Source organism: Periplaneta americana, chromosome 4 (assembly GCF_040183065.1).
Source record: "Periplaneta americana isolate PAMFEO1 chromosome 4, P.americana_PAMFEO1_priV1, whole genome shotgun sequence".
Classification (NCBI taxonomy): domain Eukaryota; kingdom Metazoa; phylum Arthropoda; class Insecta; order Blattodea; family Blattidae; genus Periplaneta; species Periplaneta americana.
Genome location: NC_091120.1, coordinates 161,391,432 through 161,463,520, shown reverse-complemented (window position 1 = coordinate 161,463,520; position 72,089 = coordinate 161,391,432). Strand labels below are relative to the sequence as shown.

Below are 72,089 nucleotides of genomic sequence, written 5' to 3'. Positions count from 1 at the left end.
AGAATGGTCGATCTCATTACAAAGCATTTCGAAATCGTAGAAAATAAAAGAACAGATCCTGTGACAGAACAGACGAAGTTTAAGGAATGGAGTATAATTGCACAAGAATTTAACTCCATGTGCATCTATCATCGCACAGCCGAGTGAAGCACTCTGTCCTGTTCATCTTGAAATTATTTCTGAAGATGTCACTACCATAAATAATTCTGCAGAAGGTAATGATCCATCCACCACCAAGGATGGAGAGGGAAGATCAAAGAATACAGCTTCGACAACGACACCAGCGTATAGAATATTATACAGTACGGACACTGCGCGTCGGTATCTTTGATATAGCAGGACTGACTTCAGACCTTCAAACCAGTTTGAGCGTGAGATTCTGCTTTCTCCCTGGAGTTGGCACTGACAACATACTAACTAGCAGTCGACACAGCGGAAATATAACACATACAATTAATACATCTAGGTACATTATGTACTCAAATAAAATAAATTGGACCGATGAAATAATAAATCCGTCATTAACTGTAGAGTTCCTTTATAATGAGAGTTGAGATGTTGATCCCCATGAACAATTAAAATATGCAATGATTTGATAGAGCTGAAAATGGAAAACAAAACTCCTATAATAATAATAATAATAATAATAATAATAATAATAATAATACTAATAATAATAATAATAATAATCATAATAATAATAATAATAATAATAATAATAATAATAATAATGTTTCATTTTCGCTGGCAGAGTTAAGGCCATAAGGCCTTCTCTTCCACTCAACCAGCTTTAATCAATACAATACATATTTAAATTACAAATATTTACTACACTTAAAAGGTTTTCCAGCAATATTCTTCAGTTAAGTTTTAACGACTAGTAGCCTACATATTTATTTAAATTTAGATAAACCTATAAGGTTAAGTAGTAACTTAATTTATGAGCTAATTTAATTCAATCAATTATTATTAACTTAAGATTTGAGATAGGCAGTAAAATGATGAAAATTAATTTAATATAAGCTTACTAGGACTATATTACAGGGAGAAAAAGGAAGATATATGTATAAATCTAAAATATATTTCTGTAATGAGAATATTAATGTAATTGCCATTAGAGGTTTTGTAAATCTATTTAGAGAAATTAATGATAATAATAAGAATGGACAGATGTTCCTATGAGAAGTAAAACCATATACCTATATTATATTGTATAGAAATATTAAACGAATTTGATACATAATTTTATAATGTATTATATTATTTCATAATATAATTTATTATATATAAAACGTAAAAAATATTATTACAACTAGTTTGTCACTGAGAAATAGGAAAAGCTGTTAACTTGAATTTATTTGAAGCAAAGCGTTACTGGATTATGCAATAAGGTAGGCGATGTTTGAATTCCGTGTCTCAACTCTTATATTCAATTATTATCTTAGCGAGTGCTTGTCATATATAGAGGCATAACCAGATATTATTACCTATCTATCGAATTAATATTGTATTTAGAATTAATATTATATATTATTAATCTGTATTATGTTCATGGAACAAGCTGAGTCTAGTTGTATCAATATCACGAGGAAATGAAGTCGCCCGCATGAGTAGTCTGTAGTGCACGTGTATAAACAATCTTAAATCACGCGCAGAGGACCACAATAACATTAACTCTCTCATCACAAGTAAGATGGTCAGAGTAAGCAGCACTCATGTGATAAACTTAAAAGATGTTATCCATACATGCCTACTATTGGCTATTCATGACCTCATGGTTAAAAATACATCTACCCCTAATTGGATGCTAATGACCTCATGGGGAGGTAATGACCATATGGTTCTGAATCTAATTGGCTGCCGATGACCTCATAGGGTGGAGTTTTTCATTTCCTCGGATAATATAAGCATGGAATTCATTACCAGAGGGGCCTTTTGCTACTGGGAGCTATACAGTTGAGCTCAGTATTTGTATTTTGTATATATTATAATACATATACTCTACAATTTCTTCGAGTCATCATTTCGGGACTTAGGTTCCTAACGAACCCTAACATTTACAGTTTATGTGACTACATCACATAAACCATCTTGGTGGCAGCGACGGTGTGATGATGATCGACATATTAACAACTAATTCATCGTAGAGGATATTCTTTTCAACACTTTGCTGTTTTCATCGATCCTGGTTGTTCCACGACGAAGAAGTTACAACAGCCCTAGCTGCGAGCCGGTTGTTCCTGCTTCAGCTCTTCCTCTTCGGGGTGCCCGTCACTCATCAAGGTTTCCGGCACTTCCAGCCGTTGGCGACCCGCGTAGCAGCCTCACTGGACGACTGCCCTGACAACCGAAGTCCGAGGATCCACGTTCGATGGGAGCGCGCCTTCGTTCAACAGTCACTAGTTACTGGGTGAGTTTTGTCTACTAGTTCCGAGGAACGTCGTCAATCCTTTATATATCTTCCTAAGATTATAGTATATTTCACAGAATACAAAGGGCCCGTTAGATCTACAATAATGGCAGAACCAAATAATTTGATACCTGAAAATGAAGAACGCATAGCACTTCTTGAAGAACAAATAGCAACTTTGTTAAGACAACGTCAAGTAACAAATGAATTCTCTATTACTGCGGCAGCTAAATTATTTGAGAAAGGTTTCTCAGGCGAACCTTCTACCTTAACTGAATTTATTGACAATGTAGAGGCAGCAGAATCACTTGTTCATGTTGATCAAAAACCTATTTTAGTAAAATACATTTTGGCCAAAATCACTGGTAATGCTAAACGTACTTTGAACATTCGTCCATCCACTATAACGTGTTGGGCTGAAATAAAAGAGAAACTTGAAACTCATTTTTCTGTTCAAAGAACTTTTGCTTACTATACTACTCAATTGTGTCAAGTGAAACAAAAACCCAATGAAAGCATAACTCAATGGGGGGCTAGAGTGGAACAGTTGATTCAAGCCACAATTGATAGTACTGCCCGTTTTACAACAGAGTGGAGTAATGCAGAGAAACAAGGAGGACAGAATATTATTATTAAACTAGGTAGAAATGTATTCATAAATGGAATTTTGCATGATGCAGTAAGAGAAGCAGTTAAAATGGTATCGGAGAAAATGTCATTGAAAGAGGTAATAGATAGAGCAGTCATTGAGGATTGTGACCGTAGGTCTAACGTAAAAATACAGGATAAGGGCATGAATGCCGTATAGAAACGTTTCCCACAGAACGTTCAAGGAAATAGGATTAAAAGAGAAAATGTTCACATGGTGGACACAAAGGGGTGTTATAAATGCAATAAGATAGGACATTTCGCGAGGGAATGTTCTACACCAGTATGTGACTATTGCAAACGCATAGGGCACAATACAAGGGATTGTAGATCAAATAGGGGTGGTCTACGAGGAAACCGAGGTTCTTCCAGGGGAAGTAACTCAAGTCAGGGAAACTAGATGTCGACACACCTGAGCAGTCGAGACTGTGTTGTTGTACTACGCAAGACTGTCAACAACAGCACGAATTTCTAATAAAGTTAGAAAATAAGGACATAAAGGGGATGTGCACTGCATTAATTGATACAGGCTCTGGTCTTTCATTCATACTAGCTGACAAAGTACATTCACATATTTCAATTAATGTTGAACCCATGGAAGTGAAGGGGATTACGGGTAAAACTATGAAAATAAAAGGATGGGTTGATATGGAAATAGCGGGAGTTAAGACAAAATTATATGTTATACCAAAATTACCAAATTCAAACATTCATATGATATTAGGTAGAGATTGGATAAGGCAATCCAATAATGAAAGAATTCCACAAACATACTTAATACCTAAAATGAGTGAAACTATTATCGCATTTCCTACCCAAGAAATAGGAGACAGATATTGTCCTAAACAACAACTTAATGACAAAGTGTATGTCGCGGAAGGTATAGTATCTTGCACGGATAATACATTTATGGTCTCTGTAATTAACTTGTCAGAAAGTGAAGAAACCATAACGGAAGTCCCAGTATTAAGAGAAATTATTGTGCAATACTCATCTTAAAACGCTATATGGAAGCGACCGACTAAAACATTTACAGCAAACTATCAGACTAGCACACGTGAAAGAAGGGAAAGAGGAACTATTATCTTTATGTCAAGAATATAATGATATATTCAGATTGCCAGGAGATAGACTAACCGAAGTAAAAGGTTTGGCACATACTATTCCAACTCCTCATATTAATCCGCATAAACCTCTGACATTAAAGAATTATAGGTTACCAAAAGCCCATCAGGATGAAGTACAAAAACAAGTAGAAATTATGTTAGAACAGGACATAATCAAACCAAGTCAAAGTCCATGGAATTTTCCACTGTTAGTAGTGCCGAAGAAAATAGATGCGTCGGGGAAAAGAAAATGGCGTATCTGTGTTGACTTTAGACAATTAAATAACGAGACGATAGGGGATAGTTTCCCACTGCCAAATATTCAAGATATTTTAGATAAATTAGGAAGGGCACGATACTTTTCTGCCTTAGACTGTGCCAGTGGATATTGGCAAATTCCTTTAGCAAAGGAAGATCAGTGCAAAACAGCATTTAGTACAACTAGCGGACACTTTGAATTTAAGAGAATGCCGTTTGGATTAAAATCGGCTCCAGCCACATTCCAACGCTTCATGAATACTATTCTCTCACACATGATAGGGACACGTTGTTTTGTTTATGTAGATGATTTAATAATAGCGGGAGAAACATTAGAGGAACATCATACACGATTGCGATCTGTGTTTGACCTATTCCGACAGTATCAAGTTCAGATAGAGCCAGACAAATGCGAATTTCTGAAAGAAGAATTAAAATATTTGGGACATATTATAACCAAGGAAGGGATTAGCCCTGATAATGATAAAGTAAAAGTAATTCAAGAATTCCCTACACCCAAGAATGCTAAAGATGTAAAGTCGTTTTTAGGACTAGCTGGGTATTATTGAAAATTTATAGTGAATTTTAGTAAAATTTCAAAATCTTTAAATGATCTGTTAAAGAAAGGTAAATCATGGAAATGGTCTGAAGAAGAAGAGAAGAGTTTTCAAAAACTGAAACGAGCACTATCGGAAGCTCCCGTTCTTCAATTTCCTGATTTTACAAAACCATTTGTATTAACTACGGATGCTAGTAACGTGGCAATAGGAGCTATCTTAAGTCAAGGAATAATTGGAAAAGATAAACCGATAGCTTATGCATCTAGGACCTTGAATGGAGCATAATTAAATTATAGCACAACAGGTAAAGAGTTATTAGCCATAATATGGGCTTGTAAACATTTTCGACCATATTTGTTAGGGACTAAATTTACATTAGTAACTGATCATCAGCCCTTAAAATGGATGATGAACGTAAAAGATCCAGGTTCAAGAATATTACGATGGAGGCTTTTGTTAGAGGAATATGACTTTGAAGTCATTCACAAAGCAGGAAAGAGAAATGTGAATGCCGATTGTTTGAGTAGACTAACTTTCAATGTAGATGTAGAAAGGAAAACTTTGGAAATGGATGAGGACAGAAAATACAGAATAATGAAAGAACTTCACGAATGTCCTATTGGTGGTCATCAAGGAGTGCAAAGGACTTATGAACGAATTAAGTTATATTGTAGTTGGCCTGATATGTTAAAAGACATTACTAACTATATTAGAAACTGTAAAACATGTCAAGTAAATAAAACACAACAGGTTATTCCTAAGGCACCAATGCAAATAACAGACACTCCAGAAAACGTTTGGGATAAAATAGCACTAGATATTGTGGGTCCTTTAACACAATCACTGGACGGTAATAAATATATATTAACATGTCAGGACATGTTAAGTAAATATGTTATAGCAGTACCTATGATAGACATGACAGTAGAATCTGTAACTCAAGCTTTTGTAAATAATATAATTTTACAATTTGGAATATGTCATGTAATTTTAACAGATCAAGGAAGCCAGTTCATGAGTAAGGTATTTCATGAAATATGTAAACTTCTTAAAATTGATAAAATTCATACCAGTGCATGGAAGTCTCGAAAGAGCTCACAAGGTGTTGGGCGAATATTTAAGGTGTTATTGTACTAAGAAACAGGATGAATGGGACAAGTGGTTGCCATTCGCAGTATTTACTTACAATACTACGCCCCACAGTAGTACGAAATATACCCCCTATGAAGTAATGTACGGAAGGATAGCAAATATCCCAGGGAAGTTACAGAAAAAGGCAGGGATTCTGTATAACTATGATGATTTTGTTGCAACGTTTAAACAGAGAATGAGAATAACATGGCAAGAAGCCAGAGAGTTATTAATCCAGAGTAAGGAACATAGAGTTCAAGAATTCAATGGGAAACAAAAGGAAATAAAGATAACAGTAGGCATGAAGGTCTACGTTAGGAAAGAAAACAGGAAAAAATTGGATCCTTTGTGGGAGGGACCATACGAAGTAATGGGTTTACAAGGAGTAAACGTAGAACTGTGTAAAATAGGTGGAACAGGTCGTAAGAGATCTATAGTGCATATTAACAGAGTAAAAATATGCAAAGAATAAGATAATGGGACCATATGAAGTAAGTGGTTTACAAGAAGTAAAAGTGGAACTGTGTAAAATAGGTGGAACAGGTCGTAAGAGGTCTATAGTGAATATTAACAGAGTAAAAATATGCAAAGAATAAGATAATGGGACCATATGAAGTAATGGGTTTACAAGGAGTAAACGTGGAACTGTGTAAAATAGGTGGAACAGGTCGTAAGAGGTCTATAGTACATATTAACAGAGTAACAATAGTAAAGAATAAGACAATGTTGTTTTGTTTGTTGCAGAGCATCATGCTGATGACTCTCTATATAGCAATGATTCTAGGATACATAGGAGTAAGTGAAGGTATTAGAATACAGAATGACGAAATTTCAGGACAAACAGGTTTATATTTTAATCATGTAAATGATGTGTGGTTTACGCCATACTCTTGGGACGTAATCACGTACGTAGATTTAAAACCTGTGCAACATTTGTATGACACATTGCAAAAGGGCATTACAAGATTAGAACAAGAATGTAAAGCCATAAAGGATTTTACATGGTTTCATAAAACCGATTGTGAGCAAGGGTTGACTGACATAAGATCAAGAAAGTTTGGTGTCCAACAATTAAAAGTCACTCTAGATGAAATTATTGGTCCTAACCAGCAGAGACGCAAAAGATCAATGTTAGGTTTTGTAGGAGAAATATTTCGTATTTTGTTTGGAACCGCAACAGAAGCTGAAATTGAAACCTATAAAAGTAAAATGGATCAAATGCAGGCGGAACAATTAAAGTTTTTGCAATTAAGCTCAGATCAATTAACAATACTGAAGTCTAGTTTGATCAGTATCAACGAAACAGTCACGGAAGTAACGTTAAATGAGAAAGAAATAATAAAGAATTTTGAGACAGTTACTAATACATGGGGAGAGAAATGGAAAGAAACGTTACATGAAAATGACGTGATAACCAAAATTAATTTGATAATTAAACATATAGAATTAGGATATCATGATTGCTTTGAGTATTACACATTGCTAATAACAATGGTAGTAAATGGAAGACAAGGAATCATTCAGCCGCAGGTAATAACTTACGTAAAAATTAAGAATCTTTTGGCTAATGCAGTTCCCCCAGAATTGCAATTACCACCTTTTTCAAACGATCAGGTTGACCAAATTCTAACTGCAACAATTTTCAAATCTTCTACGTCGATAGTTTATAGGGTAAAGGTACCACTTGTGCAAAGAGAAAAATTCAGTCTATATGATATGATTCCATTTCCAATAAAATTACCGAATAATAAAACTTCAAAAATTTATTCAACCTCACACGGAATACATAGCTACAAACGCTATGAAGACAAAATATGCTTATCTAAATCAACGACAAATTGATCAATGTAAGAAGGCAGGACTAAAATATTTAGTATGCATTGAAAATATACCCATAAATTTATTCAATACACGAGACTGTATGACAGGGCTCATACATCCCTCAACTCAAGTTTATCCTGAAGAATGTATAAATCTAGAACAATACATGATGTTAAGCGAAACCATTTGGATTCCTTTGGCACCAAGTAATGAATGGTTGTATGTAACCTCACAAGTAGATGATATAACTTTTGTGTGTGACGATGAAGTGAAGGAAAAAGTGAAATTGTATAAGAGAGGTAAATTGGTACTTCCCATACAGTGTAAAGGAATAACGTCAGTTGGAATGATATTTCCAATAAAACATGAAGTAATGAACCACTCAACAACAGACATTATTCCTCTTGTACCAATGGATATAGATTGTTGTCTCACTAAAATGGAAGAAGAGGTTATTCCAAAAATAAAAATGTCACTTCCTTATCCAAATATCCTTTCATCAACCTCAGACTTTAAGTACATGGGAATAAGAATAGATGACATTCAACAACAAATTAAAAAGGAGGAAGATAAAATAGAATATCAATCATTCTGGTATTCATACTCTACTTGGTTTTACTGTAGTACTGTGTTTGGAATTAGTATTGCATTATGCTTGTGTTGTTGTTGTTGTTCTAGTTGTCGTAAATGTGGGTTATGGTTATTCAGATATTGTAATTGGCAAGATGCAATTAGGGACTGTAAGAAAGGTTGTTCATCATGCTGCAGGCCTATTATAATTAAAAATCAACAGTATGGACAAAAGACTACTGTTTGTCAAAATGATTCAGATACTAGTTCAGAAGATGAACATGAAAATATAAAATTAGAACTAATACCAAAATCAAAAAGACAAGACCCTCTAATAATGCAACCAATTCGAAACGAAGAAGTATCAGGAATATTAGACCAGATTAAAGCTGAATCATTAGTATCACTATCATCAAAAACTCAATCACGTTGGATGACAAAATCACTTCAAGATCCAATTCACTGGACAAAAAGAAAAGTTTAACTTCACAAAGATTGTAAAACTTTTAATAAGGAGGGGCGTGTCATATATAGAGGCATAACCAGATATTATTACCTATCTATCGAATTAATATTGTATTTAGAATTAATATTATATATTATTAATCTGTATTATGTTCATGGAACAAGCTGAGTCTAGTTGTATCAATATCACGAGGAAATGAAGTCGCCCGCATGAGTAGTCTGTAGTGCACGTGTATAAACAATCTTAAATCACGCGCAGAGGACCACAATAACATTAACTCTCTCATCACAAGTAAGATGGTCAGAGTAAGCAGCACTCATGTGATAAACTTAAAAGATGTTATCCATACATGCCTACTATTGGCTATTCATGACCTCATGGTTAAAAATACATCTACCCCTAATTGGATGCTAATGACCTCATGGGGAGGTAATGACCATATGGTTCTGAATCTAATTGGCTGCCGATGACCTCATAGGGTGGAGTTTTTCATTTCCTCGGATAATATAAGCATGGAATTCATTACCAGAGGGGCCTTTTGCTACTGGGAGCTATACAGTTGAGCTCAGTATTTGTATTTTGTATATATTATAATACATATACTCTACAATTTCTTCGAGTCATCATTTCGGGACTTAGGTTCCGAACGAACCCTAACATTTACAGTTTATGTGACTACATCACATGCTCGATTACACTAACCTCTAGCGCTTGAAAGTGGAACTGAACGCCGGCGCACAGAGAAACAAAACAGGAAAATTCGTTCAGTGTCCATTCTTTGTAATCCCTATTACTTGGCGACACCGCCAACTACATATCCATCTAGGACTAGAAGGAGGAGACCTAATCTACAGAGAGATAACAATGACCTGGCTCTTCTGGAGAGAATAAAAATTGAATTACTTGAACTGCAGAAGAGATACGCCATTGAACAGCAAAATATGCTTAAAGAATGGATCTTCGTTTATATAATCTTCATCAGACGAAATTTCATAGGCAATATTCATTTGAGCAGCCATGACAATCGTCATAAATCTAGATTAATGCTGCAAATGAGCGAGATTTGATCAGTTAATATTTCACCTCGATTTTGTCTTATTAATCTGGATTATGTCAATAAAACACAATGGTGAAAAGCAATAACAGAAAATCTCAGATTAAAAAATCATTAATCGAGTTTAAGAAAATAACCTCTGTTGGTGAAACCGGCCGTAAGTCATTTAATTCTACTCTTCTAAGGATATGTGGTTTTGGTTCTTTCTCTGAATAAACTGTTGATCTCTTGATGTTCAACAATTTTTAGCAGTTATGTAATAGATTTGCTTTGTTAAATCTTCACAGGCGTAACAGACACAATATGGAGAATTTATATATACGAGTATATTCATGTTTTTGTTTCACTGTTTAAGTAAAAACATCACAAGAACATGGAAATATTATACTTTTCATAAAACTGTAAAGTCCTACTGATCACAAACACACTCGACAGAAAACAATGTTTAGATTTTAACTTCTTAAATCCTCACATAACTTTCTTAAACACATCTGCAATCTTCCCATAAAATAAACATATCTACCCTCATTCACTCTCAGATTATTTACGTGTAAAGCTAAAATGTAAGCTGGTAACTTAAAATCGTGACGTGATGGAAAATTTCTGTTTTGAGTGTCGTAATCTGTACACTCAATATGACTAATTAAATACGACCATTTCCTTTTCAATTCCCAGAACCTTATTAATATGTATAATTTAATACAGACAAGAAAAATTCAATCACAGAGTCTCAGAAATTATTAGTTATATCATGAATGTAATAGTAACTACAATGCAATTAGTGATCGAAATCGCCATACAAATCAATATGGCGGAAACGTACTAGCAATAGGCCTGTATCTGTCATATTCTTCAAATATGTTGCGATCCTGGGACAGCCCTGTTTGGAGATCTCTTCTGCCATTCAAAAAATCGTGTACAATAATCAGACGTGATATTATGGTTTATGCTGTCTTCATTGATATTATTATGAATATGCTTTTTTAATACCTTAAGAACAGAGCCAAAAAGGGGAATAGGAGTAAATTGCATTGAAGCTCACATTTATAGTAGGCCTATTGAAATTTCACTGATTTTCTGTTTGGAAAATCCCATTTAATGTAGTAAATTGCACTGTTCCTCATTTCATTAACGTTTGCAGCAAAAATTGGTTCAAATTGTAGCCTACCCAGGATTACACTATTTATTCAGACTAGTTTACTTAGAGTTGAAGTAACAGATTTGTTTCCGTTTGATCTGATGCCCATACAGTCTGCAAATGGGGACATATTGAAATGTTCTTGTTACTTAGTTGACGATTATACTTATGAAAATGGACCATTTCCTCGAAGTATTATGTGGGCAGCACAGTCTACATATACTTGCCGGACAACGAATGATTGTGAATCTTTCCATTCTGTTTTTAACTCTTGTTTCGATTCTCCTCATCCACCCATCGATACATGTTTTTATGGGCCAGTTAATCTTCCACCAGATCGAGGTTTACATTAAAATTAATAACATAAAATATTAAATATGAGGGAAAATTCTCACACAAAAAAAGAAAAAATACTTAATTCTAAGATAAATTTCTTATTATCAAGAAGAACAAATTGATCACTTCAAAATTATAAAAAATAAGTCTTTTATTTTCCCCAAACAGTGATAGTGTTTGAATCAGTATTTAATAAACGCAGAGTAAGCTATTTCAAATAAGTGATGTAGTGAAGTATATGAACGATGATCTTTGTGATAGTATTTTCAATTTTCTATAATTTTTTCTGAGTGTTGATTGTGGTTAAGAAATGAGTGATCAAACTAAAGTGAACTAGATACTCATGTCAAGATTCAGTAAGATTATTATAATGACGTGTATTAGTTAGAAAAAAATATTCCAATGAGTATAACCGTGTGAAATGTTACGAGTTAAATGTAATGTAGAAAGACGGAATTATATATAAATTTATTTATTTATTTATTTATTTAATCTGGTAGAGATAAGGCCATCAGGCCTTCTCTTCCCCTCTACCAGGAGATTGCAACTACAATATTAACAATACAATTACAATTATAATTACAATTAATATTAAATTTACAAATACAATAAAAATCAAAGTACTAAAAGATTAACTGATTAATAAAAGCTAGACAGTTTATTGTAAAAGTTAAGAAGAGAGAAGTATTTCTTTTATTGATTAAGTAAAAATTAAACCTACTCTACGCAGTAAGAAAATACTTAATAAGCTTGCTTTTGAACGCTACTAAATTCCGACAGTCTCTGATGTCACTGGGTAGGGTATTCCACAAGTGCGAGAGCGAGATTGTGTATGATGATGAATACGATGATGTCTTATGTGTTGGTATGGCTAGTATGCGGCTATTTTGCGTGCGTGTGAAGAGATTATGATATGATGACAGGTAACAGAAACGGGAGGCAAGGTAGGTGGGTGTAGAGGTGTGTAGGACTTGGAAAAGGAGAACAAGAGAATGAAAATTTCTACGTTCGTTAAGCCGCAGCCAGTTTAGAGTTTGGAAGGATGGGGTAATGTGGTTAGCGCGACGGACATCGCAGACGAAACGAACACAAGAATTATGAACATGTTGTAATTTTTGCGACTGGTTGGTATTGAGGTCAGTCAGTAGAAAATCACAATAATCGAAGTGGGGCATTACTAGTGTTTCCACTAGTATTTTCTTGAGTGATAACGGAAGGAACTTTCGAATGCTGTTTAAGGAATGTAGTATGGAAAACACTTTTTTGGTAGTATGGGTTACTTTGTTATTCCAGTTTAAATGTTTATCAAAGTAAACTCCAAGGTTTTTAACACAGGAAGCAAAAGGGATTATTGTGTCGTTTAACTTGACTGGAAGAGCGGAAGTAATATTGCATAATAGACGTTGATGTCCCACTAGGATTGCTTGTGATTTTCTTGCATTGAGAGTCAAACAAAACTTTCTGGCCCATGCAGATATAGATTCAAGGTCCTCGTTAAGATTTTGTATTGCGTCATTGAGTGAGTCAGGGGTTGTATGGATATAGATTTGTAAATCGTCTGCGTCTAGGTAACAAGATTAGAATTCTGAAAGGAACGTAAGTGAGGAACGAACAGATGGTGGGCAGTTAAGATCCATAAGAAGAATTGCAGTTAAGTTAATAGCGAGAGTAGAAGAGTTATTAGTTTAACAGGCTGTCGGGATTGCATGCTAATTGTAGGTAAATGTAAGAGAAAGTTATGGTGAAACCCGTATACATAAGTTGTGGTACACCATAGCTAATATAAATGTTGATGACATCTATCTATCTATCTATCTATCTATCTATCTATCTATCTATCTATCTATCTATCTATCTATCTATCTATCTATCTATCTATCTATCTATCTATCTATCTATCTATCCATCTATCCATCTATCCATCCATCCATCCATCCATCATCCATCCATCTACTACCTATCTTCCTACCTACCTACCTACCTACCTGCCTACCTGCCTACCTACCTACCTACCTACCTACCTACCTACCTATCTATCTATCTATCTATCTATCTATCTATCTATCTATCTATCTATCTATCTATCTATCTATCTATCTATCTATCTATCTAAGCTATTTCAAGTATTTTTTAAGTTCCAGTACAGTCTGCGCAAATTTTTAAGATTACAGCCTCGGTGCAGTTTACATATTCGACTCCTCGCCTTCCATTGTAGTTTACCTGGTAACTCATTAAGCTTCTGTTTACTTGCAGTGCAGTTTCCTGTTTTCTAGTGCAGTTTACAATCGTCCAAAAAGAAATACGTGGTTCCTGCTCTCAAATAAAACTGGTAAATTAATAATGAATCAACAATAATAAACTATTTTAAACGAAGTACAATTAATTTTACGGAACAAGTTTTAAAATGGAAAACTGTAACAGAGTACTGTCATTCCGTAGACAAACAGGTTAGTATGCAACATTGAAGATGTGGAATGGAGTGAGATGTATTACTGTTGATTCGTGGTCCAAGAATTGAAGGTACGGATGGCCAAATTGCTGAAATAATCAACAATTTTGTTAGCTAAAAATGGTGTTATCATTAAAACTGAGAAATCTCTGCTTTTATGAGACCATTTCTACATTATTTCGGACATAGCAAGTAATTTCAAATCCCTCTCAAAACTATTACACTTCTTGAGATTTCCAGTGTTGAACTGTGTGTTGTTCTAAGGGCTATGTAGAAAGTTTGGATTATGTCATTATTATCTACAATAATTATTACTTTCAAAACCAAGTAATCAATAAAAACCATACTCTTATGACCAAATTGCTAAATAGCATGGTCACACATCTCACATTCTACACTACTCTAGAAAAGATATCTCGTATTTTTTTAAATTTTCATAAAACCCGCAATTTTTTTTCGAATATCGAACACAACGAACGGAAAGTAATGTTCATGTAGTTCTTTTTCGTCATATTTCTACGAATAATATCTGCGCAAGAATGTAATACGTTTCCTTCTACTCTACACATAAATATTAATTAGAAATGATATATTATTTAGCACTAAATTAATTTTATACAAGAATAAAAACTTATACATGAAGTTAGACATGTCATTTTCTTGGATTATATATAAAGAATAACTATTGTTTCCATAGTAGAAAACAATGTTTAACTTATTTGGATAAAGTATAACATACAGTATAGAATTTCGCTTATATGTATCTGTTGAATAATAGTTGAAGGGAACTCTATAAATAGGAATATTATTTTAAACAAAATGATTGAGTAAATGTCCTCCGTATTGGGCTTATTTTTTTATTTTGCTTTTTTTTTTTTGCGCCAAGCTTAGAGATGGGAACGATAGGCCTATATCGGTTTTTACGAAATACCGATATTTTCGTTTCGATATAGCGATATATAGATATCGAAATTTTAATTCAATATATCGTATAGTATATCGGTTTTCTCATAAATTTATCGATTTTTTGTGGAATTATTATCATTATCAACAACAACAAAATCCACACTAGACAACTCCGATAATTCGCGAGAAATGGCGCTACTGAAGGTGGACAGTTACATAATTGTACAACCTCACTCAATACTTTGCTCTAATTGGCTGGACTGGAATTCGAATTCAAACTGTTTAATATGCAGCACCAAATTAAAAAATGCAGTGTGTGTGAACGTGAGACAGACGGGAGGTTTGTTCTCCAAGGCAGGAGCAACTCCCACCCTGAAAGGGAACCGTGTGATCTCAAAACGGGTATCAAAACTTTTATTTGTATGTTCTGAAATGGATAGAGAAAGAAGGATTTAACACCGATGTGACATTAATTTGTTTACGTTTATGATTTCTATGCACAACCCAGTGCTGACATTCTGTTTTCTTATTATATCTTTTTAGTGCATAAAAATTCTATCCATATAATCATCACCATTGTTGTTTGGAATGTTGGAGTGTAACAATAACTTGCAATGGGAACTTGCTATAGAAGGATTGTATCAAATCAACTGTGAAGTTTGTTGAATCTTGTAACATTCTAAGTACGGTTTACTTACATTTAAATATAATTACGTTCTTAGGTAGAAAAGAGCATTATAGCTGTGTCTTAGATTGAATCCTATATAAAATTGGAATAATTGAATCGTGTTCCAATATCAAATACTCAATCATGTAGAGTTCACTTAACTCTTTCCCACAATATCATTTAAGTTCACCTTACCGACATCATAATTTTGATTGTTTATTGTTACAATAAAATTTTACATTTATGCTTTTGACTGTTACGCTGTTAATTCCAATGGTAAAAAGGAATATTAGAATTTAAGTAATTTTATTGTAATACAGTAAATGTACACCTGAAAATGCAATTTGCTTACGGAATAGCGATATATCGATAGTCGTTCGATATAGATATATTTTCTGCAATATATATCGATTATCGAAATTAGGTTTGCAATATATTGCAATATCAGTATATCGGTATTTAATTTATTTCCTCCATCCCTAGCCAAGCTTTGCAATTTCATTGTATGATATATTATCATTAGAGATAGTAGATTTTCGCAATCATAATAAATGCGAAATCTATCCAAATGCTGTCAAAATAAGGAGTTGAAAGTAAATAAGTTTAAAATGATGTTAAGTATGTTAGAGATTTTTTAATCCTCGAATTGATTACAAAATGATAAATGTATCTGTTTCTGGCTTGTATGTGGTAGCGGGTGTTTGAGAAACAAGATGGGTCAGGATAAAATCACACCACATGTCTTGGCATGTTCCTTAATGTTCATAATTTCACTGAATTTTTATATTATGTTCGTTTATTTATTTATTATTTTCAAGAATTTTAATTGGAAAATCTAGAAAATTCATTTGGTAGCACATTGAAGACATTGAATTTCTACCACCAAACTTTCTATAAAAATGTTCCATCCAAAAACGCTAAAAAAATCTGACTTGAAACGTACTATAAAATGCAAAATTTTCTTTCCAATGTGCTAATTTTTTTATTTTAAATTACTAAAATCTACCATCTCTAATTATTATTACTCGCTTCTTATCTCTACCGGTAGATTAACTACTTCCTATTAAATTACACAATTATGTAACACTTATTTTTTTGTATTACAATCACATGAAAACTGTACACTCGCAATTCAAAACGGTTTAGGACTTCAAATGAATTTTAACTGGAAATTAACTATACGAAACAATTTTCTCGGGCAATGAAACCTTATACCAGTGGTGGCGAAAATGTAATCGTGCGCCGAGCCACTGTGTAACCTGCAACGTGCATAGCACCTATGGAGGGAGGCGGACACCAGAAGGGGAAGTGAAGCAACTGTCTGACTTATTAACGGATTTTCATTTTCCTACGTCAAGCACTTAAATATAATTTTATACAGTACAAGGCTACAAACTAATGTTTAGTACGTGTAACGAAGAAAGAAATGAATAAGAAAACATAGGACACATTATCACAACCTAAAATTAACTGTCTTCAGAATGTCTCTGCGACAAAGTTTCAAAATCAGGAATTATGTCACTTACTGCCAGTCGTAGTTGATCACGAAGGTATTTGTCTGTCAGTCGTGATCTAAATTTGGTTTTTACTATTTTAATTCTTGAAAATGATTTTTCACAAACGTAAGTTGTAGCGAACATGGCTTCAACAGAGCAAGCGAAAGAACGAAGCTTCGGATATTTATTATTTTGGCAAAGATATGAAAGTTCAACAATTGTCAAGTCCTTACATCTAGCTTTCATTTGACATCTCATAGTGAATCAGTAAGTTCAAATTGAAGAGCTAACCGCATTATTCGTACATCTGCTGAAAAAGGATCGACGTACAGAGATGATGATGATGATGATGATGATGATAACACTTAACCTTTTAATGTTTCATCAGTAACATGTAGTATAATACCGTTTTATGTTATGCAACCGTTTTCCTCGTTCTACTTGTGAACAAATCATACATTTAATATTTTCATCATATTGACAGCAAAAAAAAAAAAAAAATGCGTCCTCCCATCCTACTTGGAACTTTCGTATATGGTTTCGACATATGCCACTCGCAGGTCAGAGACAAATACAAATGGAACGGAGTTTGACTCCAGTGAGTGAGAGGGTGGGGGTTGGCGGAGGTTATAAGCAGTTATCACTGCGAGCCACAATGTCTCGCGAGTCACGTTCTCGCCACGGCTGCCTTATACATTACGATGTATGTAGAACTTTGCCATTTACTGTGGATAGCCAAATGACAGATATGAATGCGTAGTAAAAAACAAATGCGGGGGTCCAGAGGCTTCGCTTGTCTTGGATTTACGAGGGACGATTTTGTACACTTAGGCACGGTTAGCCCATTGTGCGCGATGATTGTCCAAGTCCGACAGGTGGGCCATCCTACCTCAGTCCGTGATAGAGCGAAGTCCCGATCCCATACGAGTGGCCCGGTAAGGCCCAGGGCCACCTGGATGAGAGGCCAACGCGCTAGGACTTGAACTACAGACGAGACCAAGGCATAACGAAGCCAGAGAATCACGAACCACACACCATAATGATTTCCTCAACCAATATGAGTTATTTGAAAATGTTAGGCATATTGACTACATATGGAGCAAATAGTTTCTTAACTTAGATTGGATCGGTAAAGCTTCCACAAAATTACATCGTCAACGATTCTTTCTTAATCAGTATCAATGTTATGGTAAGAGATACGTGACAATGGCGCCAGTTTTGGAGTCAATATTGACACAGCCATCAAGACAATTAACGACTTATGTTTGATAAGCTGGTAGAATACAGTGTTGCCAACTTATCTTGAAAAAATATGCTATATGATTAAAAACTTAATTTTTCCTCTGAAGAAAATAGATAAATCGCAAAATTGGATCGAAGTCAAAATACACTTCTAAAATGCGACAATATGCACAAAAAAGGTACATTAATGCTGAATAGGATAGGATTTAGAAAATTACCTATTAAAAATGCAATTACGACCATTAACTCACCTATTCTGCTATCATAATAGCCTATTAATCAGGATTAGTCTGTATTTTCACAATGATGGTAATGTTAATTCCTTCTGGTCAGTTAAAATATTTGTCAAAAAAATATCAAAAGCATTATTGTGTATAACTTCAAATAAAATTTATATTTGAATATTATTTAATTCTCAAGATTTACATGCACAAGATTAAATTTATTTGTTTATTTATTTATTTATTTATTTGTCTGTCTGTCTGTCTGTCTATTTATTTATTTATTTGACACGTACTGGGGTTCTGTAAGAAGGGAGAGCTACTGCGTAACAACAGACACTGTAGTGCCCATACAGCAATTGCCAACCTGCTACGAAACAGAGGATGGGAAGTACATGAGGAGATTCATTGTGTATGAAAATGGTTCTCATAGAAGAGTCGATATATTTGCCAGCAATAGAAGAACCCAGAAAGCGATGGTCTTAGACCCCCGATTTGCTTTGAACGAGACACGAATCAGGCACTGCAGATAAATGATGACAAGCGAGCGAAATATGTACCTTGTCTTCCATAACTCAGTGAAAAATATGACATTTCGCTTTACAACTGGGATGTTACAGGCTTACTATTTGGAGCGATGGGTTGTTTGCCAAAATTTACATGTAATATCCTTAAATCTTTCAAATTCCTTTTTATGAGGTTCAGAAGATCGTGATGGAAATTCTGAAGGCCTCTCTTCAAATTCTACACTATCATTTATATGTTAACACATACATTTTTGTTTTAATGTACAAATCGAATAATTATTTTACTAGTTTCATTTCCCTTTATGTTTTTATGTTTGTTAATTCCGGATCCCAATGGTCAACCTCACTTGAGGACGGATGATTTTAAATAAGTCTTAGTTTATTTATTTATTTGTAACTGAATAATGCATTGCTGAGTTTCTGTTCAAATATACGACCATCCGAAAGCACCGAGTGATTAGCGAGAGAGACTAGGCAGAGCAAACGAGAGATAGAGAAGAGAACGAATGATTGTTTACAGTAGTGGTATGATCTGTGATTGCGTAGAAGACCGAGTGAGAACATCTGTGTTGTGTGCGATATTACATTTTTAAAGCATTCATGGCAGACATTTTGAAGTAACTAATTTAATATGAGCTTTGTTTTCGTACGGTATTTCAGAATTAGACATTAAAAATTACTCTGGCCAGACAGTTATATAAAATAGGTAGGCTATGCTAGGTACAAGGTTATAAAAATTGGTAGAGTTTCTACAACTATATGTCTCACTAAATATGCTACATTTAGCCATAGAATTGATTAGTGCTGACAATGCTGTTATCTTTAGCATTTCATTAATAATTTCCTCAGGTTACGGTATCCGTTTCTCTTGTCTTTGTGTCGGGTACTAATACAACCTATTCTCTTATGATTAATAATACTGAAGCTGAGTATCACTTATTTTGTATCCGTATCTGTTGTATTTGATTTATTTTCATTGTATCATTCCTTAATATGTCAGACTAATTAATATACACATTGTATTGGATTTGTATTTGTATGTGGAGTTGTTTATGTTATTTTCATTTTGTCACACGTTATTAGATTGCAAGATGATGATGATGACGATGACGATGATGATGATGATGACGATGACGATGATGATGATGATGCGATGTCCACTCTTTGTTTTAGTTGTATTACATTTCTGGTTGTATGGAAGAGAAAGAGAAGGACTGTTGTCTTTAACTCCACCACAGAAAATAAATAAATGTTGGTAGTACTGGTAGCATATGTGCGTACGTGCAGAACTCGAATCTTCAACCGATAACATTGAAGATTGTTTTCATGTTTAACAGCTTCCCAACAGGAAAGAACGACTTCTACGGTGGATTCCAGACCCCAATGATACCGCTCTCAAGTTATGGGGTACAGGGTAGAAAATTGTAGATTTCTGCTATTTTTATTAAGTTTTTTATTTTTTTTATTGAATTGTATTACTTGTCTTTCAAATACATATATATATTGATGTACCGAAGTACATACGATATTTCCATGCAGATATTCTGCGTCATCACATGATGGAAGAGTGATGGAGCGGAGAAAAATTCTCTCCGGCGCCGGGATTTGAACCCGGGTTTTCAGCTCTACGTGCTGATGCTTTATCCACTAAGCCACGCCGGATACATATATATATATATATATATGATATGCGTAATAAATCACTTTGTGATTTAAGACGGCGCCCATACCGTCGGATCCCGGCCAATCAGTCACTCATCTGAGTGCACCTCAACACATGTATGGACTTCGGTCCTGCGTTCATAGACATCTATGACGTAGTGTAGAGGGCGGCAACCAGAGGGAACCCTAGTGATGGAGCTTAATCTGAGACGATTCTAAACGGCGTCGGGATTGTATCCGGCGTGGCTTAGTGGATAAAGCATCAGCACGTAGAGCTGAAAACCCGGGTTCAAATCCCGGCGCCGGAGAGAATTTTTCTCCGCTCCATCACTCTTCCATCATTTCAAATACATGTCTAGTAAGTTTAAGTTCGAGAGGTTGGTGCTTCTGGCCCGCGAGTCATCTACGTCGTATGTGCAAGCACGGGGAAGAACTGAACTTCCTGCGTAGCTCATTCCCCGATTCGCTGTTGGCTTGGTTAGGCGTGTGGATAACAGTGTCATAATCTCAAAATCGCCATCGTTTCAATTCTCAATTCAAGAGGCTCTTTACAGGTAAGCACACTATAAAGTGTTGAGAGTTACTTAGAATACGAGTATACTGTATCTTGAAGAAGCATCTGCTCGATCGTACTCATAAAAATCAGTTTCGTCAGTTATTCCGTAATTATACCGTGGCTTCTTCAATTTATACAACTGGTTCCACGAAATACAATGAAGTCTCACAGAACGAAGTGTCGTGAGTGGTGAAACAATGAAATTGCATTATGAAGGTTCCGAAGTCTGTCATTCTCGTCGGGATTTTAATAGTAGTTTCGTCGGTCATTATATATAGTAGCTACGAATCGTATCTTAGCGGTATCGCCTGTTCGTACAATAAAATTATCGTTTTGTATGATAATTTCCTCCAAGAAACGGTACGTCATTATCGTATTAATAATTCTCTCTAATTTAGAGCCAACAATTTTTAACTTTTCAAATTATAATAAAATTATATATATATATGGGAGAAGAAATTTTCTCATGAAATTTCGGCCAATGTATGGGACCGGTGCCCACCCAGCATCGTGATGCACTTGGGGAGCTACGATAGGTAGCGAAATCCGGTTGCGAATGCCAGCTATAACGGCTGGGGGGGGGTCATCGTGCTAACCACACGATACCTCCATTCTGGTTGGATGATCGTCCACCTCTGCTTCGGCATGTGGGCGTGAGGCCAGCAGCCGGCTGGTCGGTCTAGGCCCTTCACGGGCTGTAGCGCCACGGATTATTATTATTATTATTATTATTATTATTATTATTATTATTATTATTGTTGTTGTTGTTGTTGTTGTGGGGAAAGGACTCGGAAGTCAGCATGGAGTTCCTTTGCGGCGTGGTGCATGTGTGAATTGTACAGTAGAATGTCCAAATCAGCACTGTTATAAGCTATAAAGTTGAATTTATTATTTCTTGTATGTGGTGACAAGGAATAATTGAAACATACATGCTGGTCTACTAACATCCTAGTGTGCTTATGCAAAAATGTTGAGTTAGACGACAGACAAAAAATCGGTACCAAAACGATCTTCGTTGTACGTACATAATGATTAAAACTTATCCGATGGTTTTCATTTAAGGACTGCAGACCTGTTGTTAATAAAAAATCCCCCGCTTTTGAAAATGTTAATATCTGTTTGGTGGTTACAACTAGAGAAATCCCAGCGGTGGCTGATTGGTCAGACCTTCACCTGTCACGCAAGCGGTCCGGGTTCGAGTCCCGGTAAGGTCTGGGATTTATAGTGACGCTTGTGGCTGACAAGACCGGAGTTGGGGTTTTTGTCGGAGTTCTCCCGTTTCTCCATATTAATCATCTGCATTATTCCGTCAACATTTCTCCATTTCGTCGTTATTCCACAAACGTCAGCTGGCGACGCACGGAGGGGGCTGGCCTAGGGGCGAGGAGCGTTGCGTGCTCGAAACCTGGGTACGCAGCAACGTTGCCAATTATGCGATAAATTATAGCGTTATGCGATATTTTTAACCCTGACGCGATATACGACAATACACAGGATAATCTCGATGATTTTCGTTAATAATCATATCATTCTTCAGAATTCAGTCCACTTCGCTTTCCATATGAAGAAATTATCACATTAATGGAACACATTTTGCATTTATTCTCTCTTTTTGGTACTCTCCGGATAAAAGTTTTAAAGCTGTCCCTCTTTCCGTTAAGATTCTCAGGAGAGAGCCCGAAATATTTCCCAGTCAGTAGTAAGCTTGCGCCATAGTTTGCTAATCAGTTTAATCAGGGTTGCCAGATTGGGCTACAAGTAGCCAATTGGGCTACTTGAAATTTGAATTGGCTATTGATTTTTACCATTGGGCTACTTGCGACTTTTTGGGCTACTCAAAAATTTTCGGGGCTATTTTTGGGCTATTTTTTTCTGATTTGAATTTGTGGAAAATTAATAATAAGGTGTAGTAATAGTCTTCCTCTCCGTGAAAAACCTGTTACAGTGTAGGCCTACGTCTAGTCTTATTTCACCACCAGCTTAACGGCGTGAAACAAAGTATCTATGCGAAGTATATTGCACAATGTCACATGACCAAGCCAATGTAAGGGGATTTACTCGTTTCACCATCACCAGTATCAGCAGACATGCAGAGGCGCACTGCAGCCTGAAAGTAGATAATAATCAGTTGCTGTTTTTCCTTCACTTCAAGCGTTAATATTCTTGTGAATGACGATGTAGTTTATTACAATAATCATAAATTAGGAACAGCGGCTGTTGTAAAAGTGATATAGGCCTACAGTTTTTAAGTTATATTAGGGAATTGCTCTTTTGACATTTTGTAGCCTAATTATAATGTAGGATAATTATTTAATTCTGAGACCGATAGTGGAATAGTTAAAAAAACTCTGTTATAGAAGTGATATGTAGTAACATTTTTAAATTGTGACAGAGAATAACTTGTTATACATTTATTTTGTTTTGTAATCATACTGAAAATGGAAATATTTTATATTTCGTTGTGTAATTACTGAAAATGGGAAAGTGGGACAACTATACTAAAACGTTTAAAAGCCTATGGTTAAATGATATTTCATTCTCAAACTGGCTTCAGGATGTGAAAGACGACAGCAATAGAGCAGAGTGTGAAATTTATAAAGTTCAAGTTAAGGGCTCATAAGGGAGACTTGAAAAAAAAAAACATTCCGATTCAGTTAAACATATATAATTCGCAAAATATAAATCGCCATTTATGTTGGGCTACTTTTGCTGAAAGTTGGCTACTTTTTCAGCGAGCTTCCGCTACTTTTAGTTATACCGATCTGGCAACCCTGAGTTTAATCACAATAGTCTGGTCATAGCTGCCGCTAGTGCTGCTTCTGTGTGAGAAGTGATTGAAGTTTATTTAGTATTATGTAAAGTATTGGTAGTGTGACATCATTATTAATGTTGTATGTTTACGATAATTTTGTGGAAAATCCCATAATTTTTAAGGTACACTTATAATTTTGTGTTTTAAGTTTGGCAACGCCGGTAAGCACCGAACCTTAGTGTAGTCAGCCGACGTATTATATATATATCAGCATCCTCCATTACATTGCAGTAATACTACATGCTTTACATACGATATTACAGTCGGTTACACATAATTTATAACATAACATTTGACAAGCTGTTTGCAATTTTGATTAAGAGCTTTCAATTCTTATAGAATCAGGTGTTGTCTAACTATATATAATAACTAGTGGCTTGTGCAGCAAATGCTGCTGCAAACTAAGTTCGTTAGACGTTCAAATAAAAGTTTTTCAGATTTGTTTTCAATGAAGAATACTTGTCTTTTTGATAGTTATTTGGTTCCATAATAATGAAACATACTCCCTCTGAATGGATTTTTTTAGGCCAAATACTTTTTCTTGAACCTATCCAACTTTAGTTTTTGAGTTTCAACGCGAAAACGCAAGTATCAATGTCAGGACGATAGCAGTAGCTATTTCAGGTCATTGTGGATTGTAGGCAAAAGTTAAAAAAAATGTCAAGTTTGCTAAGCTTTCGAACAATAGCATTTTCGTATAGCTGCTGCATGTAGAACTTGAAATGTAGAGCGTAAAATCATTTTATCCTACTAAGTGATCTTGCTGAAATGATCTGCAGACTACAAAATTTTCTAGGCCTATTATTTCATCGGTAAGTAATACCTCTTTATCTTTACTTAAGAACTGTAATTTTTGCGCTCTCTCGAGCCAATACTGAAGACAATGACACATATCAATATCTACACTACACCGCCATTAAGTATATGAAAAATACCCAACCACACTGGGTTAATAAGTATAAAAATATTTGGTTTTTAATAACAATATTATTATCTTACTTAAGTTTTGTAGTTATATATAGCAGCCACTCAGTAAATTATAGAAATGAAGATCTAAATTAAGATATTCTCTACATTTATGTACATAACCTCAAAACGTTTCACTTTCATGTCATCAATATAGCATCAATATTATGTACAATTAATAAAAAATAGACGCATCATGATATTAACTATAATAATATTTAATTTCTAATGGTAATAATGTCATCAAACCATCTCGAGTTTCGTAGATTTGAATATCCAATACACAGCTGTACTCAGAAAATTATACACTGCAGAATCAGTTTTTAATAACAAATTGAATTGAGCTCTAAATATGTCGGCAATCCAGCAGGTCATGGCCTTCGTGTAATAGCCTATTGTTTATTGTAGTGTGTGTTTTGTTCTGAAATTCAAATGAAGTCGGCCGTGATTCGATAAAATTAGTTCTGAAAACTGACAACAGATGGATTTTGTAAAATAGAAAAATTATGTAGGAAAATTGACATTTCACTGAAAACTACTACTTTTCCGAAAAACTTTGGATGCCAGGCATGAAAATGAGGGGCCACTCATTAAAATCCGTTCAGCCGTTTTCCCGTAATTTCCATTACCAGTTCAAATTATATATATAGATATATAATAGCCTATTTTAATTTTTGCCTATTTTAGATTACAATCATTCTTCCAATGTTATTTCTAATTTTGATTATTATTAAGTTACATTTTGCTGAAATCTATAGATTTTACAATATATTTTGTAAAGTTCTTCAGGTACCGGTACTTTTTTTTTTTTTTGTGAATTGATCAAATATTGGAGGCCAGGTTTGGCAATACGCCTAACTTGAGCATTATCACAGTACATCTTGAAAGGTCGCAGTGCTGGGTCGTAGTATCCTCCCTCTCGAAATTGCATTGCGTTCAATTTCATGTAAAAGAGAAACAAAAGATAACAGATTCTGCAAACACTCGGTCCAATTAGGAGAAAAACTATGTCTCGTTTTTGCCAGAATAATCTCATCTACGTCCAGTTCAATATTTATTTCTTTAGTCTGAAGTTTTGATAACATTTTGACAATTCCTACGCTTGTTCTTCATATAGCTACATTTCGATATCTTTTTCATAAAGATAGGCTATGTGGAAAAACGAAACCAGGTTGAGATTTTTTTTTCCACACATTACTATACTGTCAGGAGATGCCATTACCAAGAGATGATGTAGTGTACATTATTTAACCTCCTGAGTCCTGAGACATTTCTTGTTTTATTTTTAAAGTTCAGTATAATTCTACACTTCAAAAAAAATCACTGACATGAGGAAAAATGCGGGAATAATTCTGCAGGTTACAGACAGGGCACAAATGCATATATATATGATACTATACTTCGGGTCTCTGCACATACATCTTACACCATAATCATGTATGAAGTATGGTATAGTATACTATACTCTTAGGACTCTGGAGGCTAAAAAATGTTTTCAATGAATAGTAACAAATTACAATTGACAAGTGAGGTTTCAGTACTTCATATTGAATATTTGCGTCAATTTTAAATGTATTTTATGCTCGACCATGCCGAAATGTAGTAATTATACACCTGGTAGCAGTTCTTTAATGCATGTCATTAAAGTACACCTACTCATTAAAGTACAGGTGTTCAGCCAATGACAAGTCAGCTCTGTACCGTTATAAAACCTCAGCCAATGACAAGTCAGCTTTGTACCGTTATAAAACTACAAGTATCGATTATTGTCGGATATGCAATCGAAAGAGAATTAGCGAAAAGTCACGGAGGTTGGAAATCCAATACTGTCGCAGAAGGTTATGTTCTGTTACCATAATAATTAGCGTTAATTGTAAATAATATTCAAATAAATTCAATTTGTCATCTCGTTTTTCAATATCTAATTTAATTTCAATGTTATATCAAAGTTAATATTTAGTTTACTCTGTAGGTTCTTATAGGCTATCAAGGTCAATGTGGACATGTGTTCCTCGGAAAAAATCAATACTTTCGCGTCTGCGCACATCTCACAATTTACGAGGTATTGCTCAAGGTGAGTTAGATACAAATAAAATGAATAATTTCAAGTTAGAAATATGGTCGAGCATAAAAAGTCGTATGAAACTCGCCTATAATGGTAATTAAGAAGCTCGTATGAAAATTATGAAACTCGCTTGCGCTCGTTTCATAAACATCCATACTCGCTTCTTAATTACTATCATTATAGGCTCGTTGCATAATGTACTATTATAAAGCTTTTTTTGTCCTACAGAGTTATTTTAGTTTTAATATGTTGTTTAAGGTTGTTTTAACATTTGGTAGAAAACGATCATTTTAGTATCATGTTGCCATAATTTCACTTAGATCACCTGGCAACCCTGTTTCCTGTGTTGCTCATTCGCTGGCGGAGTCTGAAGGCGTGTGGGTTGCAGTGTCATAATCTCAGCGTCGCTACAGTTCCAATTCTCAAATCAGAAGCTCTATACAGGTAAGCCGAATGAAGTGTTGAGTGCCTAGATTACAGTAGGCCTACTTAAACAAGCATCTGTTCGACCATATTCATGAATATCAGTTCCGTCAGTATTAGTCCAGATTACATACAGGGTGATGCACGAAGATTTTTTATTGGGTTATTTTACGACGCTGTATCAACATCTGAGGTTATTTAGCGTCTGAATGATAGGAAGGTGATAATGCCGGTGAAATGAGTCCGGGGTCCAACACCGAAAGTTACCCAGCATTTGCTCGTATTGGGTTGAGGGAAAACCCCGGAAAAAAACCTCAACCAGGTAACTTGTCCCAATAGGGATTCGAACCCGCGCTAACCGTTACTCCACAGGTGTGGACGGTAGTCATGTTAGGAAACCGACTTGGTTAATAGTTTGTTTCTGCAGAGAGTTTGTGTTGATCTGACAACTGATTTGAAAACTGCCCCAAACTCAACAAAGGTCATGATCAACGATAGTGAGTTTAAAACTAATTTGAAGCCATCCCTGCAAGAACACGCATGTACTGTAGAATAACTTACTAATCTAGTACCTAATTAAATTCCAGAATATATTTTAATAATCAATATAGTCTGGCTGAGTGGCGCAGTCGGCAGTGCTGGTCTTTTGTGCCCAAGATTGCGGGTTCGATACCGGCCCAGGTCGATGGCATTTAAGTGTGCTTAAATGCGACAGGGTAATGTCAGTAGACTAAAGGCTGGTTCACAATAAACCGTAAACAAAAACGACAACGAGAACGAGAACGGAAATACTGTTAAAATAAATGCATTTAAATGTGAGTATTCACAATTAACTATTGTGAATGCTCACTTTTAAATGCATTCATTTTAACATTATTTCGTTTTCGTTTTTGTTGTCGTTTCCGGTTTATTGTGAACCAGCCTTTACTGGCATGTAAAAGGACTACAGCGGGACAAAATTCCGGCACACCGGCGACGCTGATATAACCTCGACTGTTGCGAGCGTCGTTAAATAAAACATAACTTAATTTTAATAACCAATATAAAATAACAAGCATGAAACATAAAAGGTTAATGCATAAAGTACGTGTGTGTCCATAGGCGTAGGTAGAGAATTGCCTTAGTCGCAGGGGTGCAGAAATCCAGGTCTCCACGACTACTGTCGCCTAAGTTTCGGCCCAAAAATTCCTATGATGTTTTTTTTTCTCGTTCTTTTGTTACTCGTAAATCTAATGCAAAATCCCGTGGCAGATATCATTATGTCATTGAAGAAGATTAAAACCACACCACGATAGGCCTATTCTCGAAAATAACCAGAATCATGTGAGTGAGGTGAACCTTATCAAAGACGGATTCAGAGCGTCATTTAACAAATATTTTGTGTGATTTGATGTTGGATAATATGATAAAGGAATTAGATCGTGCAAGGGCTGAGGACAAGTGGTTTTCAGTAACAGGGTCCCAAGGCACATTCATGGCCACAACCATGTAAAGATTACATCATTATTATATAAGATTGTAGGTCCATACTGAATATTTTTTTTGGAGTTTGTAAAATGTAGATGAAACCACTATTTACGTTTTATAGCTTCATACCCAGTGCGGTTTTTCTATGGAAAAATGGTGCCGGTACTCACCAATCCAATTTATAATAGCATCCGAATTCGATACGTTAAAGCATACATGGGCACAATTTTCGGTTACGTGAAGCACTCGATTTGAAATAGTTTGTTTACTAGGAGAGGAGACTGCAGAGTAGGATGGGAAATATAAACTCTGTGACCTGCGTCACCTTATCGTAATCGCTAAGGCGGTCAGTGGCGAATTATTAGGAAAGCGCTTGGTTAACGTGAGAGACTCGAAAACTTTTATTCAATTTGGCAAATTAATTCGGCAACTTTAATCATAAACCTCTTTACTATTTCTCCATCATTGAATTGATTTAAATCACAGGCGAGAAATTTCGTAACTAGCCAATAATATTCCATCACGTTGTCTACGTTTATTTTCTTGAATATTCTGGCGTTTATCAAGTTTACTTCAGATTTGCACGTTCTCGATCTAAAATAATTTCAGAAAATCATATTTCGTTTTCTACGCACATTTGATTTTTTTTTGTTATAAATTTCTTTTGGAAATAATACGTACAAACAACATTTAATTCCTAGTACCTTTTAATGCAGCGTGTTTAAGGTATAAAGTCGTATTTAGTATACTATACAAATGTTAATATCATAAATTTTCTTCGGAATAGTATGAAAAAATTGCATTTAATTTGTCTTACTTTCTAATTCAGCATGTTCTTTATGACATAAGGAGTAATGTCGTTGTATATTAAATTTATTAATGCCTAATAGAATTTTCGAGCATAACATATATCGTATGTTCTCCCCTTCTAAACAGCAAAAAAACTCTTCCTCCCATTACTCATGAAAAAATCGTTTTCTAACGCGTACACACTGCTTTGATAATGTCATTATGCCACCACTGATATTGCTTATGAAACTGATATAGAACCTGCCCACGCCTAGGAGGTACGTGAGGGAGGAAAGGGGAAGATGTCAATCATAGCGATAAGCTCTGTGAAGGTCAGCGAGGCACTACTGTTCTCCAACCAGGAGATCAACCGTGAAAGGAATGTGCTTACTATTGCGTCATCTATTGGAGCGAAGTAGATAGATAATATTATCGTTATAACGTCAATTCAAAAACCATGCGCTCCCCTGCATATGTTATTTCCTGTATGGAGAGATTAAAAGACCAGGGGTGCTATTCATAGACATTTCGCAGCACGCGATACGAGCGTACTAAGCTAGCCCCGTCTATCCACTGGTTACTAGTACAGAATTCAAATCATATCCTAACGCTAACACTGGTTTATGAATACGAAAAATGCTGATCATCCACCGGAAACCCGCGCTAAAAATGTCTATGAATACGGCCCCAGGAGATTAACAGTGATCTAATTTTGTAACTAGGGTAGTATAAATATGTGTGTCAATGTTATTGCTTGTGCTGTGAGAGCTAGCCAATAGAGATAGGAGTACCCACGTGTGTGACCTTAAGACATCAACATTCATTCACAGTATTACCCCGCTCTGTTTCATCCGGCAGAGATTTTCTCGTGATTGGAGCACAGTATTGCATACCGTTGCGTACCGCCAGAAAAAAAAAAAAAACATTATATGTAACATCTAATCAACATTTTTGACGGGTTTAAATGATTATAAAAAGTAATACCGAAGTCAATGCCAAGGAGCAACTCGATTATAGATAGGAATCAGGTTGGTGGGTTCCTTGCTGTCTTTTTATATGGCAGAAGATTTCTATACCCCTGCTTTAGGATGTGCCCTCTTGCCACTACTCTTGTGTTCTGTGTTGATTTTCTGTCCGACATAGTAAGGAAAAAAGTTTTATTTTCTATACTATACAATATATACTATAGAATAGAATAACGTACTAATCTAGTACGTAATTAGTTGCGACATATATCATTTGAGCTATTTAAATTTTTTTATAAAATTATACTTACTGTATAAACGCTGCGATGATGATTTTTTTATCCACCCCTCGCTATGATGCGCGGCATGTCTAAAATAATGTTAGAATGGTTTAAATGGGACATATTTCTAGTACAAATGACAAAACAGTGATAAGCCCTATCTTACTCTACATATTTATTATTTTAATTTAATAATGTTGGACTCAAAATATAAAATAATTAAATAGTTTGCCGCTTGCCAACTTCTGAAGGTGTAAATGTCTATTCTGAACAGATTACATCGAATTAATATTTTTTTCTCATATGAAATCGGACAAAATTTCAGAAAATTTGACCTCGCATTAAAAAAAAAAAAAAAAAAAGATGCTTGTGAAAGGCCTTCACTGGACAAACCTAATGGTGGGTTAAAATATCCTCAACTAGTATTACTTCTCATTTTATAGAGCATACCTGCACAAACACCGCTCAACGAGCGCGCGCGCTCTTTCGGAGCGGTGTTTACCGCTCGCCGAAACGGAGAGGAAGATACGTCAGAATGACATAGACTTGCTATAGGTAGAGGAGAGGGAAACGACCACTCAGTTATCTAGTGGAGTGCAGTGTGTAGGCCTATTCTCAGTAACTGTTTCACGTTGCTTACCTACTGCTACAGTACAGTATGGATTTACAGCTCGAACTTACTGATCTTCAGTGTGACCTAAGGGCTAAAGATCGTTTCAATAATACTACTAGCCTGGTTGAGTTTTACAAGACTAAACATTAGCAATAATATCCACGACTACACAGGCTGGCTGTGAAAATGATTGCTATATTTGGCTCGACATTTATATTTGTGAGCAACTGTTTTCTATAATCAACTTTAATAAAGGCAGACATCGAACATCTATAACTGATGTTTTATTACGATCAGTAGGCTACTGTTCCTTTCAGCTGCCAACAGCATAAAACCTCGTTTTGATGTACCGGTACTGATAAATAAAAATATAACAAAATTATATTGTACATTTAAGTAGCTGTAGAATTTCTATTATTTCTGTAAAATAAATATTTCTTTATTAATTAATAATCGTCCAAGATAGTTTTGCAAACACTGAACTGGAATTCATTTCATAAACACTCGTAATAGTACTTCCTTTTGTGTATATTTTGTACGAGACCACCCTTCTTCCAGTCCACCCTTACACAGAGCGCAGCTAATATCTGCATTCCGCTCGTGAGATGTGAGCCGGCTCGGAGAGCGCAAACCTTGTGCAGGCCTGTTATAGAGCGTCAAATTTATCGTACTTTCGTAAAATTCTTAGTTTTGGAAGAACATTGCTCAGACACATTTAGTGGCAGGATTTTCAACGGAATCTCTTTTTAAAGCAGACTCAGAGAGTAATATGACGACTTTGGAGGGATTTTTTTTTTAAATTCTTATTCACATGACTAGGCAGATTTATTTAATATATTATATATTATTTCAATGTACCGAAATACATATGATATTTCCATGCAGATATTCTGCGTCATCATACGATGGAAGAGTAATGGAACGGAGAAAAATTCTCTCCGGCGCCGGGATTTGAACCCGGGTTTTCATCGTAAGATTTATTTAAATTATATTACTTTTTTCCTTGGCGAAACAGCTAAAAAATACAAATATGACAATATGGGTGACTTAATATAGAATAAAACACAGTTTACAGGTCCAAAATTTTCTTTGGGTAAGGGTGGAAAATAAAATGAAGAAAAGAATTCTCATTGTGAATTTCTTCGACGCGCGGCTCCATCCCACGACAAGCAGAGCGTGCGCGTAGTTGGCCAACGCTAGCAGCTCGAAATTTCCATTTTGCGAGTAGTTCACGCATTCGAAAACAACTCGAAATGAAAGATGCATTTCTCTGAATACTAAAATAATTTTATATAATCACTACACTATAACCTGTTACTGTTTACTGACTGTTACGATTGTCATTATTCTTGCTTTTAAGTCAATACGTAATCACAATATTCACTTAAATAGCAGTTTCTTTTTAATTTGTTGCAACACATTAAAGGAAAACTCTCAAACATTGGAATTGAAAAACCGCCTTGTAATAATACACACAGATGATTGGCTGGTGGATCACGTATTCGAATCATTCCTTGTGTTGTGACAACACACCAGCTGTTTCAAGACCACTAAAGGCCAGCTGACAAGAATTCTGGCTCCTCTCACATCTCCGCATGACGCTACAGGGAGCGCGTATTTTTATAGCGAGATTTGAAATATTTATTTTAAGGCTTTTCATTTAAAATAGCATTAAAAAAATTGTGTGGTTTTTGTCTCAACAATAACTAATATTACAGTATTTGATATAGCCTATATACTTTTTTTGGTGGTAACATGTTATAAATCACAAAAAAGCAATATATTGTGACAGCGACGTGAGATTCGAACTCACGACCAACAGAAGGAAGTGCAAGGTCGGCCGGCGCGGAGGTTGCGCGCGCATCTGCTTCCTGTGGCATATGCTATGGTGGGGAGAAAGGGGAAAGAGCGACTGCGGCAGAGAGAAGAGATATCCGGATGATTCGAGAATGGACACACGTTTGGAAATATCCAAAACTCGTACTTTCTCGCAACTATGGTTTGGTTATATAAATGAGAAGACGCAAGTGAAAGTCATTCAGTCAGTCAGTAAGGCAGTGTTGTTAAAGTCAGTGGAGAGCAAGCCAGACAGTCTTGTGTAGCAGTGAAGCCAGCTTCGAGACCAGAGCGTGACTTGAATTTTGTCCGTAACTGTGGAGCCAGAAGCCCGGAGTTCGAGTGCAGTGGACCGCAGTTGGGGGACCTGAGTTCGAAGTGCAGCGATCGTCTCTGAAGGTCTGGGGTTCGAGATTCTGTGAACGCGAGTGACTGAGCTAGAAGAACTAGCCAAGACAAACGAGCTGTGAACTGGGAACTGACAGTTCTGTGTTGTAAATAGCGCTTTGTGAATATTAGTTAAGATTAACAGTTCATTGTTGTTCGTAATAGTCCAAGTAAATTGTCATTGTCGTTAGTGGAGTGCAATAACGAACGCTGTGTTGCTGTGTGGAGAGCAAATCCCATTGTTGACGGGAGTGAAATTAAATTGTAGAAAGTGAAGAGTTATTGTTGAGATAATAAAATTACATTGTTGTTCGGTATAAAAATTTACAATATCCATAATTTCCACAAACAATAAAATATATGTGTTATACCCCATTAATACACTTAAATGTGCAGTACAAAATTAGATATAGCTTAAGTTTTTATTTCGAAGCCAGACGTAGTAGTACGCGTTGAAAGTTAGAATAAAATACAAAATACGCTAAATTTGAAGGAATTTCATCTGAAAAAATAGTACTGAGCTAAAAAAAAGTCAAAATTTGTACATTTACTAGTTCCCACATACTAAACCTCTGTACGAATTTTCAGGTAATTCTGACATGTCATGGTATTTCTTTGTCCGATTTCATATGCAATAGCCCGAGGGGAATTGCGCTGATTGGCTGCTTCATCATTAACATCAACATTGCGTTAATCGTTCAGATCAGTGGTCGTCAGCACTCGCTGAAATGGGTAACGGGTAAGCAGTGTATCTAATATATCCCGTCGCAGTGTGCAGTTTTCTTAATCTAGCTGTACAAAATTAATAGCCTCCCTCCTATTCAACAGATTTTCATGAAATTTTATACAGAACTTCGGGGTAACGTATTTGATTTCAGGACGAACTCTGATTACGTTTGTGTAAGAGGAACTACCCCTTTATTGGGAGTGATTTTACACAAAATTAATGCCTTCTTTTCTATCTAACATATTTTCATGAAATTTTATGTAGAACTTTAAAATAGCATATTTTATTTGTGTACAAACTTTGATTACCTTAGTGTATGGTGAATTTAAAATCATTACTAACATTTCTCCTATCTAATATAATTTCATTAAACTTCATGCAGAACTTAAAGGTGGCGTATTTTACTTGAGTACAAGCTCTGATTAAGTTTATGTTAGGGGAACTACCCCTTTATAGGGGTGAATTTAGACAATTACTTATTTCATATCTAACATATTTTTATGAATCTTTATGTAAAACTTAGAGATATGTACAAACACTCTGAGTACGTTTATTTAAGAAAAACTACTTCTTTGTAGGGGTACAATTAAACAAAATAAGAAACTGCCAATAGAGATGAATATATGAAAATTTTGATATAAAATATGGACCTTATCCTGTTGAATTCATGGTATATTTTGTGAATTGTTAAAATGTATCCACATTAATTATGTCAAATCTACACGATCATGTTTGCAGAATCCCACAGAATCGCTGGATAAGGTCTTAATTTATTCCTGCTGTGTTAGCGCTTTGGGTGGCATTTTACAAAATCTTCATGACGTATTGCTGTCATTAGTGGTCCCACATCGAAGTTTCATTTTATCAACCAGAATACCCATTTCACTTTGTAATTTTTCTCTAATTATTTTCTTTCTGGATTCACATTCCACTGTGAGTCGGCCTGGGTAGCGTAGTCGGCATAGCGGTGACCTATGCTCGAGGTTGCAGGTTCGATTCCGGCCCAGATCGATGGGATTTAAGTGTGTTTAAATGTGACAGGTTCATGTCAGTAGATATAGTGACATGTAAAAGAACTCCTGCGGGACAAAATTCCGGCACACCGGCGACGCTGATATAACCTCTGCAGTTGCGAACGTCGTTAAATAAACCGTAATTTAAAAAAATTTCACACTTCGATTTGTCGTTTCATCCCTGAACAGGCATTTTTTAATCTCTAATCTGTTGGCGATATGTAGAAGCTATTCGAAATAACGAATCGAGGTATAAAATGTAGAAAGACTGAAATTGTAAGTTGTGGTGTACACAATGTTTGTGTCTTTCGTCGCTGGTTCCTTATGCAAATACAGTAGAGCATCGATTTTCCGAAACAATTGGGGACGGGAGATGTTCGGATAACTGATAATTTACGAAAAATTGTACCGGTGTCATAGGAGCAGTATGAAGCAAAGAAACACTGGTATTAAACAAGAAACTGTACATACAGTATATATTTTGTATCACACGTCTTACAGATAATACAAAAAAACTGACTAGCCTAGTATGACAAGTTCAAAACGGTCATTAAAGTAGGCCTACAGTTTAAGAAAAGAAGTTCAAACTTTTTTTTCTCCTTCAGATCTGACACTCGTTTCTCCCGCTAAATCTCGCAAGCAGCGCTAGCGAAACTTCTACGCGACGCGCGCGCGAATTCAAATTTGTCGACTTGAACGCTTCGGTTGATCGGTATTCGGATAATCGATGCTCTACTGTATTTGGACAGTTCACCCCAAATATATTATTTCTTAGGCGTTTTATTCTGTGTTAGGCTAAGCATCATGGTAGGTTTCAGAACACTGATTTGCTATTGAGCTTTACCTGTCTCTTTTCTGATTAATTGTGACGTTAATTTCTGGAAGAGGATTTTAATGGATATGTAAAATCTTGTAGAAAATGCACGAGAATTTTGCTACACGACTCTTTTTACAGGTCCATTGGTATGGATTTGAAGAGTAACTAATGAAATTATGAATACATTTTCACTACCTAACATATTATATTTTAATGTTTTCTAACTTCTATGGCACATTAACCAGAAGGACACATACCGGTACCAAAATCTCCGATAACTGTTTTAATTTTATCTTCAATATCACTGAGAATATCTGTTAGTCTTAATGATATTATAATATTATTTAAAAGTTCATCATTCCGTGATTCAGCACTACTGCAGCACTATAGCCTACTTCAAAAAGTTGCCGGCGGGATATTGCCGTCACGCCACTGAAAATAATTAATATCAGCTAGGTTCGCAGATACACGCAAGCAAGCAAACAATATTTTATACAGATAATGACTTCGGAATATAAATATAAAATTATTTTGACGGAACACAGCAGCTAGCATTTTATAGCTCAAGTTAAAGTAAGAGGTTTGGGGAAAAAAATATAAATGATCTTTGTATCAAATAAAAGCCGTATTATGGTCTCTAATTTAGTAATTCAGCTAAATTACACATTATTCTGAAGCACATCTCGATATACAAATTCCATGTGAAAGAATAAAAGAAGACACAATATAGGCCTACTAGCCCTTAATGCGACTTTAAACAAAGCGTTTTCTATTGCGACTGAACAGTCGCAGGGTTGCCAGATAGGTATAACTTAAAATAGCGAAAGCTGGCTGAAAAAGTAGGCAACATTCAGAAAAAGTAGCCCAATATAAATGGCAAATTGAATTTCGCGGAATATATAAATATGTTTAACTGAATCGGAATGTTTTTTCAAGTCTCCCTTATGAGCCCTAATTTGAACTTTATAAACTTTACAATCCGCTTTATTGCTGTCATCTTTCACATCCTGAAGCCAGTTTGAGAATAAAGTATCATTTAACCATTGGCTATTAAAGTGGTTCTCCCACTTTCCCATTTTCAGTAATTACACAACGAAATAACAAGTATTTCCATTTTCAGTATGATTACAAAACAAAATAAATGTATAACAAGTTATTCTTTGTCACAATTTTAAAATGTTACTGTATATCACTTGTATAACAGACAGAGTTCTTTAAAATTATTTCACTATCGGATTCAGAATAAAATAATTAGCCTACATTATAATTAGGCTACAAAAAAATGTGAAAAGAGCAATTCCCCAATATAATTTAAAAACTGTATATCGCTTTTACAACAGACGCTAGTTCCTAATTTAAGATTATTGTAATAAACTATATCGGCATTCACAAAAATATTAACGCTTGAAGTGAAGGAAAAACAGCACCTGATTATTATCTACTTGCAGACTGTACTGCGCCACTGCATTTCTGCTGATACTGGTGATGGTGAAACAAATAAATCCCCTTACATTGGCTTGGTCATGTGACATTGTGCAATATACTTTGCATAGATACTTCGTTTCTCGCGGTTAAGCTGGTGCTGAAATAAGGCTTTAATACACTGTAACAGTTTTTTTCACGGAGAGGAAGACTATTACTACACCTATTATTACTAATTTTCCAAAGACTATTACTACACCTATTATTACTAATTTTCCAAAGACTATTACTACACCTATTATTACTAATTTTCCAAAGGCTATTACTACACCTATTATTACTAATTTTCCAAAGACTATTACTACACCTATTATTACTAATTTTCCAAAGACTATTACAACACCTATTATTACTAATTTTCCAAAGACTATTACTACACCGACACGTGGTAAGAATGCAACCTACCAGATGGGCACACACGACGACACTGTGGAATCCAAGAATTGGCTGGAGAAACCGTGGACGACCGAGAACCAGATGGGGGGATGAGTTCAAGTTGCAGCTAGGAGGACTGTGGACCAGAATAGGACGCCAAAGAACACGGTGAAGGGACGCAGTCAATCAACTTTGAGAGGGAGCAACAACCAATGGTAGTGAAATTGTGGACAAAGAACTAGGAATGTAAATAGACCATCAGGTCGGCTCTTCTGATGGTCAAGACTTGAGCCACCCCTGCTCAAGCAGGAGGCCTTGCCCCACTGGGAATTTACGGCTTTTATTATTATTATTATTATTATTATTATTATTATTATTATTATTATTATTATTTCCACAAATTCAAATCAGAAAAAATAGCCCAAAAATAGCCCCGAAAATTTTTTAGTAGCCCAAAAAGTCACAAATAGCCCAATGGTAAAAATCAATAGCCAATTCAAATTTCAAGTAGCCCAATCTGGCAACCCTGGAAGAGTGTGGATTGAACACACTGCAGATAGCTATGTTTACGCTACTCTGAAAGAAATAAATATCCTCGAGAAATATCGCGCATTGTCTTCATAAGACAACATTCAGGGATATACATTCATAAAAATATAATATAGCCTATAGTGAAATTAACAAGTCGAAAATGAATTTTATCCATCTAATTTAAGAAAATTGCACACTGTGCGTCGTGAAGCAGGAAGAGAGAGAGAGCATACTCGCCAGCATCCACGGGTGCACTATAATGCAGTCTCTTATCCGTGGGTAAGAGAGGCTAGCCCGAGGGTGCACTGTGTTGATGACTGCTTGTTTAGCAGACCAGGAGGGTGTGAAAATTCTCTATTAACGAAGCTTATTCCTTTTTATTTTGTTTATAAATAGACTTATGTGGGCGATTTGGAAACATACAGAATGTGCGGAAAATGCCGCTTCAGAACCAACTTTATATTTTCCCCTGCTGTCAGATGGCGCAAGTAGTTCTTCTACACATAAATATATGATACTGAGTTGTCAATGATAATAAAATACAATTTCATTGCAGAAATTCTTAATCAATTTGTTTATCCACTCCTAAATGGATTTGTTTATCCATTGCTAAGCTGGAAGTGTGTGTAAGGAATAGAACTCATGTTCTTACAGTGAAAAGATGTCAATACAATAAGTGAAGCGTCTGTGGCTCAAGTACTAGCGCTGGTCTTCCATCCAGGCAGTTCGGTTTCGATCCCCAGCCATATCGTGATGAGATTTTTCGCGGACAAAGAGAAGTTGCAGAAATGAGTACGGGGTATTCCTGTTTTTATATATACCATCAACACACTCTACCGCCCCCTCATTTCACAAATCATCTGCAATTAGGGGATATATTCTGAAATCTGAAAATGCAGATACATTCCTCTAAACGAACTCCTTGTACCAACTTCGTCATTTATATCACTTTTGCAGCTTCTACTTATTTATGGTAAGTCTAATCCATTAAATTTAATAACTTACTTGATAAGTTCGCTGCTATTTACAATTAAAATGAAGATTGTATCTGGACGAACAGCATTTACATGTTTAACAATCACATAGGCTTACAATGCAATACACTTCTCACAGTAACATGTGACCAAACGAAACAAAAATGATTAAAAAATAAATATTTCAATGTAGGAAATGCGAGCAAAGAGAGTATTTCCAAAAATAAATGCTGACAGCTATTTTTAATACAAAATAAACGGACATATCCGCATAAATGCATCTTATCTGCAATAGTAAAAATAAGCTGGGGTAAAGTTTCAAATGCTGACATGAAGGCTTGGTGCTCCGGGCCTCTGGGCCTTATCAGGCTACACGTATGTCGACGGAACCTGGCTGTATCAGGGGCTGAGGCAGGATGACCCATCTGTCAGCGTCGGATGATCAGGAAGGGCTTGGGACTCCGGGAAGATGGGGATTTATCAAGCTACGCGTTCGTGAAACGGGACCTGACTATCAGGATCTGAGGCAGGATGGCCCATCTGTCAGCGTCGGATTCACGAATGCCACCCAGGCCATCTCGTGGCTTTGGTTTGACAAGGTTTTAACTGCTTATTCCATACTTTTGAGATACAGAGCTTCAAAGTATCAATTTATTGTAATATGAACATTTAGCTTCTTATACTGATGAAATGTTAAGTGTGGCATCTTAAAACATCGAACTTATATTACATACTTCATAGCCTAATTAGACCACTTATTTATTTCATTTAGAATATTTAATTTTATAGTAAGAACTATGTCCTTCCATAATGAATTTTCAGGATGAGACAAGGTTCTAAGTGCTGATAGAACTTTGTCAAACTATATTTCGATTCATTACTTAAAACATTATTATTCGTTACATAAAATATTTAAACTTTGAAAAAAAAAATGTTTTCTTTTAATTTACATTTGCATAACAATTGAAATTTAATAAATTACAGAAATTAAAATTATATTTTGTGGAAACAATCAGATCTCTGTTATATCACTCTTCATGAAAGGTCAATCTCACTTGACATTATATGTGGAGAATTTCTACTTCGAATATTGCATTTCCATGACCGGTTTAGACACTACTTTCCGTACCTTCTTTTTTTGTGTATTTTCTTGGTTACTTTTGAAATTAATTCTTATATATGTAACTGTTGTTGTTACTAGGCCTATTATAATTTCAATGTCGCTTGTATTATTTAAACGTATTTATATACTTTATTTGTTTCTATTATATTATATTATATTATATTATATTATATTACATATTTTTAAATTAAACAAATTATTACATAATTAAAATACTGGTTTAAGAAGGAGTTTCCTTGAAAGTGAAGATAGTCATCAAATTTATCATTGACGAATAAAAAATGTGTTAAGTAATGGGGATGTGTAAATAGTATGAACACATGAATACAATGGCTAAGTGGAAAACGACGGTATTAAACATAAACATCATCTTACGTAATGTTTTGTATATACTCAAAACTTTCTTCACTGTGTAAATCTTTGTCAGTCAAAATGCCACTGTTGGCATAATAATTCTGTGAAACAGTACGTCACTTAATTGAAGAAATTACATTCTTGGGGTTGTTTCTTCAAAATCTTCATTATCAGATGAAGTAGGAGGAATCTAATCATCAGGGTAGTCATCACGGAACATATCATCAGGACTTTGGTATCCCACTTTCATTATGCTGATAGCTGTTTCTTATAGGAAAAAAGTACCGTTATACTGATATTTATTTTCAATTAATTATCAATAATATGAACGCATTACTTATATATTTATCAACACACCATAAAAATTACAAATAAAATATATCATGCTTAGCTGTGCATAACACAAATTGAATTCCTGGATGTTTTCGAGACAATGGCAGCAGCTTGCAGTTAGAACTTTATTTTCAAAAGTTGTCATCAGATAGAACTCTGTCACATTGCTAGTTCGTTCATTTTTCGACAAATGGTGCTGAAATGTATTTATAAGCTAGACAGATCATGAAGAGTGATTACAAATGAAAAACACATTTTTGTCAATTTTGTTAGTAGAACCTTGTCAAACCAAGGCCACGACCTGTCGGATTTGGACAATCATTGCAAATATAGGACGCATAATTAGCAAAAGCGTGTCTAAGTGCATGGATCCATTCCGCGTATAGTCATCGTAAAGCCAGCCAGTCAGTCAACTATAAGTTAACGTTTGATTTTCACATTTAAATCATTTTGTTTTGCAGAGAGGAACACCCAAAAATATGACCACGTCAGACATCGACCTTTCCGAGGAACTCCCAGAGCAGAACTCCCAAGATATGAACACCTTGCACGGCGACATCCTCAAGGAACTGGAGTGTCCTGTGTGTGAGCATTATTTTGATCCGCCGATCTATCTGTGCGACAATGGACACAGCATCTGCAGTTTCTGTAGAGATCAAGTGCAACAGTGTCCTACTTGCAGAAATAAGTTGAGCAACAAGAGGAGCGTAACACTGGAGACTATTGTGCGAAGTCTGCACTATCCTTGTCACAACAAGAAAGAAGGCTGCACAGAAATATTGCCCCACGAGTTTATTACCGAGCATGAGGAAATCTGTTCGCTGGGAAAACACGAATGTCCATTAAAAAAGAAATTCGAGGGATATGAAGATTGCGGATGGATAGGATTATGGGATGAATTTCGTGTACATACAAACGAAGACCATGAATTTATTTCTACACATTCTGGAGTAAAGGAATATTCTGTGTTACATTCATCCGTAGGTACAACAAGCATTTTCGGAGAAATTTTCTTAAGGTGCATAAACAGAGAACCAGATAAATGGCACTTTTCAACCATGATAATTGGTACAAGGCGACAGGCTTCGAAATTTAAAGTCACTTACACCTTCTCTGTCAAAAACAAAGTTGAAGTTCTTACGAAAACTCAATCGGTCTGTAGCTACACAGAAACCTTTGAAGACGCATTCAAATCAGAAAAATCCCTATGTCTTCATCAGGAAGAATTAAATAAATTCATAACTGATGGTAAATTCAACATGAGTACACACATTTCTGCCGTATGATGCCATCTTCCAGCTCTCATACGTCAGTATCTGTGATCATTGGACAAATGGATGAGTGGAAAGACAAATATTGAAATATGTATCAAAATATGTAAAAGAATTAAAAACGACGTAGGAATATCTGTACTGGTCACAATATTGTTTTTAAATATTTCCACCGAACTTAAAATATATCTTTGTTAGCACTCACGAAAATTACAATTAAGAAGGGTGCACAGAAATGTTAACCCATAGTTGATTAAAAGCATCAGGAAATCTGTGCGTTGGGAAACACTAATTTCAATTACAGAAGAAATTATTAACATGAACATGAATGGATGGGAACTAAGGATGAACTCAAAGCACATGAAAAAAGACCATGAACCTCATTTTTATATAGAAACTGGAAGTTATTCTGCGTCAAATTCAAGCATGCACATTTAAATATTCGCATTCTGAGAAACTTTCTTAAAGATAACGAAGATACCAGAAGTTATCGGTGCCTTTCTGTGACAATCTTCGGTACAAAGAGACAGGTTTCGAAATTTAAAGCCACTTACTGGTTTTGTATTGAAAACAAACAAGTCCTTAGGAAAATTCATTTCGTCTGTAACTATACTGAAATCTTCAAAGACGCAATCAAGTTATAGAAATCCCTTTATCTTCACGAGGACGAATTACATAGCCACAAAGTCATTGGTAGTATTACCGCAGTCAGCATTAACGCTATCTTAAAGATTTCCACCATATGATATTGCTATCTTCAAGCTCTCAGAAGTCAGTTAAATGTTTTGGTATATCAAAGGAAAATTCCTACACTCTTCAAAAGAAATTAAAGCCATAAATATTCAAGCTACACAGAATTAACACTTCAGTACGTCAATATACGAGATATATGAGTGAAAAAAAATAATATTAAAATGTGTATGAAAATACGGAAAAGTTAATATTAACAATATAACGAAATAAATTATAGTTCTACTGGTCACTATATTTGAAATATGTATTTTTACACTGAAACTTACATTCTCTCTTTTTCTGCAGCAAAAAAATAACATAGCCAATTGCAATAGCTGTTTTTATTCAGTTTTGTTTGTATTGATGTAATGAATATATAGTGTTTATATTACAAACTAGATAGAACAACTGTTAATAAATTGCTAGTAATTTCTTAATTTAATTACACAAAGACAGGGGTTTGTGGAATTTACTGAAACCTTTAGCAGAATAAGATCGTTGTGTTTCCTTTTTATTCTTTACTGTAAAATGGAGTAATTTTCTCAATAAAACGAGCATGGAAAATGATTAAACACATTTCTATGAATTCTGTATTACCTCAACTTATAAATGAGGGAAATAGCTTGTGGGATATTTACTATTCTACTTGCTAATCTCTATTAATTTTTATGTCCAAGAAATAAGGTCTGAGATGAATCACTCTCAGTGACTCTTTAGCACACACAATGATAGATTTCCAGCCGATATCCCTAGAAAAATAAAAAGCATCTTCATTGATTAATATTAAGGTAAATAATATCCTTTTTTACTTACTTACTGGCTTCTAAGGAACCCGGAGGTTCACTGCCGCCCTCACATAAGCCCGCCATTGGCCCCTATCCTGAGCAAGATTAATCCAGTCTCTACCATCATATCCCACCTCCCTCAAATCCATTTTAATATCTTCCCACCTACGTCTCGGCCTCCGCAAAGGTCGTTTTCCCTCCGGCCTCCCAACTAACACTCTATATACATTTCTGGATTCACCCATACATGCTACATGTCCTGCCATCTTAAACGTCTGGATTTTATGTTCCTAATTATGTCAGGTGATGAATACAATGCGTGCAGCTCTGCGTTGTGTAATTTTCTCAATTCTCCTGCAACTTCATTCCTCTTAGCGCCAAATATTTTCCTAAGAACCTTATTTTCAAACACCCTTAATCTCTGTTCCTCTCTCAAAGTGAGAGTCCAAGTTTCACAACCATATAGAACAACCGGTAATATAACTGTTTTATAAATTCTAACTTTCAGATTTTTTGACAGAAGACTAGATGTCAAAAGCTTCTCAACATAATAATAACAGGCATTTCCCATATTTATTCTGCGTTTAATTTCCTCCCGAGTGTCATTTATATTTGTTACTGTTGTTCCAAGATATTTGAATTTTTCCACCTCTTCGAAAAATAAATCTCTAATTTTTATAGTTCCATTTCGTACAATAAAAATTGGAGATTCATCTTTCGAAGAGGCGGAAGAATTCAAATATCTTTGAAAAAACAATTGTATGCAAAACTCCTTCTTTATGGAAAAAATAAGTATTTGTCCGTCAAAAAAAGGGAGGCTGTTAAGAATTATTTATTAGAATTATCTGGTGATTCGAACTTAAAGATAGTGATTCTTACAATATCCCTGTTGGAATATTGTTTGCATGCACCACCTTTATATCCAGATGTTTCCCGAATTGCAACTGAACAGTAAATACGATATGCATAAGCATACTCATGTTTCTATGAAAGTACATTTTCTCGTCTGGTCTTCTTGAAAAACAAATCTGGAAATAAACTTAATGTTGAGGTGGACTGACTTATAGTACCGATCTGCAATTGAGCCAGACTTCGCAAAGCAACAACAACCATCCCACTGATAACCTGTATGGTATTAAAAAAAAAACTGTTCAATTTTCCACTGTAAAGACATCAACCATATCACTGATAACCTTGTGGTAAATCTTAAAAACTGGTTTAATGTAACGTGAAATAATTTTGTATTTGTGTGTTTTAGGCCACATTCAAAAGCTAAAACTGAAACATGAAACATGAGCTTCAAGGGGTCCGCGATACTCAAAAGGTTGGGGAGCCGCCGAGTACTCTACAATGATAATACTGGAAAGCTTGCCTGTTCCGCATTGCAAGCGGCGGCGAAAAGTGACTGTGCTGCTATCTAGCGGCTTGAATTGTTTATACACTCCTTGCCCCGTGCTGGGTTACGCGAGGAAAAACGGAGAGGTGTACTTTTGATGTCAATAAGAAAATGCAAATCAATAGAATTATTTAGAGTCAAAAGATTCACATTTTAAATTAATAATAAATTACAAAGTTATTGGAATAGAAATGAAATGAAACAATTCTAGTATTTTCAAATGTAATTATGATTTAGTTATGCATGACTTCAGGGACTTTCATACATTGCGCATTTCGTTTCTTGGCTAATCCATTTTATTTTTTATGTAATAATTTATTAGCACATTGAAATATTTGTCAGTGAAGATACTGGCACAGTCGCTGCTTTAAGGATAAAGCATGTATCCTGTATTTTATCTTTTACATGAAGCAGATATGATTTTAAAATCTTTGCAGATATTGTATACGTATACGTATTGTATTGTATACGTAGTTTGCTTTAAAATTTTTGCATATTCCTCGAATAATGAAAACCACTGCTTGGTTTGTAAATTGTACTTCTGAACCTTTTACGTCAGTTGAAGTTTGTTGATTAGGCCTGTCTGTACCTAATTCAATGAATCCCTCAAAGTGTCTGTTTTAGCATTATAAGTTAAGTTTGTCTGTTTTAGAATTATAAGTTAAGTTTTCCTTCGAAGACATTTTATCCTCAACAATAATAATTACAACCTTTTCATTCATGGTAGAATATCGGATTTTATTTTTAATAATTAACTGTAGAATGGTACGATTTATACCGGGGCCTATACCAAATTCATAAAGTCAATTTTTTAGAGATCCAACAGCTAGTAAACATAATGTTCTTCTTAGAAATCTTTAGCCTTGGGGTGAACATTAATGGAATGTTGCGGCAAAACTTTTATCATAACTGGAATATCATCTCTCCATTTCCTTCTTTTTAAGCATACTTGTGACTAATGAATTCATCATCTTGAACAATTTAAATTAAATAGGCATTTGAACATGCCGTGTTCAGAGCTGTAATTTCCGCTTGAGTAAATTTTTATCTTTTAGGATTTCTCTCATTGTAAAAAAATGATTTTAATTTAGTGAAATATTAATAATGCCTTTAAAGTATAAGACTAGGCAAATTATTTGTCCGAATAACTACCTGAATCACTTATTACGGAAAAAACATGAGTTCACTTTCTTCACAAAATCAACAATTCACATTTTTATGTTAAATAGTGATAGAGAATAAAATATCCTATATGTAATTATATTTCTTTCTTTCGAAAATGTAAGAATTCACTATCTCCTATATACAACTGCCATAGAATGAATAAATGTGTTTTTTCTTCCTACTGGAAAATTTTATATTTTGCACATAGTTAATGCAGGAACAACGACGCTGTAGTCTGAGACGGCGGTGAAAATGTATTGTATTGTTATTTTAAAAGTCTTGTATAACCTTAAATATAGTCCTATCAAAATTTTCCACAGAATAAAACGTATCGGAAATCGTTTTTAAAGAAACGTTTGTTATGTAATATTTTTCACAAAAATCAATCATAAGCAAGATACTTCGATTTATTTAATTCAGGCCCTCTTATAACCGACCTTTTAAATAAAGTATTTTGAATGCCATATAGCCTAAAATCTAAGTTACAACGAACTTAATTTATATTCCAATTTTCATCGAAATCCGGTCAACCATTATCGCGTGAAAAGGTAACAAACATCCAGACAGAGGGACAGTCAGTCAGACATACAAACAAAAATGTAAAAAAAAAGCGATTTTCGGTCTCAGGATGAATACTTATACATGTTCACACCAATTATTTTTGGAAAAGCGAAAATTACCAGAAAAATTTCTGTTACAGATTTATTATTAGTATAGATTTACATTCGCACCTCGATCTCTCGATTTAGTAGCTACTTGTGAGCAACGAGCATAACAAAGGAAAGCAAAGAGAGTTATTATAATCGTTGGGAAAAGTATATTCCATCGATGCTGTTGTCACCTACAGGCAAGTTAGTTGAAAAAGGCGTCAAATCAGACAATTTTAAAATATCAAGTATACAAGTTACACCTTTTGATTATTTTAAAAATCCGCCCGGACTCTGGACAAAAGCCTAAAAAGGACATGTCCGGACAAAAGAGGACGTCTGGTCAACCTAACATTGGCACCATTATTAAACTTCGGACCCTTACTGCAAATAATTTTCTACACAAATAAAACACAACTGCTAATATTCTTTTGATTGCGTATTTACACTCACTTATATAATTGAACTTTTATGTTCATATGGGGAACAAAATTCCATCTGCACAAAAAAATGACTTATCCCTCTTTACCCGGACACCACAGATATAGCCTACATAGCCTATTAAATAATCTCGATATTGATATCAATCCGTATTAGAAAACAATAAGCACAACACAGAGCACGAGTATTTTACTCGTTACAGGAGTCAGGTGTACAATCGAAATAATTACATCAACTATGTTCTGTCACTCATAATCACAGGTTACAATGTTGTTCTTTCTTATTATACAAGTATAATAAATGTTTGAATAACATATACGATCCCTTTTTTATTTGAGTTTCAAATCTGGTAGCCAGGGCCGCCGACAGAATTTATGGGCCCCTATGCAATACTGTACTCGGACCCCCGTTGAAAAAAGTAACAATTACAAGTTACCAGTTGTTCTAACCATAATAATAATTTGCAAAATAAATAAAAGGTAACCCCATACACAGATACGAACTTAAAAATATACACTTTTATTACGTTGAAAACTTTTAGCAAAACCTCATATTAACACAATATATTACATTCATAAAACATTATTCTTAAGCACCTGCAGTCCAACATCAACAAACAACTCTCCTTGACTTCATTGATGCTAAATCATCAATTATATCATCAACATTTAAAGACCTAGCAAGATCGCTCTCCAGACTAAGGAGGCCAAGGTTACTCAGTCGTTCTTGACACATTGTTTATCTGAATATATTTTTTATTTCCTTCATCTTGCTGAAGGATCTTTCAGCATCAGCAACTGTCACAGGAATTGTATAGAGTAATCTAATGGCTATGCAAATAGTTGGAAATAAACTGTCCAGTTTTAATTCACTCACACTATTTAAGAGATTCATAGGTTTCAGTGGGGTTGGCCCTAAATTAGAGGCATGAATTGATTTTACATTTTTCGGCTCATCACTGATCTCATTGTTATTGTCTCCATAATATTTTTCACGCAGTCTAGCACCGTTATTAATGTCTTCCAATTTTTTTCTGTCTCTCCTAGTGCTTCTCAGCTCCCGACTTATGCCTGTACTTGTCCATTGTGCAGTTAAACTATAACCAGTAATACTAATAAACAGAATTTACTAGACAAACGACAACGAAAAGACGAAGGTTTGGAGACGAAACATACAGTGTACTGAAAAGGAAACGTATCCTGCGACTTCGGTTTGAGAGAGTCCACTAGCATATTGCGGTGGGCCAGCGGGGGTTGGTGGTTAAAAAGAACAAGCCAATAAACAATTGAACGTGTTCGGTACAAGTGACGGGAAGATAGTTCAGGCAAATGTCGGGGCCCTCAATTGTCGTGTCGGTGAACGTTAATGCGGGAAACCGATATTCTATTATACAGGGTGTTTAAAAAATACGGGGCATAATTTCAGGTATGTATTTCCCACATGTAGACAATCAAAATAGTTCATTACAACATGTGTCCGGAAATGCTTTATTTCCGAGTTTTGGCCTTTACAACATTGAAATTCACCGGAACGTTTTTCTTTCCGCAGGTCGTTGCCGTCAAAGGAGACATTAAGAGGGGACTCTGACAGTTCATTCCTAGGCGAAGGTTACATTCAGTGTTGTGTAGGCGTTAGACTGTGCGACATGTATTCAAATCAAGAGCTGGCAGAGATACACTTCATGTACGGTAAGGCGGACGGCAATGCTGCGCTGGCTCGTCGTTTGTACCAGGAGAGGTATCCACAGCGACAATGTCCAGATCGAAAGACATTTGTACGTCTCCATTACCGTCTGTGCGAGTATGGAAAATTTAACTCTCCTGGTTTGGGAAGGGGACGACCAAGATCTACAACTCCAGAAGTACAGGAGGAGATTCTGGAGGCTGTGAACATGACTCCTTCTATCAGCACACGAAGGGTAGCGTTGCAAGTCAATGTTCCTCATACGACTGTCTAGAGTCTGTTGGAATCCCTTCGGAATCGAATTGTGGCATGTTCTGAGGACATACACAATACTCCTGGAGTTTGGGATCGTGTTCGCAGGTCAATGAGACATCGAAGTGAGGTCTGTATTCAAGCAGGAGGTGGACATTTTGAACATCTTCTGTAATGACAACGACCTGCGGAAAGAAAAACGTTCCGGTGAATTTCAATGTTGTGAAGGCCATAACTCGGAAATGAAGCATTTCCGGACACATGTTGTAATGAACTATTTTGATTGTCTACATGTGGGAAATATATACCTGAAATTATGCCCCGTATTTTTTAAACACTCTGTGTAAAAGTCCAATGTTCACATATGAAGTGGTAATTTGTATTAATTCTACTATTGTTGAGCTAATATGTCAAATTTATGTAACGAATGTTCTTACAAAATTTTGTTGTACCCGTATGTATCTACGAATAATTATTCATGATATTAAAAAGTAATCAGACTCACTTAATCTGACGGGCCCTTATTGCTCACGGGCCCATAGGCACTCGCCCCCTTTGCCCCCCCTCTTCTCGGCGTCCCTGCTGGTAGCTATTTCTCTAGATACTGGTAACAGACAAATCGAATCCAAATTAATAATTTCATCTGACTGCCGAAGCTATGATTTATTTCTATTTGTAATGGCATTCAATTTTCAGGGCATAGAATCCAGAAGATGAACACATTGGACAGCAATCTCATCAAGGAATTAGAGTGTCCTGTATGTCTACGATACTTTGAGCCACCTATCTCGTTGTGTAGCAATGGGCACGGTGTCTGCAACAACTGCAGAAGTCAAGTTCCACAGTGTCCGTTGTGCAGAAACAACTGGACATACAACAGATGTCTGAGTCTGGAGAACATCATGCGAGGACTCCTGTATCCTTGCCACAACAAGGAAGAAGGCTGCACAGAGGTGTTGCAGCTCGAACTGATGATAGAACATGAGGAAATATGCGCCGTGGGGAAACATGGATGTCCATTAAAGAATAAATTCAGAGAATTTGATATCTGCAGTTGGATCGGAACTTGGAATAAACTCAAAGCACATATTATAAAAGATCATGGAGAAAATTTCATTGCTACTAGTGCAAGTTATGCACATGTTACGGATGGTGTGACTGTAGTATTCGTTTTCGGAGATAGTTTCTTATCGATCATGAAAAGGGACGGGGATAAATGGTACGCTGCTGTGATGCTGATTGGCACAAGAAGTGAGGCTTCAAAATTCAAAGTGACTTACACATTTCGTGCCAAAAATAAAGTAGACGTTCTTAGAAAAAGTAACCTAATCGGTAGCTATTCCGACACATTTGAAGACTTATTTAAAAGTAACAAATCTATTTGTCTTCATAATGAGGAATTAATCAAGTACCAAAACGATGGTAAGATAAACTTGACAGTGAAACTTTCCGTTGTCTGAAAGTATTCCCTTTTAGCCATCTGCTACTTTAATCAAATCTTTAATCATATTTTAATACTAACTGAAGATACCTCAGGTTATTCAAAGTATAAAAATAAATATCTGAAAATAATACTTAAGCTATTCATCAATATATAACATTATTATATCTTACTCTTGTAACTACAATTAAAATATAAAAACCAAATTGTGTATCATATATTTTTTTATTATAATAAAAAGAACAAAGTGTGCATCATACATCACTCTGTTCACATATTAGACCGTCTGTTTCATTCACCCATATAGGCTATAATATAAACCTATGTAAACTTAAACGTCCATAGGTTAGTATGTATCAAAGTTGGGCCTACACGATGTATGTACAGTTTAAGAATAAAAAAATGGCTCGCCTAATTTTACGAAGTTCCAGATACAACATATTGCGCATTTGCAATAAACAAGAACGCCTGTATATATGCTACTTTTAGACAGTCGTGAGAAACTTGTTGCCTACGTACAGGTGCACTCCCATCAAGACTAGTTTTTTTTTTTTTTTTTCAGGAACTACACGGTATGTATGTGTATGCATATGTAGGCCTATGCAAGTAAATGTAAGTACTGCATTTTTTTATTTAATAATAATCCGTGGCGCTACAGCCCATGAAGGGCTCAGACCGACCAGCCGGCTGCTGGCCTCATGTCCATATACCGAAGCAGAGGTGGACGATCATCCAACCATAATGGAGGTATCGTGTGGTTAGCACGACGATCCCCCCAGCCGTTATAGCTGGCTTTCGCAACCGGATTTCGCTACCTATCGTAGCTCCCCAAGTGCATCACGATGCTGGGTGGATGTTCCCATACACTGGCCGAAATTTCATGAGAAAATTTCTTCCCCCATGAGGACTGGAACCAGCGCGCATTCCGTAACGCGAGTCTTAGGCAGTATGCCTTAGACCACGACGTCACGGCGCGGGACTTTTTTTTATTTACAGTAATATAATCCACTTACAACTTAATAATATTCACAGAATATGTAGCTAGTCGGCGATTTATGTAATGGAGGGGGGAAAGCAACTGGTCACCCTACTCCATTATCTCCTAGCCTAGTTGCCTCATGAGTTGTGCCTTCTTGGTATCGCTTGTGAGGTTCAGACCTGTCTTCGGACAGTTGACTAAACAACAATATTCACAGTCAAAACTGCTTCTAACTTTTATTGATTCCAAATACCCGAATAGTTGAGTAAAGTGTTAAAAAATTGACTTTCTCCTGATACTATATGACAGCTACACTGTAGTAACGAACTAAGGCGGATGACTAGGAGGTTCTGAGCAGAGAGTTACGGAAATATAAGAATTTTATCCTGCCTTGTTCATATAAAAAAATCACTTTTGCAGGACTTGTATTTCGTTTTTGAAAAATCATAAATAACCAAAACTACAGTAAACTAGTAAAATACCGCCACGATGGTCCAGTACTAGAGAGCAGGGTTTATATGGCAGGGACCCTGGTTTAAATCCCACTCCTGAATTTATAACTTGTGTTTGACAGACCTATATAGTCCAGGCAACACGGGGTTTTCTCCAGATATTCCGGTTCCCTTGTGACATACCAACAATTCTCCGCCATTCAATACTATTGTAATGCGGCCCCATAGTCTGTGGTGCACTCTGGATAGTCTCCGACGAACTAAGTTGCCTAAACTTCCCGGCATCAGGACGTCTATGAGCCAAGCTCGTAAAGTCGCGATGAATAACGGCAAGTCAAGAGCTCCGCCATTTAAAAGAAAAAATAGTAATTAAGGAGTGTCAGTTGGGAGGCCAAAGGGAAAAACCTTTGGAGAAGCCGAGACGTAGGTGGAAGGATAATATTAAAATGGATTTGAGGGAGATGGGAAATCAATGTAGAGACTGGATTAATCTTGCACAGGATAGGGACCGATGGCGGGCTTATGTGAGGGCGGCAATGAACCTGCGGGTTCCTTAAAAGCCATAAGTAAAACTCAATGTAACACACAAGAACAGAACAATACTCCGCACCGCTTTGAACATGACAAGCTCAACAGCTATAGTTTAGTCGTAGGGTGTTATTTTATCGCTGCGACAGTTTTGTCACTGGTTCAGATTGTGATTATTAGAGTTGAACAACGATCAAGAAAGCAAGACTGAAGCTCCCGCAAAGACGAAAACCCGCACAACAATATTGCCTACGTCATTAATGCTTGTAAGCAAATGTTCAAGACATCTGGACTTCGTGAGTGATCAACTTTCGAACGCCAAGCAGCCATGAATCGTCACAGTTGTTTATATCAGACTGAACTTTTATCTGTTTTGACAACTGATATACGTATGTATAAACAATCAAGTATCCTATTTGAAACATCATCTCTATCTTTCAGTGTATAATAATCTGTTCCCCAATCTTTATTAAATTACTAGACCCTTATTGAAAAGCTAGGATTTTTTTTTTTCGTATTATTGAGATCAAGCGTGCAATCTCAAGTAAAAAAAAAATATTAACGCTCTATTTATCGTTATCTTTTATGTTTCTTAGAAATGCAAATTTATTCGAGAATTTTTTTTTTCTATTTATATAACCATAGGTAAAATCTGATAGGCCTAATAGAACCAGAATATTTTGATAACTGTGATACTGTTTTGTTTCGCTTTATGTATCAATTAATCATCTCCAATGTTATTTATTTCAATGATGTATGTCATTCAAAGTTACGAAATCTTTCCACTCCGACCAAATGCTATTTCGAGAATGATGAGCCCGGAAAATGAATCTACATCTAATGATGAGCAAGACTCGAAGCGCACGAAAGTTACGAGACGAGACTCGAAAGACAAATGCAACGAACACAGCGAGCGAGAGCGGCAGTTAGTTTTGTTCATCTCTAGTGATTATATTTCCAAAATTACAGCTCCGAGAAATCGTCATCTCCGACCGATATGTGACTCACAGCGATGGCGGGTGATGTTCGTACGAGATGTGACAGCTCGAGAGTACAGAAAACTGCTAGTCAGAAGATCAAGTTGAAGGACATCATAACTGTTGTGTTGTTTAATCAACTGTCTGAAGACAGGTTTGAACCTTACAAGTAGACTTCGTGGAATTGCCACGAGAATCGTAAGATTTACTATGCACGCGGTATAGACTGTATGAGAAGGGGACGTGCAAAGGATGGAGTATGCCTCTAATGTAAACACTGAGCAGTATACTGCGGTTACAATAAAACCTGTATCCTGCATTCAAGAAATATAATGAATGATCATGGAAGTAGGAAATGTCTAAACATGTAAATACACAATTATTTTGTAGTGAGATATACTGTATTAACTCTTAAAATTTAATGTAATATACTCGCATCATCCTTGAATATGTGCATTGCAGTAAAGAGTTACGTACATTTTGAGCGAGTGCAAAGTGAACCTCCTCCGATGGTCACTTAAACAGTTTTTATATTGGATAAATGTACGTTCAACATCACATGATGTAATAGGTACATATTTGAAGATCGCAAAGTCATTACTTTTTAGTACACCAACTTCAGCCGTCTTGTCGTGACCTGATGGTACATCATTTACAATACGAAGTTGTGAATAGGCAGAATTTTTAGCAATAATGTTTCTCAACTTACATTTCACTTTTTCTGAAATGAGTGAATTGTCATTTTGGATAACGGTTTGTAATACCTTATCCACTATATTAAGGGCTTGTGAGAGTTACAGTTTAGACGATTCAAACAGGATGATGCTTTTGGGCACGATTTTAAAATCAGAATCAATGAACAGAATATCTTCCAATAGCTGTTCAGAAGGCAATGATTTTACAGCTGCAACAGCGGAACTGTCTGTGCTATTCAATGTATCAATGACCTCAATTATTTTGCCGTAATGTTCTGCATAATAATTAACAGCATCCAACCACGTTTCCCAACAGGTCAAGACTGGCTGCGGGGGTAAGGGTATTCCAGGGGCAGTTGTTTGGAACAGCAACACTGTCATTGTAGCATCTTTGATCGAATTCTTGTCTGCACTGAACAAATGTTAAGCGTTAACTATTCCAACCACAGTAATGCAAAAACAAGTGCTTACATAGATATACATTAGCTGCAGCTGCTCTATCTATTTGGACCGGTCACAACTCTTAACATGAACTGTTTATACTACGAGACCGGGCGGTCGCCCACCTCCTCTATACTACCGTACATCGACAACCTGATTGCATGCTTCGTGTGGCAATTCAACGAAGTCTACTTATAAGTAATACTAATAAGGCATTATTCATGAGGCAACTAAGGCAGGAGATAATGGGGTAGGTTGGCCAGTTCCTTTCCTCTTCATTGCATACATCTCTATTATCTGTGCATTTTGAATGTACAAAATTACAAACCACGCACGAGTCACTGAACTGAAAACTGTAGCACTGGTAATTTCGGCTGTCCCAGCTGACTTTAATCGAGAAGAAAGGTCCGAGATTGGCGTAAGTACGCATGGAAAATGCAGTTCATTACTTGACCTTGAGACGCCAGTTCGAAATGCACAGATAATAGTAACATATTACAGTAATCAGACTTCAGTTGTATGCAAAATATTATTGTTCTTCCTCTGACATAATATGTCGTCGAGTGAGATATATAGGTCGCGCCAGGGATTTTGGCAGATGGATTTTCTTAATGTGAACTGGAGAGCGAGTTCTCACCGCTGCAAGATCGGCTGTTATCTCTGTCGCAGTGGAATGGGTAGGACATAAGAGTAAACATGCACGCCCGAGTATTTGTGCACTCTGGACAGACACCTCCAAAAACTAAACAAATATTACAGTAGTCTATATGTGTCTTTGGTATTCCCAAGAAACTTGTTCGATTAATTAAAATGTGTCTCAATGAAACTTACAGCAGAGTCCGTATAGGGCAGTTTCTATCTGATGCTTTTCCAATTCACTGCGGGCTAAAACAAGGAGATGCACTATCACCTTTACTTTTTAACTTCGCTCTAGAATATGCCATTAGGAAAGTTCAGGATAACAGAGAGGGTTTGGAAATGAACGGGTTACATCAGCTTTTTGTCTATGCGGATGACGTGAATATGTTAGGAAAAACTCCACAAACGATTAGGGAAAACATGGAAATTTTACTTGAAGCAAATAAAGCGATAGGTTTGGTAGTAAATCCCGAAAAGACAAAGTATATGATTATGTCGGTGACCAGAATATTTACGAAATGGAAATATAATCTGTTATATATATGGAAATATATATGTATATGGAAATATGTTAATCCTTAGTCAATAGATAAGACTGAGTTTTACGAAATACGAACATTAAGGGATGGAAAATGGGAGACAGTAATGATCAAAATAATTATACCGATTTATTTTGTTTAACCAGCAGACGTCCAGCCTTTAAATTTAAAACAAAAATACACTCATAAAATTGGGTTAGACTATTCATCTCATCTCTCAGAATTGTTCCTAAAATGTATAAGAAAAGTAAAAGAATTCAATTTCATGTAGGCTACTCCCTTGAAATACTTTCATTTTTTTTTATTTCCGAGCAGAGAGGAGAGAGAAGTCGATTTTAAAAATTCACTAAACTATATTTAACTAGTGACGTAAAATTTAAAATGAAGGTTACTCTCTACAATATTGGTTAAACATTCTTAGATTTTTTAAATACCATATCCTAAGGTACTGATGAAAAGGCAGAAGGGAGTGAGAAATCTCATGTCATCCGATCTCGATGAAAGTCGATATCTGGGGATCTTTGCGGTCACAGAATACGAATAAGGTGTTATTTAGTCCGACTTTGTCCCAAAAGTGGTGGAGTGGGACAAAAATGGGTGAAAAATTAAATTAGATATCTTAGGGGTTTTCGAGACGAAAATTACGAATAATACAATTTGTGATGGCAGTTTCAGTACTACGAATTATATTTAAAAAAATGAAACATCGGATATCGCACAGGTAACACATGTATAGTATTTAAGGGGATATGTAACACCTTTTGATAGTAGGCTTATACATTTAGTAAAATCCAAAGTGTAATTTCTACATATTCTGAATGAATGTTGTGCTGGAATTTAATATAGTCATCAGCCAATACCTCTAGATTAATAAACAACTTTATAGAATCCATAAAATACAGTATTAATTGTGAATGGTAATTATATTTTTCAATTGGTGCAATTTGTGCAGGGAAAATTGGTTTCTCAGATATTTTGTACGATTTCGAATATTTTAAAATGCTTTCTTCTCTGTTCTATTCACAATGTGCGTGTGAAGAAATTATTGCCCTTGTAATATCCATTACAATCCTATTTATTATACTCTTATATAAATCTAACTTTCGCAGCATGCAATTTTACCCAATTAACCAAATTATATTTTGATTATTAAGAAGAATCGTAATTTTATTAACTTGAATTGTCGCACCACCAGTAGACGATCCCTAGATTATTACTGGACAAATCTTGTATATTGATCTGGTAAGGGTAGGATTTTCCTTTTAATTAAGAATTAATTTAATTTAGAAAATATAGGAGACGTATTGTAAAATCATTGCGAACGGAAGTCACTTACATTTATTAAAGGTATTCTTTGAGTAGGACTGTACCGTGGTGTGTTTCATAATAAGGATAATTGATATGAGCTGCAGTTATGAAAATATGAACGACTCAGAATGTTATCGCATCTCATTCTCGCAGCTTACACAAACAATATTGGCTCGCCTACTGGAAGTGTCATCGAGGTCATCTGCCAAAATCAGTGCCTCCGACTATACTGCCTGATGGGATCAAAGGTTAACTTTGGCAACGCTTTGATACTGAATCTACAATACACTCGCTATATTCTCCCACGAATGATTCACGTAATTATTCCTAAACATTCTTGGGCGAATGTACGCGCCCACACATCGCGATAACGAAGGTCAGAGCATGTTTTGTTTCTGTATACTCTCATTCCATTTGAAATACAACATTACCAGCGATCGGATTTCCGGTGGAAAACAATAAAACACATCCTAAAGTTTATTTCTGAACAAGTCCATACATAATTGTACCGCCAGGTGGCAGACGAAATTGTTTGAAAATGGCTCCCAGTGATGAGGAGAAATCATTTTGCTTCTTACAATTTCATGCGAGTAGCGCAGTTTTGAGTCTGTAATGTTAGTTTCGTAAGCGATTTCATAAAGAACCACCAGTAAAGAACTCTTAATAACAGTGATCAACTACGGTGGCCCCCCCCAAGGTCACCGGACATCACGTCTTATGACTTTATTTCTATGGTTACGTGACTAACACTGTCTACAAACCTCCACTCCTCCAATATGTGCGTGAATTGAAAAATCACATTCGCGTTCCGGTGCAAACCATAGATATGAACATGTTGCAACGTACCTGGACGGAGTTAGATTACAGTACTGTCATTTGCACAGTAATGAGGAGAGCTCACATTGAGTTAGCTTGATAATGCCCACTCACAAACTTGGAGTGTTACTTTACATAGTGTGTGAAATCAGATCTTGTTTCAACAATTTATGAAACAAATGTAACAATGTGAAATCGTTATAGCCACTTCAAAATAGGCCTACTCTGTACATTAAGATTAATCGAACATAATAGGACCTAACTTAATTTACTGCAATATCTTAAGCTTATGTCGATAGCTCGTAAGTTTTTTTTTATTTTAGTAGGTTATTTTACGACGCTTTATCAACAACTCTGGTTATTTAGCGTCTGAATGAGATGAAGGTGACAATGCCGGTGAAATGAGTCCGGGGTCCAGCACCGAAAGTTACCCAGCATTTGCTCATATTGGGTTGAGGGAAAACCCCGGAAAAAACCTCAACCAGGTAACTTGCCCCAACCGGGAATCGAACTCGGGGCACCTGGTTTCGCGGCCAGACGCGCTAGCCGTTATTCCACAGGTGTGGACAGCTCGTGAATGCAAAAATCAACAGAAAGGACACATTATGGTGGAATATTTTAGCTGTCACGTGCTATTGATTGCCTCCTCCACCTTTTTTTAGTAAGAGCGGCACCCGACTCCACCCCCGTTAATTACTGCATGGAAATGTAATAAATAGTGTTGAGAATTATCTGCATTAAATACCCTAAAATATGCATGTATACATGCACTTAAAAATGCCGAAATATGCACTAAATTCTGAAGAGCAGTGAACTTACTACAATAGAGGATCCCACGAAACACAAAACATTAGCTATATAGTGGGAAATATTGGAATTATGGGGCATAAAGAAAAGTACAAGCACTTTAATTTCTTAGTTATCGTCATAGTAGCTACAGCTAATATAATTAAAACTATTCTGACACAGGAAACGCATTTATTTTATGACTGTACGAAACTTTCTGATACAATCTTTCCCACGTTTTCAAGACGTAACTGGTTTGTCTTGTCCGTAAAAATAAACTTGTGCATGGAAAAAGTTCTATCTACATCACATAAAGTGAGGGAACAAAACTTATGATCTGGTAACACGATAGGATTAACGTCCACATCGCTATCGTATCCTTGAAGCACTTTGCTAATTTCCCTCAACTTCTTCAACCACCATAATATATCTTAGCTCGCAACGCATTTTCTCAACAAAATTTGTTCAGAACGCTTTGATTTGACTTGTGAAATATGTACAAACTACTGAAATTAAGCACTCAGAAAACTAAAAAACAATTTTTGATAAAATAAATTAAAAATGTGCATGAAATATGCTCTCAATGTCGAAATATGCACTGAATAGGCCTATATCAATAACCATGCATCAATCACCTCAAACATCAAATATGCATTTATATATACAGGATGTAAACGATGTAAACTGCCAAAATAATAGAGAGTACATCTCGGTCTACTAAACATGATGTGTAGTGAATTTTTTTCTCTTCTAGTTTTGTTTCAATTCTTACAATATCATTTTTTTTAGGATTGATAGTAGTCCAATATTTACTGTTCAAGTAAATGTGAACGTCATTGCCTATGACCTCCCGTCCAACACACGCTAACACCACCACAATAAAGAGATAACAGAGTACCCTAATTTGTAAACAAGGATATCTCCACAGTTGCAATTAACGTGGCGGACTGAAGTAAATAATGACAGTCTACTATCATTACCAAAAACATTATACTCACAGATAATATTTTTTTCTAGGGAAACCATAAGAAATGCAGAAAAATTTTATTAGACTTTTTTCAGTAATGTATGCTCTTATCACCAGTATTTTTGGCAGTTTATATCGTTTACATCCTGAATTTCTCATCACTAAAATAAGAAAGTATAGCCAGTTCTGTAATCGACGTTTCTCTCTCTTCACACGTTTTCATGACATGGAAACATTAATTTCAAACTGATATTTTTAATATGCTTAGCTATATACAAAAGGGCATATCTATAATCACTAAGATAAGGCATTTTGGACAGTTCTGAAATGAAAGTTAGCGGGGAGGACCAAAGAACTTTAAAAAAAACATGCTCCACAGCCATACTTTCCAGTACCCGTGATAAGATTTCGTCGACTGAGGATTTTTTGAGGAGGAAGAGAAGAAGTGAAAAATAAAGAAAAGAAAGAACAAACAAGTGTCACTGATGTTGCTAAGAGATGTCAGGTAATGAAGTGGTGCCAAATAGTACACTGATGTGAGGCAAATCTTGAGTTTCCAAGCACTAGAGAGCGCGGCGCTTTTACACCGTTATAACTCACATTAATTACGCTTCATTTAAGCCTTTAACAAAGTGAAAAAAGTTTAACAAAGTTTTTACTTTCAACGGAATTTATCCGACTTAATTTGTCTAATTAGCGAGTTGTAATTTTATTTCCTGCTGAAATCGACTACAGAACACAGCGCGTTCGCTCCCTTGACCCTGATTCCACAGTTATGAATTCACTGAGAAGGCTGGGATGAAGGATCAGGTATCAAGGATGGGCAGTTCAAGATATTGACCATCGACACGGATGATGAGAAAATAGAGGTAGGTAATTGTTAGGCCTACATGTGGGCTATTCCATCTCAAATCGACCGAAATATAGAGAAAATTGACCTTGCAATATTTAAATACAGTGAAACTTTTTCTGTCCGTAGACAACTATGATACAATGCTTTGTGCGATGTTTGAGGCATCAGAACTTCATAGTGTTTAAATTAAAAATATTTTAATTTATCGTATTTTCATAAAATTAGCAACTTTAAATTGTTGTGGCTCCGAAATCCTTTCACCCAATGATCAAAATCATGGTTTATTTTAATGCTGAAAAGTTAAAGTTTATATTGACATGTAAACCGTTTTTCTTACTTTTTATGGAAATGGAGAAATTTAGATTTTTCTTAACTAAGACACCTTTGCCCACGAAAAAATATTTTCAAAATATATGGTTAGATTCCGCATTGAAAGTACAAATACACACGTATTTTTTACTGGTGCAACGTTATTAAAGTATTGAAAAATCAAATAAAGAAAATAAATAGTACGCGCGTGAGCTAACCAGCTGACTGTGAGGCCGGACCTAGCCTAGGCAAGCAAGATCAGGAGACATAAACACGTGATGTTTCGTCTAGTAGCGCATACTGTGTTCCAACCATGAGAAATTCTTTCCGGAATGAAACACGGGGGGGTGATGCTGTGAATGAATGTTGATGTCATAAGATGTCATAAGGTCACACGTGGGTACTCGTTTCTCTATTGGCTAGCTCTCACAGCACAAACAATAACATTGACACACATGTTTATACTACCCTAGTTACAAAATTAGATCACTGTTAATCTCCTGATCTTTTAATCTCTCCATACATATGCAGGAGAGCGCATGGTTTTTAAACTGACATAACGATAATATTACTATCTACTTCGCTCCAATAGATGACGCAATAGTAAGCACATTCCTTTCACGGTTGATCTCCTGGTTAGAGAAGAGTAGCTGGGCTAGCTTTATCACAGGTTTTCATAAACACAGGAGTAAAATGACGCCCAATGCCCGCTTATCTTCATCTCTCGGCCAGTGCGTGCTGTGTTGCGCCTTTCAAGTCTAGGCGTGTGAAAATAATCTTTTTAATACCCCCGAAACTTATTGCCGTGACACTAAGCAAACAATGCCGAATCCCTCTTAATAATGCAAGGTTTTTTCTCAATATTTTTTTTACATTTTTACAAATGGGCAAAAAGCCTAAAAGTAAGTAAAATCAGATTATCTGTCTCTCTGTATACAATAAAAATAAGGATTACTTCTTATCATAACCTACCAAATGTCAGCTTCTAAATGAGCTCTCATTCAATGTTCTGCAGTAAATGGTTCCAGAGTTCTGAGAGCTGAAAGAGGCTTGTTTTTCTAAAATACGCTAAATTTGTCGCTCAACAATACGAAAACCGTTTGACTTTCGATAATACATTTTTGCAAATGCACTCTCCTCAGCACCTTGTATAAATAGGAAAAAAATTAGAGTATAAAAAAATGCGAGGTTTTTTTTACTGATCGATTTCATATAGAATAGCCCATGTGAAGTCAACACAATTGAAAATCTTGGAGATCGAAATGAATGGTGAATAGATAATAAAAGCAAGAATTAAGAAATCTTGAATTTCGATATAGATGGTGAGGTAATTCGCAAATGTAATGCCTGGTTGTGAAGAGTGGACGACTCCAACTCCTTAGTGAGAATTAAGAGGACTTTGAATTAAGGAACAAAAAAAAAAAAAAAAAAAGAAGAATATATTAATTCGACACAAGTGGAACGAGAAAAATACAGACAGCATTGAATACTTAAAGATAAGTCTATAAAACAAGCTTCAGTTGAATTAGTATAGTCCAATGCTGTGGAGTAACTTTTAACCTGTCTGACTGTGAAACGAGCGGGCCCGGGTTCAAATCCTGGATGGGACAAGTTGCCTGGGTCAGATTTTTTTCGAGGTTTCCTTCAACCCATTAGAGCAAATGCGCAAGTTTTGGCGTTGGACCCCGGATTCATTTCGCTGACATTATCAGCTTCATTTCATTCAGACGCTAGATAACCACATCAGTTGATAAAGCGCCATAAAATAACCATTTAAAAACGCTGGTACATATGAGAAGATATTGTATAAGTTTACATTAAAATTTGTACATATAGCATTCAGTATTAAATTAAATCAGTCTATAGTATAAAATTTGGTTGCAAATTGCATATATGAGGAGAACATACTGAAAAACACATATTCTACAGATTGCAATCAGTACTACTTAATAACTAGTCTAAAATATAATCTTCAGTTAAATCAAATTAGGTGCTGCTATTTGCATATACAAAGTCATTAACAATTTAATACACAGTTATATTATATTTCAGTTTAATAAAGATATATGTACATACTTATTTAACAAGACAAAAATAAAATATTTTTTTCTCAGCATGGCTCAGTAACTTATGGACGAAAGGAATTAAGCATTTTTAATGACAACTTTAAACTAACATCCTTTAGAATACACAATTTTACCAAATTGCCGGTGTTTTAAGAATTGTTTATTATTTATTTTAATTCTCAGTTGATTTATTTCTTTCATGGTTTCAAACTTTTTCTCCTTTCTACCCAAAACTTTGTTTCTTTCTTTAATTCTTGAGATATTGTATGTTTTCTACAGTACATTGTGCAACATATGTATGTGTTCTTGTATAGCCCCTACATATGCGTTATACTCGTTGGGTCATTCTCAATAAATTAAAAAAAAACTATGTATGTAATAACATAGGCCTACATATTAAAAGAGGTACAGATTACAATCAGTACCTTTAGTCTAATATATAAATTTGAATTATTTAAATTATACAGGTCTTTCATGTCAAAATCTCCCAGTGTAAATAACTACTCGTAGGCCTATTTGTTTAAATTTAATTTAATTTAAATAAAAACTCGTCGATTTAGATAATACTAGTGGCTTGTGCAGCAAATGCTGCAAATTAAGTTCATTAGACGTTCAAATAAACATTTTTCAGATTTATTTTCAATGAAGGATACCAGACATTCTGAAAGTTATTTCCTTCCATAATAATGAAAGATACTCTCTCTCTCGAGCCAATACTGAAGAGAACCACGCATATAAATATCTACACCACACCGCCATTAAATATATGAAAAAGACCCAACCCCACTTGATTAATAACTATAAAAATATTTGATTTTTAATAATATTATTATCTTACGTAAGTTTTATAGCTTTCAGTAACATATACTATATAGCCGCCATTCAGTAAAATATAGAAATCAAAATCTAATTTAAGTTATTCTCTACATCTACTTATATAACCCCAAAACGTTTCACTTTCATATCATCAATGTAGCATTAATATGTATAATTAATGAAAAATAGTCACATCACGGCATTAACTACAATAGTATTTCATTTCTAATAGTAATAATGTCATCAAACCACCTGAAGTTTTGTAGTTTTTAATATTCAATACACAGCTGTACCCAGAAAATTACACACCACAGAATCGAACCTGTAAATAATTTTTAGTAAGTTAAGTTTTTAATAACCAATTTAATTTGAGCTCTAAATATGCCAGCATTCTTGCAGATCATGGCCTTCGTGTAATAATTTTTACTGTAGTGTGTGTTTTGTTTTATTCTGAAATGCAACACGGCCGACTTGATGCTCGCTTCGCTTATCCTGAATGCAATTAGCTAGTTCTCAAAACTGACGACAGATGGATTTTGGAAAATAGGAGAATTATGTAGGAAAATTTACATTTCACTGAAACTATTATTTTTCCGAAAAACTTTGGCTTCCAAGCTTCAAAATGAGGGGCCATTTATGAAAATCCGTTCAGCCGTTTTCCCGTAATTTCCATTACCAGCTCAAATTACATATATAGATTAATGAGCAAGTTTAAAACTAGTATTAATTGCATTTTATGTTTCATCCTCTACTTCCATTTGAAACATCAAATGACACCCTTATATTATGATATTCAAATTTGAAAGAGTATTCAATTCTTGTTTATAAATCTCTTCAATTTTTCCTTGCATCTTTTGTTTTCTGTCCTTCCCTGGCGACCTGGTCTGTTGTGGGAATTTGGGGAAAGTTTAGATCATGTAATTTAAATTCTTTGGATTTGGAACGGATGTGGTGAGGATTCTGACCAGTTGAGAAACTCTGAGAATTTCGCGTATCAGGATTTAATACGAGCGGGGCAATAATAATTAGGCTAACGGTCAGAAATCACGGACAATTTCAAACCTCTAGATGTGATATCAGCCGGTAGGAGAGGGTGAGTATGATAGACCAGCCGTGGCGAAAATGCGACTCACGAGCACATCGTGGCTCGCAGTGCATTTCCCTTGCTTCCTACCTACAACCCCCACACTCTCTCTCACTCAGTGGAGTCTCTGACGTGCGAGTGGCGTATCGTCGCAATGTCTCTCTCGAAACCATGTACCTCTATAAAAACGAAAGTTTCAAGTAGGATGGGAGGATGTATTTTTTCCTGACAATATGATGAGAATATTAAATGTATGATTTGTTCACAAGTACTCGTATTACTAGGAAAACGGTTGTATAACATAAAACGGCATTATAAGTTACTACATGTTACTGATGAAACATTAAAAGGTTAAGTGTTATTATTATTATTATTATTATTATTATTATTATTATTATTATTATTATTATTATTATCTCTGTACGTCGATCCTTTTTCAGCAGATGTACGAATAATGCGGTTAGATCTTCAATTTAAACTCACAGATTTACAATTTGATGTTAAATGAAAGCTAGCTGTAAGGACTTGACAAATGTTGAACTTTTCAAATCTTTGGCAAAAAATTAATATGTGAAGCTTCGTTCTTTCGCTTGCGCTGTTGAAGCCATGTTCGCTACAACTTACGTTTGTGAAAAATTATTTTCAACAATGAAAATAGTAAAAATTAAATTTAGATCACGACTGACAGACAAATACCTTCGTGATTAACTACGACTGATAGTAAGTGACATAACTCCTGATTTTGAAACTCTGTCGCAGAGACATTCTGAAGACAGTTAATTTTAGGTTGTGATAATGTGTCCTATGTTTTCTTATTCATTTCTTTCTTCGTTACACGTACTAAACATTAGTTTGTAGCCTTGTACTGTATATAATTTTATTTATTTATTTTATTTATATAAAACGTAAGGAAAATGAAAATCCGTTAATAAGTCAGACAGTTGCTTCCTTCCCTTCGGGTGTCCGCCTCCCTCCATAGGTGCTATGCACGTTGCAGCTTACACAGTGGCTCGGCGCACGATGGGATTTTCGCCACGGCTGTGATAGACTATGTCAGGGACCGTCAAGTGACTACACTCTCGTGCGTACGTACAAACCCTCAAGCCCTGACGTACGGCTGCGGGCAAGGGTAGCTGCTTCCACAGTGGCGGAGCTAAGAACTTGTAGGCCTATGTGAACCAAATTTGTGATAAGAATATAAATTAATTTCAGCTATTAACTGAAGCACACTTCCACTGTTAATTGCACTGTACTGAAAACAGTACTCTATACAATTTGGTACAGTTAACTAACTATAGATCTATACGAAATAAATTTTTGTATGTTTGCACAACAATGAAACAAAACAAAATACTGTATACACTTTTATGCAGATTAACATACTACGAAATAAAACTGTTCACTGTTGGTCTTCTTCTCATTGCTATACAGTTCAATTAACAAAATAAAACAACAGTACAAACGTTATTTTTCAAATATCTAATAATAATAATAATAATAATAATAATAATAATAATACTTTTTCTTATACATCAGAGATCCGCGGCGATTTTTGCAGTTTTCTGTTAGTAAGCAGCTTTTCAATTCGTGGAGGTATTGTTTTAGTACCACCCAATCGCAAACATGCTTTCAAGTGTTCATCACTTAATTGGCTTCTGTGACGTGACTTCGTAAACTTCATTAAAGAAAACAGTGTTTCGCATACGTAGGTTGTCCCGAACATGCATAACGTTCTTGCAGCGAGATTGTGCAGTTTAGGAAACCTTTCTCGTGGAAAACAGGTATAGAAATGGTTAATAGCTACTTTTTCTGTTTTGATTACTTATCCTTTAGCTCAATATCGCTTTGTAAATCAAGTATTTATAATTGTAGCTCAGCAGGAATATCCAGGTCACTCACTGAAAAAAGTATTGCAAATTACTTAAACTGTTGTTCAAGTTCTCTAATTTCCTGATATCTACGTTCGAAGTCTTCGCATATTTGTTGCATTATTCTTATATGTTCTTCCATGCACAAGGCTTCTAACAGGTTTCCCCATGTACATCCTTAAATAAGGCAATTTCATTCCTAAGTGGGAGAAAACGTCCCAGAACTTTTCCTCGACTTAACCACCTTACCCCGGTGTGGTAGAGTAAATCCCCATACTCACTGTTAATATGTGATTAAGTCCTTTAGGCGTTATGAAATTAATTGTTCGCACAACAACATCCATTACATTGCTAAGGTTCATGTTTTTAGCACATAAATATTCCTGGTGCAAAATGCAGTGCACCGGTGCCCCCAAGCGACCTCGATAGGCTCACCACTGATAGACTGCAGTGTACAACTGTACTGCCCGCAGTGGAAGCCGTAAGCAGGCCTGTACACCCTCTCGCGATCTTGAGTCGACCTGGCGGAGCCTGGACTATGTGAAGTAGTCAGTTCTCATTTCCAAATTTCTGACACAAAATAGTGAGGGACTAATTTGTAGTATAATAGCCCTATATATTATACATATGGTTAACATATGGTTAACGAACTCAGTGTTAAACAATTTATTATTTTGTTAGCTATCTTTATAGTTAGTGGCTCAGTTAGCAAAGGGTTGGTTTACGAAGACGACGAACCAAAGTTAAAATCTTGGCGATATGATGCCGAGTTGTAGGCCTATTTGTGCTAGACAGCACCAGTGTTTTCATATTTAATTTTGTAACAGTTGGTAAATTCCGTATTTAGACATATTACAGGAAGCTGACTCCGATACAGGATATGGCAACCATTGGGAATTGCATTGTGCGAGCGATGGAGTTGTTTTGTGCATGTTTTTACCAACATTCAGGAAATGTTAACGTGTTAGGGGTTGGGGTGCGGTGTCAGTGGCGAGATGGGTATAACAAAGGGACTACACCTGTAAAAATTTTAAATCTATTTCGGCAACAACATCGAACTGTTTTTTAATGAAAATAAACAGTAAATTTTACAGTCGATTATTCCATATTCCGTCGCAAATGTTAGCGTATTGGCTTATATCACGTTTTATTTAGTCAAGTGTCCAAAGACTGGTTTGAACCTCATAAGTGACAGTAATAAGGCATCACTCATGAGGCCAAGTTAGGCAGGAGACAATGGGATAAGGTGGCCAGTTCCTGTCCCCCTCCATTACATCGCTGACTAGTTACATACTACACTAAGGATCGTATTCATAGACATTCTCAGCGCGGGCTTCCGGTGGATGATAAGCGAACTAACGTTTTCGTATTCATAAACCAGTGTTAGCGATATGATATGATATGAATCCTGTACATGTAATCAGTCGATAGCCGGGGCTAGTTTAGCACCTGAGCCCTAAAAGAAATGGGCCACGGACCTGCACTCATATCCCCATGAACCCCTTAATTACTCTAAATTAATGAATAATTACATCTCTCCCTGCCTATCTCTTCGTAATTGAGTCACCATAAAGCCAAATGGCTGGTCTCTAATTTGAGACGATTCAAAAACGGTCATGACTAGACTTCGTGGAATTGCCACGAGAATCGTAAGGTTTACTACGCACGCGGTATAGACTGTATGAGAAGGGGACGTGCAACGGATGAAGTATGCCTCTGATGTAAGCACTGAGCAGTATACTGCGGTTACAATAAAACCTGTATCCTGCATTCAAGAAATATAATGAATGATCATTCAAGTAGGAAATGCCTAAACATGTAAATACGCAATTATTTTGTAGTGAGATATATTAACTCTTAAAATTTAATGTAAGATACTCACATAATCCTTGAATATGTGCACTGCAGTGAAGAGTTACGTACATTTTGAGCGACTGCAAAGTGAACCTCCTCCGACGGTCACTCAAACAGTTTTTATATTGGTAAAATGTAATAGGCGCATATTTGAAGAACGGGAAGTCACTACTTTTTAGTACACCAACTTCAGCCGTCTTGTCGTGATCTGATAGTACATCATTTATAATACGAAGTTGTGAATAAGCAGCATTTTTAGCAATAATGTTTCTCAACTTACATTTCACTTTTTTTTTAATTAGTGAATTGTTATTTTGGATAACGGTTTGTGATATTTTATCCACTATATTAAGGATGTCTGAGAGTTTTAGTTTAGACGATTCTAACAGGGTGATGCTTTTGGACACGATTTCAAAATTAGAATCAATAAACAGAATATCTTCCAATAGTTGTTCAGAAGGCAATGATTTTACAGCTGCAACAGCGGAACTGTCTGTGCTATCCAATGCATCAATTACCTCCATTAATTTGCCGTAATATTCTGCATAATAATTAACAGCGTCCAACCACGTTTTCCAAGAACAGCAACACTCTCATTGTAGTATGTTTGATTGAATTCTTGTCTGCACTGAAAAAATATTAAGCTTTGACTATTCCAACCACAGTAATGCAAAAACAAGTGCTTACATAGGTATACATTAGGTGTAGCTGCTCTATTTATTTGGACCGGTCACAACTCTTAACATGAACTGCTTATACTACGAGACCGGGAGGTCGCTCGCCTCTTCTATACTACCGTACATCGACAACCTGATTGCATGCTGTGTGTGGCAATTCAACGAAGTCTACTCATGACAATCCATCATCTCCTACCTAATAGCCAAATTGGCTAGTCTCTTATATGAGACAACTCATCCTGCCTAAGGTATTCCGTGGTTTTCCTAAGGCGTAAGACAAATGTTGGGATGAGCCCTAAAGGAAATGGGCCACGGACCTATATGCCCTTCCCTATATATTCCCCTTTCCTAGCAAACGACGTAATGCCCTAGTTCAGAACCTATAAATTGCCTATTAAATGTGCGAGGTCACTCATTTAGTCGCAATTTGAAAGGACAGGGAACCTCTCAAATTGCAGATTTAGATTTCACGGCGCTTCTTCTGACGGCCTTCACCTGCCTTGTCATCGAACAACGGATGACAGAGTCTTCACGACTCCACTTGCACTGCGAAATGGCTAAGCCCCTTTCAATGTGCAAGATAACACCTGCCATCCTAACGGCAAACCAACGAGTCTTCTCGACTTTTCCTGCACTGCGATATGACACAGTTCATTTCAATGTGCAGACTTACACCAGCCATTTCCACTTCGTCCCGTCCTGTGATCACTTGATCACATTTCCATCCCCCTCGCGTATATGGTACCTAAGAGGTTACGTCCATTTTCGGCTTTCCCCTTCAAAATTTTCTAGAACTCCTTGAGTGGAGCAGCGTAAACCGGAGTGAGACTAGTGGCAAACAGGCTTGGAGCTCACATATTTAGTTTTGTACAGCCCCCAACCCCTTGCAAGGACGCGTTTGCGTACCTTTTAAATTTGTCCTCACAATTCTCTTCTTTCTTTCGATTCTTTCACTCGTAGCGCGGGCTAGCGAAATGTCTATGCATAGCACCCTAAGAGTTTATTCGCGTTTATCACAGGACGTAGGATCTAGCATTATGGTTAATTTGATGGTCACCTTAGCAACGAGTATATATGGACTTGTTTCAAATGTTCTTGCTGTAAGTATAATGATCTTGTTATAAAATAAAACTTATATTTTTAAATTCATTTGATTAAGTTATATTGGGGACGAGGATGGGATATATTTCTGGCCATACGTTCTGTCAACAAGTCTTCATTTCTTAGCGATCGTTATCTTGTCATTCGCGGCATTTTCCTCGTCGAGATGGTGGGTGGTGTCGAAAGAGGACGTGTTGAGACTAAGGTATGGAGCAATTGATGGCAGTTAAAGAATCGATATGTTGATGAAAAGACCGGAAATCGCGATTTCAACACTTCAGATGGAGAAGAGGTGTAGGATCTAGCATTATGAACAATTGATTTTCACCTTAGCAACGAATATCTACGGACTTGTTCACAATAGTCTTGCTGTAAAATAAATTTTACGTTTTTCAATTCAACTGATTAAGTTATTATACAGATCAACGTCAAGGATGAAATAGGAATATAAATAATCAAATTTCATTAGAAATAACAACGATACTTGAGAAGAAATTTTTTTATTACGTACTTACGCAAGCGACACATCTTTATAAATTTAGTTATATTTCCTCTAAAAATCTCTAGTACATGAATTTACTTAGTCACAGAATTATACAAATGCAACTGTATAAATAAAAAAGTAGTTCCCTGACAGTTCAGGACAGTGCTTAAACTTAGAGTGTATGTTCAAATTGATGTAGGCTGCCATATGCCATAGCCTAACAAGGCTACCACAATGTGTTGTTGCTCGTCCTCTAGTGTTACATGTGCATAGCGATAGACGTCCTTTAACTTTCACCACAAAAGGAAATCTAAATATGTCAGATCGGGAGGCCGGGCTGGCCAGTTTATGTGTCCGTGCGGGATAAATTCTAATATGGTTGGCATATAATTTTGTAATAATTATTGAACATACCTCGCAGCAGCCTGCGTACTTCCGATGAAGTAGGGCTCATGAGACTGTTAAATTATTCAACATCAGA

The 72,089-nt window shown here is 35.7% G+C and overlaps 1 long non-coding RNA gene across 1 annotated transcript; it reads left to right on the top strand.

The window, feature by feature from the left end:
• Positions 1–21,082: 21,082 nt before the first annotated feature.
• LOC138698378 (uncharacterized) lies at positions 21,083–44,308 on the top strand. The gene is made up of 3 exons (XR_011331854.1): positions 21,083–21,222; positions 27,388–27,511; positions 42,019–44,308. It is a non-coding gene; the product is annotated as an uncharacterized lncRNA (long non-coding RNA).
• The last annotated feature ends 27,781 nt before the right edge of the window (positions 44,309–72,089 follow it).